The following is a 71,386-nucleotide window of genomic DNA, read 5'->3' as shown; positions in this document are numbered from 1 at the left end:
CGCTCCGTCGAACCCCAGGTGTGTGTGTGTGCGCGTACAAGTGTGAGGGAACATTTTAACACGGGTCTAGGTACGTGCTAACGTTGAGCTCTCTTTTAAATCTGTCCTCCTCCACGATCTCCACTATCTCCTTCCACACTCCTCTCCCTCCACACTCCTCTCCCCCATCTCTCCCTCCACACTCCTCTCCTCTCCCCCATCTCTCCTTCCTCACTCCTCTCCTCTCCCCCATCTCTCCCTCCACACTCCTCTCCTCTCCCCCATCTCTCCCTCCACACTCCTCTCCTCTCCCCCATCTCTCCCTCCACACTCCCCTCCTCTCCCCCATCTCTCCCTCCACACTCCTCTCCTCTCCCCCATCTCTCCCTCCACACTCCTCTCCTCTCCCCCATCTCTCCCTCCACACACCTCTCCTCTCCCCCCCATCTCTCCCTCCACACTCCTCTCCTCCTCCCAGATTGCTCACCTGGTCCCAGTCAGGACTCACAGCTCCATGTCCGGCTCCCAGTCGCTGCAGGACCAGACAGGTTCCGCCCTGGGGGAGGTGACGGCCATGGGCTCTCCCCCGGCCGGAGATGCCCCCCAGGCAGAACTCCGACCCCACCTCCGACACCCCCACCCCCCCGCCTCGGGTAGCCAGTCGGGACGAGAGGGACCGGACGGCGTGGTTGAGAGACGAGGCCATGCCCCCCAAGGTCAGGGTGAGCGAGGGATGGGAGGAGGGATGGAGGGAGTGGGGAGAGAGAGACACACAGACAGGCTGGCAGACAGAATGGCAGACAGACTTACTGATGTGTGTGTGTGTGTTTGTTTCCAGGTTCCCCAGAGGACCACCTCCATCTCCCCAGCCCTGGTCAGGAAGAACTCGCCCAACGGAGGCCTAGGACTCGGCCTTCGCACTGGAGGCCAGCTCATACGTGCCAGGTACACACACCTACACATTTACTCCCATACACACACTCCTACACATTTACTACCACAATCACTCACACACACCTACACATTTACTACCTCACACAAGGCAAGAAGCAACGGTGAGTGTATGATCCGACCAGTTGATGAAACTATGGGTGTGCGCTCATGAGTGCCAGTCCCTGTTTGTATCTCGTGTAGCTGACGTGTGTGTGTGCTCTGTTTTCCAGCAACCCAGACCTGCGTCGCTCAGAGCTGTCACTGGATGCCGCTCTGCAGAGGACATCGTCCAACTCTTCCTCTTCCTCCTCCCCCTCGTCTCAGGGTGGCTCTGCCGAGCGCAAAGGTACACACACGCACACAAATGCCACGCACACACAGAAACATTCCACACACACACACACAGACATACCACACACACAAGCTCCTTGTCGACTGGGGTGTTCTTCCCTGAGGCAGCAGTGCATGCTGGACTGTCAGTGGGAGGGTGTTTCAGTTCCAGTTCTGCTCCGATCCACATGTCTGTGAAGCCCTGTCAACATGACGGGTGAGGGTGTAAAGAGACGGTAGGAGGAGGAGAGGAAAGGAGAGAGAGAGGGTGGCGGGAGGGGAGTAGAGGGGGGGGGGGGGGAGGGGAGGTGAGACAGGAAGTAAGACCGATGTAGTGTCATTGGAAGAATGACAGCATCCATTGATGTAATTTGACATAGACGCATAGACCTCACAAACTCGTACATGTGCACCTTATCTGTCGACTTAACGTCAATTAACCAATCCCTCAACTGGATCCTTTGATTAATCTGAATCGTTTGTTCTGATCAAGGTCAAGCCCAGCAGGAAGTATCACCTACTGGAGCCAATCAGGAGGCTAAGCCTAAACAGGAGGAAGGAAGAGAGTCAGCCAGACCCAGCAGACCAGCTGTAAGTACACACACCCACGCACGCACGCGCGCCCGTGTGCACAAACACACACACACACTCGCGCGGCTGCACGGGAGTGTGCACACACACCCGCACCCAGTTAACATACTTGCCTCCAGGTTCCTCTCACATCTCTCTTCTTCTGGCCTCTTTCTCTTCTGTGACTCATCTGTTTCTCTCTTTCCCTCCCTCCCTTTCTCCTCCTCCCTTTCTCCTCCTCCCTTTCTTCCACTGTTCATCCTTCTTCTCTCAGAGCTATAAGAAAGCCATAGACGAGGTTAGTGACATCCCTGGCCCCTTTCACTTCTGTCTCTCTCTCTCTCTCTCTCTCTCTCTCTCTCTCTCTCTCTCTCTCTCTCTCTCTCTCTCTCTCTCTCTCTCTCTCTCTCTCTCTCTCTCTGTCTCTCTCTCTCTCTCTCTCTCTGTCTCTCTCTCTCTCTCTCTCTCTGTGTCTGTCTCTGTCTCTGTCTCTCTCTCTCTCTCTCTCTCTCTCTCTGTCTGTCTCTCTCTCTCTCTCTCTCTCTCTCTCTCTCTCTCTCTCTCTCTCTCTCTCTCTCTCTCTGTCTCTGTCTCTGTCTTTCTCTCTCTCTCTCTCTCTCTGTCTCTCTCTCTCTCTCTTTTCTCTGTCTATCTATTGATCCTTTCTCTCTGTCTCTGGGCATGGTAGACTTGGATACAGACTTCTGTAGAAGTTGATTCCGTCTATTAAACATTGAAACTGTAGCCTGTCTGACGGTACATCATAGGTGCAGTGTACAGTGCCCTCCAAAAGTATTGGAACAGTGAGGCCAATTCCTTTATTTTTGCTGTAGACTGAAAACATTTGGGCTTGACATCAAACGATGAATGTGAAACCAGAGATCAACGTTTCAGCTTTTATTTCCAGGTATTTACATCAGGATCTGATGCACAAATTAGAAAATATCACCTTTTTGTTCGAACCCACCCATTTGTCACGTGAGCAAAAGTATTGGAACATGTGACTGACAGGTGTGTTTTGTTGCCCAGGTGTGTCCTATTACATACATTATTCAATCAATAAATACCACTGAATGTCTACACTCAGGTTCAGATTGGGTAAGATAGGTTTTGTCTATGCAGACTGTATTCAGAGGTGAAAACAACATGAAAACCAGAGCGCTGTCTTTGGGTGAAAAACAAGCAATTGTGAGTCTTAGAGAAGATGGAAAATCAATCAGAGCCATTGCAGAAACATTGGCCATAGCCAGTACAACCATTTGGAATGTCCTGAAGAAGAAGAAAACTACTGGTGTACTAAGTAACAGACGTCAAACAGGTAGACCAAGGAAAACATCAGCAGTTGATGACAGAAACATTGTGAGAGCTGTAAAGAAAGACCCTAAAACAACTGTTAGTGAGATCAGCAACAACCTCCAGATGGCAGGAGTGAAGGTATCACTATCTACTGTTCGCAGAAGACTTCATGAACAAAAGTACAAGGGCTACACCAGAAGATGCAAACCACTCATTAGCAAGAAGAATAGGAAGGCCAGGCTGGAATTTGCCAAAAAGTACAGAGATGAACCTCAAAAATTCTGGGACAAAGTTTTATGGACTGATGAGACAAAGATTAACTTTTACCAAAGTGATGGAAAGGCTAAAGTTTGGAGAAAGAAAGGAACTGCTCATGATCCCAAACACACAAGCTCATCTGTGAAACACGGTGGAGGTAATGTCATGGCTTGGGCTTGCATGGCTTCTTCTGGGACGGGCTCATTAATCTTCATTGAGGATGTAACACATGATGGCAGCAGCAAAATGAACTCGGAAGTCTACAGAAACATTTTGTCTGCCAATTTAAGGAAAGATGCAACCAAACTGATTGGCAGAGCCTTCATCATGCAGCAAGATAACGACCCAAAACACACTGCCAAAACAACAAAGGAGTTCATCAGGGGCAAGAAATGGAAGGTATTAGACTGGCCAAGTCAATCTCCAGACTTAAACCCTATAGAGCATGCATTTTACCTGCTTAAGAGGAGACTGAAGGGAGGAACCCCACAAAACAAACAACAACTGAAAGAGGCTGCAGTGAAAGCCTGGGAAAGCATCAAAAAGGAAGAATGCAAAAGTTTGGTGACGTCAATGGGTCACAGACTTGCTGCAGTTATTGAAAGCAAAGGATTTGCAACTAAATATTAAGTCTTATTCACTTAAATATGTTTTAAGTATATCTGTTCCAATACTTTTGATCACATGACAAATGGGTGGATTCAAACAAAATGTGATATTTTCTTAGTTGTGCATCAGATCCTGATGTAAATACCTGGAAATAAAAGCTGAAACGTTGATCTCTGGTCTCACGTTCATTATTTGATGTCAAGCCCAAATGTTTTCAGTCTACAGCAAAAATAAAGGAATTCGCCTCACTGTTCCAATACTTTTGGAGGGCACTGTATGTATGTGTGGGCGATAGATTCACTGTGCGTGTGTGGTACGTTTGTGTGTGCGTGCTTGGGTGCGTGGTAAATTTGTGTGTGTATATGTTTGTGTGTGGTATGTTTGTGTGTGTGTGTGTAAAGGTCGAAATCTAATGACTAATGACAAGATCTGAATCGTGTATCTTTTTCCTGTTTCTTTGTCGTCATGATTACTGGGTCAGGAGGAGCTGGTAAGCCCCACTGTGTGTGGCGGTCCACCCCCCCTGTCTGCATGCCTTGGTTTGGTCCATTGGCTGGGATACATGGGTGGGAGGGACCACTGGCCACTTGGCATGGGGGTTTGATAGAGGGATGCAGACTGTTGCTGCCTTCCTTATCCAAACTGAAGCCAGTATTTGACCTCCAGGTGTTTGTGTGACAGACGTATATCAGTGGTTGACCCCCTTGATGATAATAATGGTTTGTCCCACTCCCTGCATCTCTACCCGCCCCCCTCTCTGTGTAAGATGGTTTCTTCCTCCTCTCTGGACTGTGAGGCTCGTACAGAGTCCCACCAGTAAGGACTGACCCAGCTATGCTTCCAGGAAACAAAATATTTATCTGAGTCTCCCATCTTTGTTTCCATCCTCCCCCCCCCTACCCCCCTGCATTCCCCCCTCCTCTTTCTCCTTCTCTCCCTCCTCATCCTCCTCCTCCCCCTCTCTCTGCAGGACCTCAGTGCGCTGGCTAAGGAACTGAGGGAGTTGAGGGTGGAGGAGGGAAACAGACCTCCTGCAAAGGTATGTTAGCTGTGATCCGGAGATGATGAGGATGGTGGTGATGGTGGTGCTGATGATGGTATTGGTAGTGATGATGATGATGATGATGATTAGTGACCGCATTGTTGTTGTTGAAGGTGACGGACTACTCGTCCTCCAGCAACGAATCAGAGAGCAGCGATGAAGATGGGGAAACCGTGGGGCATGATGGGACTGTGGCTGTCAGCGACATCCCACGGATCATGTAAGACACTTTTTTTGAGTGTGAGTGTGGGATTGTGTGTGTGTGTATGTGAGTGAGTGATTGTGTGTGTGTATGTGAGTGAGTGGAGGGATGGCATTGCTAATCTGTGTCTGTTTAGGGATGTGTATTTCTAATCTGCTGTGTGTGTGTGTGTGCATGTGTCTGTGTGTGCGTGTACGTGTGTGTGTGTGTGTGTGTGTGTGTGCGTGTGTGTGTGCTCCAGGCCAGCGGTGCAGGGCAACAGTGAGACCTACAGGGGACTAGCAGAGGACTCTCTGGGAGACACCTACAACAACTCCAAAGACAGCACTCTGATGATGAGAGAGGTGACATTTGAGACCGGCACCCACACAAACGTCCACACGTACACAAAACGTTGCTCGCTCACCTTTCTCTTTCTCTCTCATTCTTCCTCCTTTTCTCTCTCTCTCTCTCTCTCTTTTCTCCCCCCCCCCCTCTCAGGCGGAGGAGAGGAGGAGAGGGGGTCACGGCGAGAGCAATGGGTTTGGTAACCATGGCAACCTACCTGACCTGGTGCAACAGAGCCACTCCCCGTCTGCCACGCCCCCATCCGCCCTTCAGGAACTCAGTGACCTGGCAGAGGTGAGACGCACACACACCATATATATTTAAGTTAGCTGCAACTATACGCAGTTCGGTGCGAGTTCAGTACAACAGGAAAAATCTACAAATCCCAAATGATAAGTTTGTTTTCTTATTACGTCTATACATTGCACAGCCTACACTTCATGTCAATCTGTTCACGAAAGTCCCGTCTACTCAACTCTGACAACGGCTTACTAATTTTCCATTTGGGACTTTTGAGATATTCGAGCTGAAGTCCTGAGCATTGACAAACTACGATTCGCTAGCGAGTCGCCCAGGGAGCATTACTCCCCACACAAAAATCTGGACAGTTGAGAGCAGATTGTGCAGCGTTTTTGCTCATTTTATGTGATCCACTTCATCACCGGTTTCCATTAAGTAGAAACGCCTGCGACTGACTCAGATGTATTCTTCATATACTGAACCGTGTACAGTGACCCTCCTTCACACATATATGTATAGCTGGTCTACCCTGAAACATGTCTGACTGTTGGCTCTCCTGTTTTTTAGTTTGGGTTGGGCGGGTCTAAAGCCTCCTTCACACCATTCGTTGACCCTCGTGTCTATCAAACTTCCCCCAATGATGAGGATGATGAAGACAACTCTGCAGCAGGTGAGTTTAGTCTCCATCCACCTCTGTCATCAACCAATCACGTTTGGAAATCGTTTTCCAGTGACCCATTGCAGCATTCCGGTGTCAGTATTTGAAAACCTAACTGTTCGTCCATCCCTCTGTGCTCGTCTATCACACCTAGCCATGTTTGCAAATGAGCTCCTGAGGCAGGAGCAGGCCAGACTCAACGAGGCCAGAAAGATCTCGGTGGTGAACGTGAACCCCACCAACATCAGACCTCACAGCGACACGCCGGAGATTCGCAAGTACAAGAAGAGGTTCAACTCTGAGATCCTGTGTGCTGCTCTCTGGGGTGAGACACGGCTCCCTCTCCCACAGGGACACATGCAGTCATGTACCTAACATGGAAGCACAGTTTACCTACAGTATATTTAGCTCAAACAAAGGTTCAATTCATGTTTAACTATTCAGTTCTAGTCTAACTCTGTCTGTCTGTCTGTCTATGTGTGTGTGTGTGTGTGTCAGGTGTTAACCTCCTGGTGGGGACAGAGAACGGGCTGATGTTGCTGGACCGTAGTGGTCAGGGGAAGGTGTACAACCTCATCACTCGTCGGCGCTTCCAGCAGATGGAGGTCCTGGAAGGTCTCAACGTCCTGGTGACCATCTCTGGTAGGAGACAACCACTCTGACCTTAACACAACCTTATCACTACCCCTACACAACCTCAACACACCCTTAATACAATACCAACAGAACCCTGACACAACCCCACACAACTCTATTACAACCACAACATAACCACAACTAACCCGAGCAAAACCTCGACACAACCCCAGCCTAACCCAAATACACCCCTATCATAACCCCAACACAGCCCAGACACAAACTCAATATCAATCTGGCCGAATTTTGATCACAACCAGACCGCAACCTACAACACCCCCCCGATCACAACTCTACCACAAATTCAAACGCATGGCTTACCAACCTTTCCACCAACCCTCATGTTCCGACCCCTGTGCCTCCTTTGTCCACCCCCCTCCCCTGACCCCCCAGGTAAGAAGAACAAACTACGTGTGTACTACCTGTCCTGGCTGAGGAACAGGATATTACACAATGACCCGGAAGTAGAGAAGAAGCAGGGTTGGATCACAGTGGGGGAGCTGGAGGGCTGCGTGCACTACAAAGTTGGTACGTGTTCGAAAGAATGGTTCGAAATAGTTTGGGATCCACATGTGGCACACACACACACACACTCATGCATCACACACAAGGGTCTCTAGTGTCAAACAAAGTGTGTGCGTGCGTCTGAGTTTGGGGAAGGGTGCACTATTTACACACACACACACACACCGAGTGTGTACATAACCTTATTTAATGCTTTAATCCAGTGAAATATGAGAGGATCAAGTTTTTGGTGATTGCACTGAAGAACTCGGTGGAAATCTATGCCTGGGCACCCAAACCATACCACAAGTTTATGGCCTTCAAGGTAAGATAAACACACACACACACACAAACACGCACCAATGGACGAACACAACAAATCTTCATGCGTCTCATCCTCCTTTCATCCCCCCTCCCAGTCGTTCACTGATCTGCAGCACCGCCCCCAGCTGGTTGACCTGACTGTGGAGGAGGGGCAGAGGTTAAAGGTCATCTATGGCTCCAGCGTTGGCTTCCATGTCATCGACGTGGACTCTGGGAACCCCTACGACATATACATCCCCTCCCACGTGAGTTCAAAGCCCCACCTACCTCGCCAGATCAATGAGGTCATCACCTTGTGACAGGATGTCGTAGCTATCCTAGCAGCAGACCACACTGAATCCAGAGGTTTCTCATGAGACAAGAGGATGTGAATGGTGAATGCGCTGTCGATTTCGAGCTGGTCTGATATTTTTGACTCTCTAACTCAACCTGCTCCCCTCTCTCCCTACGTTCTCTTGTGGTGACGCCGTACGTCCAGATGAAGGTGACCATAGATGCATAGACAGATAGATTAGATACCCTTCCATTGAACTTATCTGTAACCTTTACCCTGTCGAACCATATGCAATCATATAACCCCACACAAGTCATGTCACATAGATAGAACTATACTTACAAAATTACCCATCTACCCAAAGACCCATAAACACCCATGGATGGATGGATGGAAACATGGGTAGTTTGATAGATATAGGTGTATGTGTGGATGGATGGATGGATGATGGAGAAATGGATGAATGAATGGGTGTGCTGTGTGATTGAGTCATATACAGTGGATAACCTGTGTCCAGTAGAGCTGTAGAACTATAGTTGTGATCCTAAACACTATCTCTATGTTTTTGTAGACTTATCTACGTACGTTGTCAGGTCTTAACCCTTCTGTATCTACAGTAGCCGACTGTGTTGTATCAGGTGCAAACCCTGTCCTGTACAGTGTCATATTCTAGGTCCTAACCCTGTTCTGTCATGTACTAGGTCCTAACCCTGTTCTGTCATGTACTAGGTCCTTACCCTGTACTGTATGTACTAGGTCCCAACCCTGTTCTGTACTATGTCTGGTCTTAACCCTGTCTTATTCTGTGTTGCATCCTAACCCGGTCCTGTACTATGTCAGGTCCTAACCCTGTCCTCTGCTGTCAGATCCAGAGTCAGGTGACCCCCCATGCCATTGTGGTTCTGCCCAAGACGGACGGCATGGAGATGTTGCTATGCTACGAGGATGAGGGTGTGTACGTCAACACATACGGGCGCATCACCAAGGACGTGGTGCTGCAGTGGGGCGAGATGCCCACCTCCGTCGGTACGTGTGTGAGTGTGTGTGTGCTTGTGTGTGAGTGAGTGTGTGTGTGCTTGTGTGTGAGTGTGTGTGTGCTTGTGTGTGAGTGTGTGTCTACACTGAGTCTTAATGGAAGGGAAGCTAGTATGGGTTCATCTTAAGTTGAATTACATTCAAACCCCCAATGCTAGATGAGGGGGAAGAGAGAATGAACTGTGCACCTCGCTGAAGTCCTGGGCCCTGTTTCAGAACGAGGGTTTAGTGAAAACTCTGTTTGTTTTGAGTTTCACAAAGCCTCAGCTTTGGGTTTCAGCTTAACTTTGAGTCAGTTATCATGGCAACATACTCTGTAAAGCTAACCTGCTGACTGGCAGGTTTTCTTGAACCGATCCTGAGTTTATCTTGCTCTTACTGATTCTCACAAAACAGTGCAGCAGTTAAACAGACAACATTTAACAATATCATCTAAAGTTGCTATTGATGTCCATATTAATCATTTAGATTTTTTTTTTTTTACATTTTTAGCATTCAGAGACAATATCCAGATATATTTTCATTGAGCAATCATAAATAACAAAGGTATACATTTGAAATATTTGTATGCACTCTTGTACAGATAAAGGGATCTCATTCTCAAATGTAATAAAAAGCATATTTTAAATTAAAATAATAATGCCATTACAGTAATGTAAACTTGCTTTTTCACATAGATTTTGTTACACTTAAAGGCTTACCAAAAACGGTACAAGAACGCAACATGTTTTTTATTTGGTAAGCCTTTAATTGTAACAAATGGGAACAACTACAAATTTTATTATAAAAAAAAAAAACTCCAGATCCCTCCCCCAGTCAAGCTCTCATTTACAGCTGCTATTGTATTGCTTTTATACTTCACATTAACTCATATTATGCATATTCTCACATTCAAATTCGCAATGATGAAACACAGATTATGTTAACGCAGATCCAATACTGCTTCCCTGTGGCTGTCAGTGAGATTACATCACATCCTCTCTGTGACAAGCGAGGGGAAGTTCCCCCTAGTGACTGTGCTGCAGATTTCAGAACCTCTGTCTCTTTGTTTCTCCAGCCTACATCCACTCCAACCAGATCATGGGCTGGGGGGAGAAGGCTATCGAGATCCGCTCTGTGGAGACAGGTCACCTGGACGGGGTCTTCATGCACAAGAGGGCCCAGAGGTTGAAATTCCTCTGTGAGAGGAACGACAAGGTGAAGACAGAGTTGTGTTTTCGTGAAGGGGAAATGTCCTTACGTGTACTTTGTGACACACAGCATGCACAAAGCAGACACAGCAGACTCATATACATAGACAAACACACAATCCCACTCTGACTCTCTATCTCTCTCTCTCCCTCCCTCTCTCCCTCTCCCCCTGCAGGTGTTCTTTGCATCGGTGCGTTCGGGAGGAAGCAGCCAGGTGTTTTTCATGACCCTCAACAGGAACTCCATGATGAACTGGTGAAGCTCCTCTTACTCCCTCCCCATTGGTCAGCCCAGCGTTCCATCTGAGACTGAGGCACCAATAAAAACAGCCAGTGGCTGGTACGACAACTACTGCAGTGGCTGTTGAAACACTGTAGGAGATGGTCAACACAGATATACTACCAGGCAGATGAACGTTGCTGTGGAGCTGATGTAGACCAGGGGGACCGCAGGGATGGCACCTCCTGAGAACACTGCAACTGTTGAACCTCTTTAGAAATTAACCACACTACTCCCCCGGTCTCCCTTTCCCCTATCCTCTCTCTGTCTCTTACGCACTCTCTGTCTATCTCTCTCTCTCTCTCTTAATCTCTCTCTCAGCCCTCCTCGGTTTCCAGGATTGGGTGGTTGACCCATTTGAATCTTCTGTGACCTGTTTCACCATCCCTCTGTCCCACTAGGCAAAAGTAATGCCTGTGTCCCTTTAAAGTCAGGTCACCTCTACCATCCTGCCCTCCCAGGTCATCTTTCTCTCCTCTCCTCTTCAAGTCTTTAAATTCTGAAGGTGCTGCATCAGATATACTGTAATATTAAATGAACCTAACAAAGTTTTTCTGTTTTTGGAGATGTTTTCTTTCTGAGTACTAGGATGTCGAGTTGGCTTGACATTTGAAGCTTGATGATGACATGTACAGCACATTCACGTAGCTGAATCTGAAGTATTTGTTGGTCTGTCTGTCTGTCTGCCCAATTACCTGCCTGTCTGTATGTCTGTTTGACTCCATGCTGAAATACCAGAGAAAAAAAAATGTGTTCCATACACAAGAGAATCAGATAACCATCAGCTGAAAAAGAAGTGTGTTTGTCTGTAAAGAATTCTAGTGAGAAGTTCTGGCACTCAATTTGAGTCAATGTCTTTCTCTTCGGATTCAAATTATTTTCTGATTGAGTTGTACTTGTTTGTACAGAGCCTAGCATGATGTAAGATAAAATAAAATGGCCGCCAATTTATTATCATTCCCGATTTTGAATTGATATTTTCTTTGGATGATTAATTTGATTTTAACACTTGAATTACAAAGTTAACATTCACTTTAAGATGACCTTGCTGAAAAAAAGTTTGTTTGAACATGCAGATTATTTACAATCACAATCAGAGACCTACTTACAGAATGCAGTGCAAAACTGAATGCTGGGAAATTGTGTATTTTGGTGTAGGATGGACTATGTAGTGGAGTTGAAGGTAGGGGTCTTGAAGGTACAGATCAGAGGTCACTGTGTTTGACTGACACTGAAAATATATATACATATACTGTCTCTCCTCTAAACCACTATCACTGTCTGGATATAGATTTTTGTTTATATTGTCTGACTTAACTAAACAAGTTATTTTTTACAACCATGTCTATACAATCATGTCACAAATTTGTTAACCAGAAGTTTGAAATGATTGTTATTACTTGAATGCTTTTGGCCACTTTCATGATATTTTGAAATTGAATTAGCAGGCTTATTTTGTTTTAGGGGACAGGAGTCTGTCAGGGTTAAAGCAATAAAGAGCTGTGCTGATTAAACGACTGTCTTCCGAGTGAGTAAGTGAGTGAGTGAGTGAGTGAGAGTGAGAGAGAGAGAGAGAGAGAGAGAGAGAGAGAGAGAGAGAGGAGAGAGAGAGAGAGAGAGAGAGAGAGAGAGAGGAGAGAGAGAGAGAGAGAGAGAGAGAGAGAGAGAGAGAGAGAGAGAGAGAGAGGAGAGAGAGAGAGAGAGAGAGAGAGAGAGAGAGAGAGAGGAGAGAGAGAGAGAGAGAGAGAGAGAGAGAGAGAGAGAGAGAGAGAGAATGAATGAATGAACTTAGTATTTGAGTTGGTGGGTATGGGGAAGCCCTCCCCACCTCCATCCCTTCATTTTGTTTTTACTTGTTTTCTTCTGAAGAGAGTTGGTCCTTGCATTGAGGACTTTTCCCTAGGAAATTAACTGTAACACTGTTTTTGAATTGTATTGTTTAGAATGAGAATTACTTATGTTTAGTTTGGGGTTTATTTGTTTTGTAAAAGAGATACTGTAAGAGAGTAATAAAATAAACTAGAACATAATTCTGTCATGGTGTCATCAGATTTGTGTGAATGTGTGTGCACCCACATGCCTAAGTTTGGTTGTTCATGTGATCTGTATTCTGGTTTTCTGTGTGCTGTATTGTTCCATGTCTGTGCATGTGTGAGTGTGTGTGTGCGTGTGTGTGCACAGAAGTGTGTTACTGTGTTTCTGTATCAGCAAAGGTGCAGCGACCCTCAGACTTTGTCCTGATCAATGGTATATCATTAACTCCTTCCCTAATACCAAAAACAGTCCAACACACACACTTTCTACTATCACATGGTTGCTTTCCTAAGAAATGTCACACCTGTCAAATTTGTATCTTCACTGTACACTGTATCATCAGTGAACTTTGATAATATGTCAGGTATAGGGATTTGCTGGGATTTGGAGAATGCTAGAGAGAGGAGCAGACAGACAGAATCCTAGAATTGCTGGAGAGATTAGACCAGAGAAGAGATGCATGAACAGAGAGAGGAGCTGAAAAAGCTCTGAGAGAGCACTGCTGGAGAGATTACATTTAGTCATTTAGCAGACGCTCTTATCCAGAGCGACTTACAGTAAGTACAGGGACATTCCCCCCGGAGGCAAGTAGGGTGACGTGCCTTGCCCAAGGATACAACTTCTTTTGGCATGGCGGGGAATCGATCCGGCAACATTCTGATTACTAGCCCAACTCCCTCACCGCTCAGCCATCTGACTCCCAATTAGCTGGACACAGCGGCGCAAGGAAAAACGAGCAGGGAGAGAGTGCAATGGAGAGAGTGCAATGGAGAGAGTGCAATGGAGAGAGTGCAATGGAGAGCATGAACACAGCGTGATACCTAGGGATTGATCATTACCCGGAGATGTGTGTGTGTTTGCTGTGTGTGTGGGATGTTATCTCACCATGTAGTGGGGTCGCAGCAAGTCCTGTGTCCTGCGAAGGAGTTGACACTCTGGACCCAGAATGGAGTCAGGAAAGGTAAAGATTTCTCCATTCACACACTTTCACACACCTTCCAACACTTCATCACGGGAGATGAAGTATGTAGCTCCTTGATTAAATAAACATAAAACTGTTGTTTACTTCTGTTTGTACCTCATCTGATATGATGGGAAAATAGCCAATGTTGTTTGTCAGGTGTGTGTGTATGTTTCAAAATAGTGATTTTGTGTCTGTCTGTCTGTCTGTCTGTCTGTCTGTATAGCCTCATTAATATGCCCTGCTGTATTGTACAATGACACTTTGAGCTGCAATTCTTGTATGAAATGTGCTATGTAAATAAAGTATTATTAATTTGAAAAAGATAGATATCTCAAAAACAGATGTCTGTTTTTGTTCGCGGTTAAGGGTTGGGGATAACGCTGTTTTGAATGGAAGTAAATTGTCGGTCCTCGCTAGAATAGTAAAACAAACTTGTGTGTGTATGTGTAGCAGTTGACAGGTACCCTGGCTCTGGCTGTATTCACAGCAGTCCTAGGCTCTCTGCAGTATGGATACAGCCTAGGAGTCATCAATTCTCCACAGAAGGTGCACACACATACAACTCCATCTCCACTCACCTCCATCTCCACTCACCTCCATCTACACACATACAACTCCATCTCCACTCACCTCCATCTCCACTCACCTCCATCTACACATACCTCCATCTACACACACACACTTCAATCTACACCCGCCTCCATCTAAACAACAACACAATCTAATAAAACGACAAACAAAAGCTAGCAGAAATAAATTACTTATCCATGCATTAATTCATTACATATTTGATTTTGTGATTCATCAAATAATTAACTCATTCATTCATTCATTCACCCAGTCAAAAATCCACGTCTAAATTTCACATTGAAGATAGTCCACAAAGGCTTACCTTTACATTCCTGGGAAACCATAACAACAGCCCCAATCTCTCTAGTGGCTGACCATTGCCTAGTGACTGTGTCGGTGACAGCTGTTACTTTCTCTGGGTTAAAGATCATAGAGAGGCATTACGGACGGGCGCTGGGGTTGGTGCCAGAGGAGCCTCTCCTCCAATCAGACAACAGCACGCTGGTGGAGGAAAATGAAGTACACTCGTCTGTGGTGATATACTGGTCCCTGTCGGTGGCCATCTTCTCTGTGGGAGGCATGGTCTCCTCGTTCCTGGTGGGCTTTGTGGGAGACCTGAGAGGAAGGTGAGGAAGAGGAGGAGAGGGGGGAGGAGAAGTTGTCTCCAGAGGAGAGGTCGAGGAGACGTGGGGAAGGAGAGGAAGAGGAGGATGGAAGGAGGGGAAGGAAGAGGGCAACAGTGGCATAGATACGAATGACATAAATAAAAGAATGATCCTCGTTTGATATTTGCGTGTGTGTGCGTGTGTGTCCCAGAGTGAAGGGTATGCTCATGGTGAACGTATTGGCAGTAGCTGGTGGCCTGCTGATGGGCTTGGCCAATACATGGAGGCCTCATATCATGGTTATCACTGGACGAGCTGTCATGGGCTTCTACTGTGGTGAGGGGGTCTGGGGATCTGGGAGGGGGTTGTAACTGTGTTTGAGAAAACAGACTCTAGTTCAGTCTATGTCATTATTATCTGCTGCTAGGGTCAGCCTGGAATGCGATGAATCATTGAGTACAATAGATGGCCAATCACTCACCTCTTATTCCATGTCTGTGTGTGTGTATGCGTGTGTATTTTGTGAGTGCACCTGTGTGTGTGTGTGTGTTGCAGGCTTATCGTCAGGGCTGGTGCCCATGTATATAGGGGAGATAGCTCCTATGGCATACAGAGGAGCTTTGGGGACATTACACCAGCTGGCCATCGTCACTGGCATCCTTATCAGCCAGGTGAGACACACACACACAGCCCTACATGTATAAATACATGTAGGGCTGTGTGGACAGAGACCTGAATGTTCCAGCTCCTTTTGTCACTGGTCACTCAGACACTCGTCTGGGACAGTCGTTGATTGGCACAAAAGGGACTGTCATGTTCAAATGACAATCACTCAATTTAATGACACACCTCTGGAGAGGTGATCTCAACAGTTGAAGAGGAAGGTGAACCGAGGAAGACTCTGAAATTATCATTAGAAGTTGTGTTCATGTAAATATAGTACTAAACAGCTTTTAATGTCATGTTTGATAAAATTTTGTTTCTTATTTTATGTATGGTATTCTAGTAATATTGTTGTAACGTGTATATTTACAGGGTTTGCAGAGTTTGTGCATGCAGTAGTCCAACATGTTTTGACACATTACTTTGTCTTGCAAAGGCATCACACTTGGTCTACTGCAGCCTTGACTAATGATGAGTGATGGTCCATGTAGAATGTTTTACCTAGGTCCAAGTTTCATGTAATTAACTGTTTAACGCCCGAGGTTACAGCTAATGTACTATGACATTTCTAAATTGGTGTCAATCTCCCTGACATCTAACCGAATTGTTTCAAAGCCGGGGACCAACACAAGCGTCCCTGGCCTTAGATACACAAACAGTAATAACACACCCGTCCACACAACCACACTCACACAGGGCCCTCTCGTCATTGGAAATACGTGTTAGTGTGTGCTAGTCTGGTTTAATGCATAAATAATACACCATTGTGTTCTCCCAAACACATACCATGACTAGTAGAGTCCCAGCCGAGACAATAACTGGTCCGTCAATCATCTCTTTCTCTCTGTGTCTCTACAGGTGATCGGTCTGGAGTTCCTCCTGGGGAATGACTCCATGTGGCCTCTACTGCTAGGTCTTTCCGGAGCCCCGGCCCTCCTCCAGTCCCTGCTCCTACCTCTCTGTCCAGAGAGCCCTCGGTACCTCTACATACGCAGGGGACTGGAGGCAGAGGCCCGCAAGAGTAAAGCAGACTGTCTCTCAGACACACACGCATGTGCACATTTGGACAGTTGAACACACACACACAAACACAGATATATTGTACACTCACTCACAAACACGCACACACACACTTGCACAGATGAACACACATGTACACAGATACAGATACAGTACTGTACACTAGGGGTGGGAATCTTTTGGTACATCACGATTCGATTCAAATTGATTCTTGGGGGGTCATGATTCGATTAAAAATCGATTCACAATTTTTCAATTCACGATTTATTTATTTTAATCAAATTTCGATTAAATATATGCTTACATTTGATTCCAGTTTGCTGTTTAGTGTTACTTGTTTCTATTTGACTGTGATAGGCAGTTAAGTGTTGAAGAAAAAATCCCAATGCATCAAAACCTTGAAATGTATAGTTTTTCTTGCAGTTTAGTAAACTCATTGTTATTGTTAATATTTAAAATGAACAATATTCAAATGCAAATCGATTTTTTCCCTCACCCCTACTTTACACACACACAGCACAAATAGATACACACAAATACAAACAAATGCACTCACACAGACCTGCACACATACAAACTAAATTTGACAAAAATACACTGTCAGACTTCCTCCCTCTCCCACCCCTATGCGTTCTCCTGTAGGCTTACATCGTCTGAAAGGGGAGTACGACCCCACAGCAGACCTGGAGGAGATGAGGAAGGAGAAGGAGGAGGCGGAGAAGGAAGAACAGGTGTCCATCGTCGGTCTGGTACGTGCTGCACTGTTGGCTACTACACTGTCAACATGGATACAGAGGACCAGGAACACCACACAAACACAAGTTGCCTGCCCGCCCGCCCGCCCTTCCACCCGTCCATCCATCCGTCTGTCTGTCTGTCTGTCAGTTACCTGTGTTGTGTCTCCTTTCTGCCTGTCTGCTATGACCTTTGTCGTGTCTGTCTGACTGTCAGCAGTGACCTGTGTTGCATCTGTCTTTTTGTCTGTCTGTCTGTCTGTCTGTCTCTCTGCTGTGACCTGTGTTGTGTCTCGTGTCTCCAGGTGCGTTCGTCTCTGTACAGACAGCAGCTGTTCGTGGCCCTCATGATGCACCTCTCCCAACAGCTCTCTGGCATCAACGCTGTGAGTAGCAGAGAGGAGGGAGGAACAACAGGAGCTGGGACATGGAGAAAGAGAAAAGGGGGAGGATAGATAGGGAGTGAGTGTGTGTGTCTCTGTCTGTGTGGATGTCACCAATGAGTCACCAGACTGACTTTCATAGATTAGATTACAGAATGTTATTGTCCTTGATTGTGACATAAACTTTTTTTTTATGTGACACTCATATACATTGCAGATTTACGTAATCGAAAGACAATGTTTGTTTTGTTGCTCTCAGATCTTTTATTATTCGACGGCCATCTTCGAACGTGCTGGCGTTGCCCAGCCTGTCTACGCCACCATTGGAGTAGGAGTCATCAACACCGTCTTTACTATGGTGTCTGTAAGTGCACACACACACACACACATGCATGCATACACACACACACATACTTTTCCAGGTGTCCAGGTGACAAAGGAATCATGTGACAAAGTAAATTCTGAAATTCCAGTTGCACACTTGCAAATAATGAATTCACAAGCATAGGCAAAGGTGATCATTAATTTTCCTCCTTGCAAAGGTTCCAGAAGATACAGTCAACACACACATCCATTCATTGTGTCCACTTAATCTCTTAACTCATAAAAGTTTCTAGTTTGACATGGTTCCAACACACTTCCCACCAAGATATGTGGGACTAACTCACAAAGCACTAGAATGTAGCAAGCAAACACATGTTTAATGTTTTTGTTTGGTGAACATAAAAAATATCAGGAAACATCAAATTTATCGATTACTTAGTCAATTGGCTACATTAAGAAGCAAATTTTTTTTGTGGAGGTTCTAAATCAATTCAACTGGCGGGACCACGCTGGGGCCAGTTGTTAAAGCAATATAGTACGAGTGCGAGTGGGGTTGGTAAGGCCGGAGGCCGAGTGGCTACGAGTTGCGTCGAGTGGCGTTATTGCACTCGTACTATATTGCTTTTAGAAAACAATGTTATAGTCAACCAATTAACATTTAAATACAGCTATTGATTAAAAGCCCAGCCCACTCCTTCATTCACTCCCAGAGACACTGAGCGTCCAGGGCAGGACATAATCGCAGCATTTATCCAATGACCGTATAGTTTCGAAGCACTGAAAAAAACTGTTCAAAGCAGCCTCATTGAAGTCCATGGAAGCTGAGCTTCAACAGGGAAATGCACTGTTGCGCTACGGGACTGTATGATAAGGAAATCAGGCAGTCGACCTGCCAATCAGCTAATGTAGCTGATTCTGAACGAACTCGTCTTCGATATGAACGTGTTCTAATGCATTAAAAATGTTAACACAATCGTAAATATTTGATCATGATTTTTTTTAATGTTAGGGGAAGCTGTTCCCCTATTGTTACGTCCGTTTCTGCTGGAGGTTGGAAGAAGTTGTGACTATCTTCCCGTTGGGTTTAGACTCTAACTCTGTCAAGCCGCTTGTCCTAATTAGACCTGGAGATTGTCATTATGAATTATTATTATGAATGTGGTTATTAAAGTAACGGAGAATGAGGGGGGAGAGAGAGAATGAGTGAGTGAGTGTGAGAAAGTGAGCAGTGAGGAGAGAGAGTGAAGGCTGTGTGGGGTGTGATTTGTTTACATCATTAATGCGCAGGAGGCTTTGGTATAAAACAACACTGGGGTACAGTATTAGTAAGGATCTGTACAACGAGAGCACTGTGAGCTGGACTTTTTGTGGTTTGACAATATCACTGACGTCTTGTTTTGTGTTCAGTTGTATAGAGAGGTGCTGTTTGTCAAGCAAAATGTGTGTCGATAAAGCATTTTGAAGGTGTTGTCATGGAGTGCTTTGAGGGGTTAGTAGGGGACCCTCAGGTGCCAGGTATCGTGCCCTTGAGCCAAGAGTCAGCTGGGTGTCATCATGACAACCATCCCGCTCATTCCGAGTCTCATGCTGACCTGTGCAGCTGTGTGCCTCAAACACACACACACACAGAGCTTTGTAACTATCAGTCTAGAACACATTCCGTGTCATGTGATTCCATGGAAAGTTTATCTATTAGGTCAGTTTCATCCCTTGTACACAGGCTTACGCCACTATCATGAGGAAGGAAAAAGCAAGACCCCAAGTTTTGGGAGGCATCTTTTATTGAGCTATTCAGCATGCAAGAATGTTGATATGCATGATGCCATGTATCAAGGGTTAGGGAGATTAAGGATATGTGTGTTTGTGTTTGGATAAGGTCAGATGGGTGGATGGTGGTAAGGATGATGTATGTGTGTGTGTGTGTGTGCACAGTAAGGGTCATGGTGGTTTGGGGTGGAGGAAGGTGGAGATGATGGTGGATTGTAATAGAGGAGGGTAGAGATGATGGTGGTTTGTGGTGGAAGGTAGAGATGATGGTGGTTGTGGTGGAGGAGGGTAGAGATGATGGTGGTCGTGGTGGAGGAAGGTTGTATGGAGGGGGGAGGCGAGGGTGGTGGATGAAGGTGTTAACATCCCCCTATGCATGCTGGGATTTTCTCCAGAACATCATGCGGCCAAAGCAGCCACCCTTCTTTTTCTTTTTGCCGAAACTTTTCTGAAAAACACAAAGTGTCAACACATCGACCCCAGTACACAAGGGAACATGCAGGGTTTACACTCCAATATGCATTACAGGACATATTAGAAGGCTTGTTTCTATGCACAAAAATAATTAGTGTAGGCCCTGGACATGACTGGACTACCTCGGTTTGGGTCTCCTTTGACTGGCACCTTGTTTCAGCCAGCTTCTGCAGAGCCTCCTCCAGGTCTGCTGCTGATTGCTCAGCCTTTTTCTGCAGAGCATCCAGGTCTACTGCTGATTGCTCAGCTTGTTTTTGCAGAGTCTTCAGGTCTGCTGCTGAGTGGTCAGCCACTTTCTGCAGCGCCTTCAGGTCTGCTGCTGATTGCTCAGCCTTTTTCTGCAGAGCATCCAGGTCTACTGCTGATTGCTCAGCTTGTTTTTGCAGAGCCTTCAGGTCTGCTGCTGATTGGTCAGCCACTTTCTGTAGCACCTTCAGGTCTGCTGCTGATTGGTCAGCCACTTTCTGCAGAGACAGCAGCTCCGCAGCTGTGTCTGCAGCCTGTTTCTCTCGAGCCTCCATCTCTGCACATTTATCAATCAGCTCTTTTCTGATGTGACGGGATTCATCCTGAACTTCGTCCAGGGCCTTCTCCAGATCATGGCAACGCGTGTCCTTCTCCCTCAAGTTGACTTGCAGTCTCGTCATGACACCGGCCATCTTCATGAGATTGGCTTTAAAAGCCTCCAGGTCCTGTTCCGCCTTCTGCGACACTTGGAGGGCCTCCTTCTTCTCACTGAAGAGGACGAGGATCTTCCCATCCTTCTCTGCAATTTCTGCCCGAAGGTTCCTCTCCAGTGTGATGAGATTTGCCCTGGTCATGTTGCATGTAGTATCAGCCGTCTTTCTGGCAGATTGGGCCGCCCAGATTTCTGCTCTGAGGCTAGAGAGCTCCGTCTGGAACTCTCCCCCAAACTGAGCTGGTTTGGGGGCCATGTTTCCCACCTCCAGCAGCTTGGCTGTGGCCACAGTGAGGCCCTGCTCGGACAACTTCAGGGCTTCGACCGCCTGGTTCCTCTGAGATGTCAGCTCCTCCTTCTCCTTCTCCCAGTCTCTGAGGTGAGAGGTCAAACCATCCTCCAGATCCTGTCGGGCCCTTTGGAGGTCCACCAAGTTTGTTGTTGCGAGGCTGGCGGTTCTTTCTGCCACCATCTTGGCGGCGACGTGGCCCCGCAGGGTGGTCCGAGCCCTGGCCAGAGCTTCTTCTCCTTGAACACGAGCTTTCACTTCCGCCAGGAGCTTATGGTGAAGCTTCTGTATTGTGTTCTCAAAGTTGATCCTCTCCACCTTCATTTTCTCCACCTCCCTGGCCAGATCCCTCTCTCTGGCAGTGGGCTTCTCAGCCTCAGCTGACCTGAGGACGTCTTGATGCTTCTCCTTGGTCACCAGACAGGTCCGTCTGGCCATCTTCTCCCAGCCCCCTGCCGCCTCTTTTAGGACAGAGGCGTAGGTCTGCCTCTGAGGTTTGCCCACCGTCTTGGAAGGTTGACTTGAAGTCTCCTTGAAGTCTCCTTTGGCAGCAAACTCAGGTGAAAGGCTTTCCCCAGAGGCCTTTGAGAAAATTTAGACAATTAAGTGACTTGCATTGTCACCCTCAACACTCAATATAATACGTCTTAATATGTTATTGTTTGGGGAATAAAGAATAATCGCAATAATAGGTTTTTATGATGACAGTTGGACTCACAGTGGCTTTTTTATCTGCCTCAAGGCCTCTTTCAGAAGGCTTCTTCTTCTGTGAAACAATCAAACTATATTGAGTTCGCTCCACAAAATATCAGGACAGCCATATCAGTTTACTGTTTTAATAATCAGTGTTGAAAGGTTGACCTACCTTGATTTTTTTCTTGTCGTGATTCATTGTTCCTTTTCTACATTCACAATAAATTGAAAATTATATATTTCATGAAAGATGCGTAAAAATAAGTGCTAATGTTTTGAGAAAATATCGGACGTCACTGCGTTCATCTAAACATTCTAGTCATTTATGACGTAGAACAATGGTCTGGATTGGAGGCCAAACTGGAAAGAGACAGTTTGTAAATCTGCTATGTTTAGACTAAAAGGCTAACATTGTGAAAATGTTTTGAATATCCTAATTATTGTTTGGCTATCCCCCATTAGACGCAAACATGATTTTGGCCATCTTTAGACGACGTTTGCGAGGTTCTTGGCCACCCTCAAAAATATTAAACGTTGATTTTATTTGTATGTTTTAAGTAGCTTACATAGGCTTATTTAATTTTGGATTTAAAGCAAACCTTCATATGATGTGTTTATGAGCGCAAATATGATTGTTTGTCAATTATATTCGAAGTACATTTTAAACAAATGTTTTAAATTAGCTTACATGTTTAATTTAGGATCGAGGTCTTACCTTCTCATATGATGTGTTCATCGATCTGAGTATAAGTCGAATGCTTGTCATTTATAAAAAGGAAATGCATTTATGACATCTTCATGTGTCATCATGTTACCATGGTGATTGAACGTTAACACAGTGCGATAGTTGCCTAAAGTCAATTACTACAACTTCATGAGCTAGTGGCGGCTGTCTTTCAAATAGAGGAAGCTCATTTTCGGCCTACATCATATACATTTTCAGTTCACTGGCAAGTTCACTCCTACGACACTAGCCGTACTGTATGTATGAATGAATGAATGAACGATCTAACGAAAAAATATTAAACGAAGGAAATGTGGGAATTAGGTTAACTGAACTGAATGTGATGTATAATTGTATGAAATGTATGATGAAAATTGGCTAGCAATTTCGCCAAGCAAATACCGAGAAATAGGTTTCAGCAGTTTGTCTTTCAACGACAGTTGCAAAATCCGTGATGGGACTGAGCTTGAATAGCTTCGGTGACTTTTATAGTACAAAATCACTGTCAATCAAAAGGAGATGCAGTCTTTCGAGTAAAGTATAGTTTCGAAACACTGAAAATAACTGTTCAAAGCAGCCCCATTGAAGTCCATGGAGGCTGAGCTTGAACAGGGAAATGCACTGTGGCGCTACGGGAATGTATGACAAGGAAATCAGTCAGTCGACCTACTAATCAGCTAATGTAGCTGATTTTGAACGAACTCGTCTTCGATATGAACGTGTTCTAATGCATTAAAAATGTTAACACAATCGTAAATATTTGACCATGATTTTTTTTTTATGTTAGGGGAAGCTGAGCTTCCCTTATAGTCTTAAATAATCGCCTCTGGGACCAGGGGGTGGTGGGGTCGGGTTGAGTGATCGCACGTGTCCAGGTGTGGAATGTTTCCCTCTCTGTCTCCATTTGGTCTCGGCCGAAAAATCTTATTGTTATTAGGTGTTCTGCAACCCAGCTGACGTTACACAATGGTATGTGCAGAACCGAGAACTAGTATTCTGTATCGTAGTAAGGAAACTAGTTTGTTGCCTGCAGAACACCGAATATTGTTACGTCCGTTTCTGCTGGAGGTTGGAAGAAGTTGTGACTATCTTCCCGTTGGGTTTACACTCTAACTCTGTCAAGCCGCTTGTCCTAATTGGACCTGGAGATTGTCATTATGAATTATTATTATGAATGTGGTTATTAAAGTAACGGAGAATGAGGGGGGAGATAGAGAATGAGTGAGTGTGAGAAAGTGAGCAGTGAGGAGAGAGAGTGAAGGCTGTGTGGGGTGTGATTTGTTTACATCATTAAGGCGCAGGAGGCTTTGGTATAAAACAACACTGGGGTACAGTATTAGTAAGGATCTGTACAACGAGAGCACTGTGAGCTGGACTTTTTGTGGTTTGACAATATCACTGACGTCTTGTTTTGTGTTCAGTTGTATAGAGAGGTGCTGTTTGTCAAGCAAAATGTGTGTCGATAAAGCATTTTGAAGGTGTTGTCATGGAGTGCTTTGAGGGGTTAGTAGGGGACCCTCAGGTGCCAGGTATCGTGCCCTTGAGCCAAGAGTCAGCTGGGTGTCATCATGACAACTATCCCGCTCATTCCGAGTCTCATGCTGACCTGTGCAGCTGTGTGCCTCAAACACACACACACACAGAGCTTCGTAACTATCAGTCTTGAACACATTCCGTGTCATGTGATTCCATGGAAAGTTTATCTATTAGGTCAGTTTCATCCCTTGTACACAGGCTTACGCCACTATCATGAGGAAGGAAAAAGCAAGACCCCAAGTTTTGGGAGGCATCTTTTATTGAGCTATTCAGCATGCAAGAATGTTGATATGCATGATGCCATGTATCAAGGGTTAGGGAGATTAAGGATATGTGTGTTTGTGTTTGGATAAGGTCAGATGGGTGGATGGTGGTAAGGATGATGTATGTGTGTGTGTGTGTGTGCACAGTAAGGGTCATGGTGGTTTGGGGTGGAGGAAGGTGGAGATGATGGTGGATTGTAATAGAGGAGGGTAGAGATGATGGTGGTTTGTGGTGGAAGGTAGAGATGATGGTGGTTGTGGTGGAGGAGGGTAGAGATGATGGTGGTCGTGGTGGAGGAAGGTTGTATGGAGGGGGGAGGCGAGGGTGGTGGATGAAGGTGTTAACATCCCCCTATGCATGCTGGGATTTTCTCCAGAACATCATGCGGCCAAAGCAGCCACCCTTCTTTTTCTTTTTGCCGAAACTTTTCTGAAAAACACAAAGTGTCAACACATCGACCCCAGTACACAAGGGAACATGCAGGGTTTACACTCCAATATGCATTACAGGACATATTAGAAGGCTTGTTTCTATGCACAAAAATAATTAGTGTAGGCCCTGGACATGACTGGACTACCTCGGTTTGGGTCTCCTTTGACTGGCACCTTGTTTCAGCCAGCTTCTGCAGAGCCTCCTCCAGGTCTGCTGCTGATTGCTCAGCCTTTTTCTGCAGAGCATCCAGGTCTACTGCTGATTGCTCAGCTTGTTTTTGCAGAGTCTTCAGGTCTGCTGCTGAGTGGTCAGCCACTTTCTGCAGCGCCTTCAGGTCTGCTGCTGATTGCTCAGCCTTTTTCTGCAGAGCATCCAGGTCTACTGCTGATTGCTCAGCTTGTTTTTGCAGAGCCTTCAGGTCTGCTGCTGATTGGTCAGCCACTTTCTGTAGCACCTTCAGGTCTGCTGCTGATTGGTCAGCCACTTTCTGCAGAGACAGCAGCTCCGCAGCTGTGTCTGCAGCCTGTTTCTCTCGAGCCTCCATCTCTGCACATTTATCAATCAGCTCTTTTCTGATGTGACGGGATTCATCCTGAACTTCGTCCAGGGCCTTCTCCAGATCATGGCAACGCGTGTCCTTCTCCCTCAAGTTGACTTGCAGTCTCGTCATGACACCGGCCATCTTCATGAGATTGGCTTTAAAAGCCTCCAGGTCCTGTTCCGCCTTCTGCGACACTTGGAGGGCCTCCTTCTTCTCACTGAAGAGGACGAGGATCTTCCCATCCTTCTCTGCAATTTCTGCCCGAAGGTTCCTCTCCAGTGTGATGAGATTTGCCCTGGTCATGTTGCATGTAGTATCAGCCGTCTTTCTGGCAGATTGGGCCGCCCAGATTTCTGCTCTGAGGCTAGAGAGCTCCGTCTGGAACTCTCCCCCAAACTGAGCTGGTTTGGGGGCCATGTTTCCCACCTCCAGCAGCTTGGCTGTGGCCACAGTGAGGCCCTGCTCGGACAACTTCAGGGCTTCGACCGCCTGGTTCCTCTGAGATGTCAGCTCCTCCTTCTCCTTCTCCCAGTCTCTGAGGTGAGAGGTCAAACCATCCTCCAGATCCTGTCGGGCCCTTTGGAGGTCCACCAAGTTTGTTGTTGCGAGGCTGGCGGTTCTTTCTGCCACCATCTTGGCGGCGACGTGGCCCCGCAGGGTGGTCCGAGCCCTGGCCAGAGCTTCTTCTCCTTGAACACGAGCTTTCACTTCCGCCAGGAGCTTATGGTGAAGCTTCTGTATTGTGTTCTCAAAGTTGATCCTCTCCACCTTCATTTTCTCCACCTCCCTGGCCAGATCCCTCTCTCTGGCAGTGGGCTTCTCAGCCTCAGCTGACCTGAGGACGTCTTGATGCTTCTCCTTGGTCACCAGACAGGTCCGTCTGGCCATCTTCTCCCAGCCCCCTGCCGCCTCTTTTAGGACAGAGGCGTAGGTCTGCCTCTGAGGTTTGCCCACCGTCTTGGAAGGTTGACTTGAAGTCTCCTTGAAGTCTCCTTTGGCAGCAAACTCAGGTGAAAGGCTTTCCCCAGAGGCCTTTGAGAAAATTTAGACAATTAAGTGACTTGCATTGTCACCCTCAACACTCAATATAATACGTCTTAATATGTTATTGTTTGGGGAATAAAGAATAATCGCAATAATAGGTTTTTATGATGACAGTTGGACTCACAGTGGCTTTTTTATCTGCCTCAAGGCCTCTTTCAGAAGGCTTCTTCTTCTGTGAAACAATCAAACTATATTGAGTTCGCTCCACAAAATATCAGGACAGCCATATCAGTTTACTGTTTTAATAATCAGTGTTGAAAGGTTGACCTACCTTGATTTTTTTCTTGTCGTGATTCATTGTTCCTTTTCTACATTCACAATAAATTGAAAATTATATATTTCATGAAAGATGCGTAAAAATAAGTGCTAATGTTTTGAGAAAATATCGGACGTCACTGCGTTCATCTAAACATTCTAGTCATTTATGACGTAGAACAATGGTCTGGATTGGAGGCCAAACTGGAAAGAGACAGTTTGTAAATCTGCTATGTTTAGACTAAAAGGCCAACATTGTGAAAATGTTTTGAATATCCTAATTATTGTTTGGCTATCCCCCATTAGACGCAAACATGATTTTGGCCATCTTTAGACGACGTTTGCGAGGTTCTTGGCCACCCTCAAAAATATTAAACGTTGATTTTATTTGTATGTTTTAAGTAGCTTACATAGGCTTATTTAATTTTGGATTTAAAGCAAACCTTCATATGATGTGTTTATGAGCGCAAATATGATTGTTTGTCAATTATATTCGAAGTACATTTTAAACAAATGTTTTAAATTAGCTTACATGTTTAATTTAGGATCGAGGTCTTACCTTCTCATATGATGTGTTCATCGATCTGAGTATAAGTCGAATGCTTGTCATTTATAAAAAGGAAATGCATTTATGACATCTTCATGTGTCATCATGTTACCATGGTGATTGAACGTTAACACAGTGCGATAGTTGCCTAAAGTCAATTACTACAACTTCATGAGCTAGTGGCGGCTGCTGGTCTTTCAAATAGAGGAAGCTCATTTTCGGCCTACATCATATACATTTTCAGTTCACTGGCAAGTTCACTCCTACGACACTAGCCGTACTGTATGTATGAATGAATGAATGAACGATCTAACGAAAAAATATTAAACGAAGGAAATGTGGGAATTAGGTTAACTGAACTGAATGTGATGTATAATTGTATGAAATGTATGATGAAAATTGGCTAGCAATTTCGCCAAGCAAATACCGAGAAATAGGTTTCAGCAGTTTGTCTTTCAACGACAGTTGCAAAATCCGTGATGGGACTGAGCTTGAATAGCTTCGGTGACTTTTATAGTACAAAATCACTGTCAATCAAAAGGAGATGCAGTCTTTCGAGTAAAGTATAGTTTCGAAACACTGAAAATAACTGTTCAAAGCAGCCCCATTGAAGTCCATGGAGGCTGAGCTTGAACAGGGAAATGCACTGTGGCGCTACGGGAATGTATGACAAGGAAATCAGTCAGTCGACCTACTAATCAGCTAATGTAGCTGATTTTGAACGAACTCGTCTTCGATATGAACGTGTTCTAATGCATTAAAAATGTTAACACAATCGTAAATATTTGACCATGATTTTTTTTTTATGTTAGGGGAAGCTGAGCTTCCCTTATAGTCTTAAATAATCGCCTCTGGGACCAGGGGGTGGTGGGGTCGGGTTGAGTGATCGCACGTGTCCAGGTGTGGAATGTTTCCCTCTCTGTCTCCATTTGGTCTCGGCCGAAAAATCTTATTGTTATTAGGTGTTCTGCAACCCAGCTGACGTTACACAATGGTATGTGCAGAACCGAGAACTAGTATTCTGTATCGTAGTAAGGAAACTAGTTTGTTGCCTGCAGAACACCGAATATTGTTACGTCCGTTTCTGCTGGAGGTTGGAAGAAGTTGTGACTATCTTCCCGTTGGGTTTACACTCTAACTCTGTCAAGCCGCTTGTCCTAATTGGACCTGGAGATTGTCATTATGAATTATTATTATGAATGTGGTTATTAAAGTAACGGAGAATGAGGGGGGAGATAGAGAATGAGTGAGTGTGAGAAAGTGAGCAGTGAGGAGAGAGAGTGAAGGCTGTGTGGGGTGTGATTTGTTTACATCATTAAGGCGCAGGAGGCTTTGGTATAAAACAACACTGGGGTACAGTATTAGTAAGGATCTGTACAACGAGAGCACTGTGAGCTGGACTTTTTGTGGTTTGACAATATCACTGACGTCTTGTTTTGTGTTCAGTTGTATAGAGAGGTGCTGTTTGTCAAGCAAAATGTGTGTCGATAAAGCATTTTGAAGGTGTTGTCATGGAGTGCTTTGAGGGGTTAGTAGGGGACCCTCAGGTGCCAGGTATCGTGCCCTTGAGCCAAGAGTCAGCTGGGTGTCATCATGACAACTATCCCGCTCATTCCGAGTCTCATGCTGACCTGTGCAGCTGTGTGCCTCAAACACACACACACACAGAGCTTCGTAACTATCAGTCTTGAACACATTCCGTGTCATGTGATTCCATGGAAAGTTTATCTATTAGGTCAGTTTCATCCCTTGTACACAGGCTTACGCCACTATCATGAGGAAGGAAAAAGCAAGACCCCAAGTTTTGGGAGGCATCTTTTATTGAGCTATTCAGCATGCAAGAATGTTGATATGCATGATGCCATGTATCAAGGGTTAGGGAGATTAAGGATATGTGTGTTTGTGTTTGGATAAGGTCAGATGGGTGGATGGTGGTAAGGATGATGTATGTGTGTGTGTGTGTGTGCACAGTAAGGGTCATGGTGGTTTGGGGTGGAGGAAGGTGGAGATGATGGTGGATTGTAATAGAGGAGGGTAGAGATGATGGTGGTTTGTGGTGGAAGGTAGAGATGATGGTGGTTGTGGTGGAGGAGGGTAGAGATGATGGTGGTCGTGGTGGAGGAAGGTTGTATGGAGGGGGGAGGCGAGGGTGGTGGATGAAGGTGTTAACATCCCCCTATGCATGCTGGGATTTTCTCCAGAACATCATGCGGCCAAAGCAGCCACCCTTCTTTTTCTTTTTGCCGAAACTTTTCTGAAAAACACAAAGTGTCAACACATCGACCCCAGTACACAAGGGAACATGCAGGGTTTACACTCCAATATGCATTACAGGACATATTAGAAGGCTTGTTTCTATGCACAAAAATAATTAGTGTAGGCCCTGGACATGACTGGACTACCTCGGTTTGGGTCTCCTTTGACTGGCACCTTGTTTCAGCCAGCTTCTGCAGAGCCTCCTCCAGGTCTGCTGCTGATTGCTCAGCCTTTTTCTGCAGAGCATCCAGGTCTACTGCTGATTGCTCAGCTTGTTTTTGCAGAGTCTTCAGGTCTGCTGCTGAGTGGTCAGCCACTTTCTGCAGCGCCTTCAGGTCTGCTGCTGATTGCTCAGCCTTTTTCTGCAGAGCATCCAGGTCTACTGCTGATTGCTCAGCTTGTTTTTGCAGAGCCTTCAGGTCTGCTGCTGATTGGTCAGCCACTTTCTGTAGCACCTTCAGGTCTGCTGCTGATTGGTCAGCCACTTTCTGCAGAGACAGCAGCTCCGCAGCTGTGTCTGCAGCCTGTTTCTCTCGAGCCTCCATCTCTGCACATTTATCAATCAGCTCTTTTCTGATGTGACGGGATTCATCCTGAACTTCGTCCAGGGCCTTCTCCAGATCATGGCAACGCGTGTCCTTCTCCCTCAAGTTGACTTGCAGTCTCGTCATGACACCGGCCATCTTCATGAGATTGGCTTTAAAAGCCTCCAGGTCCTGTTCCGCCTTCTGCGACACTTGGAGGGCCTCCTTCTTCTCACTGAAGAGGACGAGGATCTTCCCATCCTTCTCTGCAATTTCTGCCCGAAGGTTCCTCTCCAGTGTGATGAGATTTGCCCTGGTCATGTTGCATGTAGTATCAGCCGTCTTTCTGGCAGATTGGGCCGCCCAGATTTCTGCTCTGAGGCTAGAGAGCTCCGTCTGGAACTCTCCCCCAAACTGAGCTGGTTTGGGGGCCATGTTTCCCACCTCCAGCAGCTTGGCTGTGGCCACAGTGAGGCCCTGCTCGGACAACTTCAGGGCTTCGACCGCCTGGTTCCTCTGAGATGTCAGCTCCTCCTTCTCCTTCTCCCAGTCTCTGAGGTGAGAGGTCAAACCATCCTCCAGATCCTGTCGGGCCCTTTGGAGGTCCACCAAGTTTGTTGTTGCGAGGCTGGCGGTTCTTTCTGCCACCATCTTGGCGGCGACGTGGCCCCGCAGGGTGGTCCGAGCCCTGGCCAGAGCTTCTTCTCCTTGAACACGAGCTTTCACTTCCGCCAGGAGCTTATGGTGAAGCTTCTGTATTGTGTTCTCAAAGTTGATCCTCTCCACCTTCATTTTCTCCACCTCCCTGGCCAGATCCCTCTCTCTGGCAGTGGGCTTCTCAGCCTCAGCTGACCTGAGGACGTCTTGATGCTTCTCCTTGGTCACCAGACAGGTCCGTCTGGCCATCTTCTCCCAGCCCCCTGCCGCCTCTTTTAGGACAGAGGCGTAGGTCTGCCTCTGAGGTTTGCCCACCGTCTTGGAAGGTTGACTTGAAGTCTCCTTGAAGTCTCCTTTGGCAGCAAACTCAGGTGAAAGGCTTTCCCCAGAGGCCTTTGAGAAAATTTAGACAATTAAGTGACTTGCATTGTCACCCTCAACACTCAATATAATACGTCTTAATATGTTATTGTTTGGGGAATAAAGAATAATCGCAATAATAGGTTTTTATGATGACAGTTGGACTCACAGTGGCTTTTTTATCTGCCTCAAGGCCTCTTTCAGAAGGCTTCTTCTTCTGTGAAACAATCAAACTATATTGAGTTCGCTCCACAAAATATCAGGACAGCCATATCAGTTTACTGTTTTAATAATCAGTGTTGAAAGGTTGACCTACCTTGATTTTTTTCTTGTCGTGATTCATTGTTCCTTTTCTACATTCACAATAAATTGAAAATTATATATTTCATGAAAGATGCGTAAAAATAAGTGCTAATGTTTTGAGAAAATATCGGACGTCACTGCGTTCATCTAAACATTCTAGTCATTTATGACGTAGAACAATGGTCTGGATTGGAGGCCAAACTGGAAAGAGACAGTTTGTAAATCTGCTATGTTTAGACTAAAAGGCCAACATTGTGAAAATGTTTTGAATATCCTAATTATTGTTTGGCTATCCCCCATTAGACGCAAACATGATTTTGGCCATCTTTAGACGACGTTTGCGAGGTTCTTGGCCACCCTCAAAAATATTAAACGTTGATTTTATTTGTATGTTTTAAGTAGCTTACATAGGCTTATTTAATTTTGGATTTAAAGCAAACCTTCATATGATGTGTTTATGAGCGCAAATATGATTGTTTGTCAATTATATTCGAAGTACATTTTAAACAAATGTTTTAAATTAGCTTACATGTTTAATTTAGGATCGAGGTCTTACCTTCTCATATGATGTGTTCATCGATCTGAGTATAAGTCGAATGCTTGTCATTTATAAAAAGGAAATGCATTTATGACATCTTCATGTGTCATCATGTTACCATGGTGATTGAACGTTAACACAGTGCGATAGTTGCCTAAAGTCAATTACTACAACTTCATGAGCTAGTGGCGGCTGCTGGTCTTTCAAATAGAGGAAGCTCATTTTCGGCCTACATCATATACATTTTCAGTTCACTGGCAAGTTCACTCCTACGACACTAGCCGTACTGTATGTATGAATGAATGAATGAACGATCTAACGAAAAAATATTAAACGAAGGAAATGTGGGAATTAGGTTAACTGAACTGAATGTGATGTATAATTGTATGAAATGTATGATGAAAATTGGCTAGCAATTTCGCCAAGCAAATACCGAGAAATAGGTTTCAGCAGTTTGTCTTTCAACGACAGTTGCAAAATCCGTGATGGGACTGAGCTTGAATAGCTTCGGTGACTTTTATAGTACAAAATCACTGTCAATCAAAAGGAGATGCAGTCTTTCGAGTAAAGTATAGTTTCGAAACACTGAAAATAACTGTTCAAAGCAGCCCCATTGAAGTCCATGGAGGCTGAGCTTGAACAGGGAAATGCACTGTGGCGCTACGGGAATGTATGACAAGGAAATCAGTCAGTCGACCTACTAATCAGCTAATGTAGCTGATTTTGAACGAACTCGTCTTCGATATGAACGTGTTCTAATGCATTAAAAATGTTAACACAATCGTAAATATTTGACCATGATTTTTTTTTTATGTTAGGGGAAGCTGAGCTTCCCTTATAGTCTTAAATAATCGCCTCTGGGACCAGGGGGTGGTGGGGTCGGGTTGAGTGATCGCACGTGTCCAGGTGTGGAATGTTTCCCTCTCTGTCTCCATTTGGTCTCGGCCGAAAAATCTTATTGTTATTAGGTGTTCTGCAACCCAGCTGACGTTACACAATGGTATGTGCAGAACCGAGAACTAGTATTCTGTATCGTAGTAAGGAAACTAGTTTGTTGCCTGCAGAACACCGAATATTGTTACGTCCGTTTCTGCTGGAGGTTGGAAGAAGTTGTGACTATCTTCCCGTTGGGTTTACACTCTAACTCTGTCAAGCCGCTTGTCCTAATTGGACCTGGAGATTGTCATTATGAATTATTATTATGAATGTGGTTATTAAAGTAACGGAGAATGAGGGGGGAGATAGAGAATGAGTGAGTGTGAGAAAGTGAGCAGTGAGGAGAGAGAGTGAAGGCTGTGTGGGGTGTGATTTGTTTACATCATTAAGGCGCAGGAGGCTTTGGTATAAAACAACACTGGGGTACAGTATTAGTAAGGATCTGTACAACGAGAGCACTGTGAGCTGGACTTTTTGTGGTTTGACAATATCACTGACGTCTTGTTTTGTGTTCAGTTGTATAGAGAGGTGCTGTTTGTCAAGCAAAATGTGTGTCGATAAAGCATTTTGAAGGTGTTGTCATGGAGTGCTTTGAGGGGTTAGTAGGGGACCCTCAGGTGCCAGGTATCGTGCCCTTGAGCCAAGAGTCAGCTGGGTGTCATCATGACAACTATCCCGCTCATTCCGAGTCTCATGCTGACCTGTGCAGCTGTGTGCCTCAAACACACACACACACAGAGCTTCGTAACTATCAGTCTTGAACACATTCCGTGTCATGTGATTCCATGGAAAGTTTATCTATTAGGTCAGTTTCATCCCTTGTACACAGGCTTACGCCACTATCATGAGGAAGGAAAAAGCAAGACCCCAAGTTTTGGGAGGCATCTTTTATTGAGCTATTCAGCATGCAAGAATGTTGATATGCATGATGCCATGTATCAAGGGTTAGGGAGATTAAGGATATGTGTGTTTGTGTTTGGATAAGGTCAGATGGGTGGATGGTGGTAAGGATGATGTATGTGTGTGTGTGTGTGTGCACAGTAAGGGTCATGGTGGTTTGGGGTGGAGGAAGGTGGAGATGATGGTGGATTGTAATAGAGGAGGGTAGAGATGATGGTGGTTTGTGGTGGAAGGTAGAGATGATGGTGGTTGTGGTGGAGGAGGGTAGAGATGATGGTGGTCGTGGTGGAGGAAGGTTGTATGGAGGGGGGAGGCGAGGGTGGTGGATGAAGGTGTTAACATCCCCCTATGCATGCTGGGATTTTCTCCAGAACATCATGCGGCCAAAGCAGCCACCCTTCTTTTTCTTTTTGCCGAAACTTTTCTGAAAAACACAAAGTGTCAACACATCGACCCCAGTACACAAGGGAACATGCAGGGTTTACACTCCAATATGCATTACAGGACATATTAGAAGGCTTGTTTCTATGCACAAAAATAATTAGTGTAGGCCCTGGACATGACTGGACTACCTCGGTTTGGGTCTCCTTTGACTGGCACCTTGTTTCAGCCAGCTTCTGCAGAGCCTCCTCCAGGTCTGCTGCTGATTGCTCAGCCTTTTTCTGCAGAGCATCCAGGTCTACTGCTGATTGCTCAGCTTGTTTTTGCAGAGTCTTCAGGTCTGCTGCTGAGTGGTCAGCCACTTTCTGCAGCGCCTTCAGGTCTGCTGCTGATTGCTCAGCCTTTTTCTGCAGAGCATCCAGGTCTACTGCTGATTGCTCAGCTTGTTTTTGCAGAGCCTTCAGGTCTGCTGCTGATTGGTCAGCCACTTTCTGTAGCACCTTCAGGTCTGCTGCTGATTGGTCAGCCACTTTCTGCAGAGACAGCAGCTCCGCAGCTGTGTCTGCAGCCTGTTTCTCTCGAGCCTCCATCTCTGCACATTTATCAATCAGCTCTTTTCTGATGTGACGGGATTCATCCTGAACTTCGTCCAGGGCCTTCTCCAGATCATGGCAACGCGTGTCCTTCTCCCTCAAGTTGACTTGCAGTCTCGTCATGACACCGGCCATCTTCATGAGATTGGCTTTAAAAGCCTCCAGGTCCTGTTCCGCCTTCTGCGACACTTGGAGGGCCTCCTTCTTCTCACTGAAGAGGACGAGGATCTTCCCATCCTTCTCTGCAATTTCTGCCCGAAGGTTCCTCTCCAGTGTGATGAGATTTGCCCTGGTCATGTTGCATGTAGTATCAGCCGTCTTTCTGGCAGATTGGGCCGCCCAGATTTCTGCTCTGAGGCTAGAGAGCTCCGTCTGGAACTCTCCCCCAAACTGAGCTGGTTTGGGGGCCATGTTTCCCACCTCCAGCAGCTTGGCTGTGGCCACAGTGAGGCCCTGCTCGGACAACTTCAGGGCTTCGACCGCCTGGTTCCTCTGAGATGTCAGCTCCTCCTTCTCCTTCTCCCAGGCTCTGAGGTGAGAGGTCAAACCATCCTCCAGATCCTGTCGGGCCCTTTGGAGGTCCACCAAGTTTGTTGTTGCGAGGCTGGCGGTTCTTTCTGCCACCATCTTGGCGGCGACGTGGCCCCGCAGGTTGGTCCGAGCCCTGGCCAGAGCTTCTTCTCCTTGAACACGAGCTTTCACTTCCGCCAGGAGCTTATGGTGAAGCTTCTGTATTGTGTTCTCAAAGTTGATCCTCTCCACTTTCATTTTCTCCACCTCCCTGGCCAGATCCCTCTCTCTGGCAGTGGGCTTCTCAGCCTCAGCTGACCTGAGGACGTCTTGATGCTTCTCCTTGGTCATCAGACAGGTCCGTCTGGCCATCTTCTCCCAGCCCCCTGCCGCCTCTTTTAGGACAGAGGCGTAGGTCTGCCTCTGAGGTTTGCCCACCGTCTTGGAAGGTTGACTTGAAGTCTCCTTGAAGTCTCCTTTGGCAGCAAACTCAGGTGAAAGGCTTTCCCCAGAGGCCTTTGAGAAAATTTAGACAATTAAGTGACTTGCATTGTCACCCTCAACCCTCAATATAATACGTCTTAATATGTTATTGTGTGGGGAATAAAGAATAATCGCAATAATAGGTTTTTATGATGACAGTTGGACTCACAGTGGCTTTTTTATCTGCCTCAAGGCCTCTTTCAGAAGGCTTCTTCTTCTGTGAAACAATCAAACTATATTGAGTTCACTCCACAAAATATCAGGACAGCCATATCAGTTTACTGTTTTAATAATCAGTGTTGAAAGGTTGACCTACCTTGATTTTTTTCTTGTCGTGATTCATTGTTCCTTTTCTACATTCACAATAAATTGAAAATAAGATATTTCATGAAAGATGCGTAAAAATAAGTGCGCGCTGTGCTAATGTTTTGAGAAAATATCGGACGTCACTGCGTTCATCTAAACATTCTATTCATTATGACGTAGAACAATGGTCTGGATTGGAGGCCAAACTGGAAAGAGACAGTTTGTAAATCTGCTATGTTTAGACTAAAAGGCCAACATTGTGAAAATGTTTTGAATATCCAAATTATTGTTTGGCTATCCCCCAATAGACGCAAACATGATTTTGGCCATATTTAGACGACGTTTGCGAGGTTCTTGCATAGCTGCGGCCAACCTCAAAAATATCAAACGTTGATTTTATTTGTATGTTTTAAGTAGCTTACATAGGCTTATTTAATTTTGGATTTAAAGCAAACCTTCATATGATGTGTTTATGAGCGCAAATATGATTGTTTGTCAATTATATTCGAAGTACATTTTAAACAAATGTTTTAGCTTACATGTTTAATTTAGGATCGAGGTCTTACCTTCTCAGATGATGTGTTCATGGATCTGAGTATAAGTCGAATGCTTGTCATTTATAAAAAGGAAATGCATTTATGACATCTTCATGTGTCATCATGTTACCATGGTGATTGAACGTTAACACAGTGCGATAGTTGCCTTAAGTCAATTACTACAACTCCATGAGCCAGTGGCGGCTGCTGGTCTTTCAAATAGAGGAAGCTCATTTTCGGCCTACATCATATACATTTTCAGTTCACTGGCTAGTTCACTCCTACGACACTAGCCGTACTGTATGTATGAATGAATGAATGAATGAACGATCTAACGAAAAAATATTAAACGAAGGAAATGTGGGAATTAGGTTAACTGAACTGAATGTGATGTATAATTGTGTGAAATGTATGATGAAAATTGGCTAGCAAATTCGCCAAGCAAATACCGAGAAATAGGTTTCAGCAGTTTGTCTTTCAACGACAGTTGCAAAATCCGTGATGGGACTGAGCTTGAATAGCTTCGGTGACTTTTATAGTACAAAATCACTGTCAATCAAAAAGAGATGCAGTCTTTCGAGTACAGTATAGTTTCGAAACACTGAAAATAACTGTTCAAAGCAGCCCCATTGAAGTCCATGGAGGCTGAGCTTGAAAAGGGAAATGCACTGTGGCGCTACGGGAACATGATAAGGAAATCAGTCAGTCGACCTACTAATCAGCTAATGTAGCTGATTTTGAACGAACTCGTCTTCGATATGAACGTGTTCTAATGCATAAAAAATGTTAACACAATAGTAAATATATGACCATGATTTTTTTTTTATGTTAAGTGAAGTTTAGCTGCCTTTGCAGTCTTAAAGAAATCGCCACTGGTCAACACACATCTTTGTAATCTTAACTGAGAACAGTAGTTGATGAGATCTCTTTTATAAGCCCAAATCACGAGCCTATTCACCATCTACTGACATAACATGGCAACTGCAACCCACAATTAATACAATGATTATTATCTCTTTCTTTCTACTCCCAACCACCCTTTTCACTCATTCTCTCTCTCCACCTGACCCCATTCACCCCTCTCTCTCTCGCTCTCTCTCTCTCTTTCTCTATCCCTCTTTCTCTCTCTCAGGTGGTGCTCGTGGATCGGGCCGGCAGAAGAACGCTAAGTCTGATTGGCTTAGGAGGGATGTGCATCTGTGCGGTTGCCATGTCAGTTGGCCTCATCTATCTGGTGAGCAAATTGCATTTCAAGCCCTCAACAACTTAAGTCATGCACTCCTTTCTTCCTCCTTTTACCAGAGTATCCTGTTCATCCCTCCCTCTTGCTTGGGCTGTTAGATATCCTGACTTTCACTTTCTATGTGATATTTGCAAAGCTACTATAAAGTCAACAGTACCATAGCAAGCATCTTACAGTGCTGGTCCCCAAAGTGGGTTATCTGTCCCCAACCAAGATTTCCTGTCTCAAACAACAAGTTCCTGTCCCCAAACTTGGCTTAATGTCCCAAACCCTGGTCTGTACTCATAGCTGATAGCAACGCCGCAGCCTTAGTAGGGTTGCAATCCCATGGAAAGCTCACAAACCAATAGACTGTTTGACATCCCCTGACTGCTTCCTGTTTCCTGTCTCCCAGGACACGTTCTCCTGGATGAGCTACGTCAGCATGTCGGCCATCTTCCTGTTTGTGTGCTTCTTTGAGATGGGACCTGGTCCCATCCCTTGGTTCATTGTGGCAGAGCTGTTCAGCCAGGGACCACGCCCGGCGGCCATTGCTCTGGCTGGCTGCTGCAACTGGACTTGCAATTTCATTGTGGGGATGACTTTCCCCTACATAGAGGTATGCACAATGCACACTCACTCTTTCTCACGTTTTTTTTCCCCTCACCGACAGCCAATCTCTCTTTCACGGACATTCAAACCCATTTAGGCGTTCTTTCCCTTTCTCTCTCTCTCTCTCTCTCTCTCTCTCTCTCTCTCTCTCTCTCTCTCTCTCACTCTCACTCTCACTCTCACTCTCACTCTCACTCTCACTCTCACTCTCTCTCTGTCTCTCTCTCTCTCAAACTCTCACAATCTCCCTTATGCTGTGCTGTGGCTGTCTCCTGTAGGTTCTGTTGGGTAGCTACGTGTTCATCCTGTTTGCGGTGTTCCTGTTTGGCTTCACTGTGTTCACCTACTGCCGCATGCCAGAGACCAAGGGGAAGACCTTTGAGGAGATTTCTGCTGTCTTCCAGAAGGGCAGGAAAACAGTTCCTCCAGGCCCCAAGATCTCCACAGAACTGGAGCACCTTAAATCAGCCTCGGATGCTTGAAAGACCACTATGTATGTTTGAATCATGATGCTGCATTTGTATCTTAGCTCTGTTCTATCTGTGTATAATAGCACATTAATATAACATTCTCTCGTCACAAACATTGGTCCTCCCCAGTGACTGGAAATGAGGCTCTGAAACGGCAGCCATCTTGTACAGTCAATCTACCTGGAGAATGCAGATACCCTTAAAATATTTTTAAAGATTTGTACATTTGTGTACCACTTTGGGGGGCTGTGGATTATCCTTGACATACAGTGTAAGTCTTAAAGCAATCAAACCTAATAGCAATAAATGTACCAAAGTGTTGATTGGTTAAATTTGTATGCAAATAAATCTGTATAATGTACTGAATAAAAAGTTTTCCATCGGGTCGGGTAAGTTGTTGTACATGTAACGGCAATAGGTGGTGGATTCAAAAGCATGACTCAGAATATTCAAAAAAAGGTTTTACAGGAGTCAGAAGACTAGGCAGGGAATGACATGAGGCAAGGCCGTAATCATAATACATATTGGGGGGGACACATCCCCCCCAATATTCAAATCTGGTCAAAACGTCCCCCCCAATATATTGATATAAAAATATAAATGTGCTACGCTACAACAGGCAACCACGCACGCTGTCCGAAATGATCATTAAAAAAAAAAAAACGTCCCCCCCAATGTTGACTCCATGGCTACAGCCTTGACATGAGGTACAAAGACAAACTAGCAACAAGAGATTGAAACACAAATACACTGGGGCTAGATTGAACACAGGTGCTGTGCTGTCAATTAGGGCTGGGTGGGTCAATCACAGGCAGGGTAGGAGACACTGAAATGAGAGGAGACACTGAAATGAGAGGAGAGGTGAGTGCAAACACACAGAAAGAACCAAGACATGACCTAGGGAGTGGGGCGGGATGTGACATTACAAGCCAAAACCATGGTTGCAAAGTGTGGACAGGTGGCTGTCAATGTTTAACCCAGAGGAAATTGAATAAACCAACGATCTCTCCCTTTCTCTCTCTCTCTCCCCCCCCCACCTCCTCCCACGTCCCTTTCAGTTTTTTCCACCAGAGCAAAATTAACTAATGGATGCTTGTGTCAACTGACACTCCTGTCTTTATCTGTTATCTCTTTATGTCAACTGTGCAGCCAACACAGCATGCACCCTCACAAATCTACTGAAGCCTACATTTTCACCTGAAATTGACATTCACTTCTCTGTCTACACTAAGCTCTTGTTTGAACATGTTTGGCTTTTATTTTTTAATTTTTTATATATAGAGACAATGAGGTATGGTAAAGGCAGGGAGACAGCAGTGAGAGGGGAGACCAAGCAGGAAATAGCCCTTGGCTGGAATCAATCCTGAGTCCCTGTGGTAAGGCCTAGACCGATGTGCTACGCGCTTTACTCACTTGGATAATTCACTTGGATGTCCCCTGTAAACACATACACTGTGTCTGATCTGAAGAGTTAGGGCCAACCAGTCAGGTAGCAAACCTCAGTTTGCATAATAGAATTATAGGCTTGTGGCCAAATTCTTACCAACCCCTTACAATTTCCCCATACATTAAAAAACCTGAATCTTCGCTGCACCTTAGCTCTCATTCTGTTTAGACCTGGGGGAATAGCAGACCCTAGTGGTTCCTACCATAACTGCACGTCCCACTCCTGTCCTGCAGGCAGCACACCGTTATAAATAGTCTGGTACGTTGATGAGACAGTGGTGATTTGAAAATAAATAAATAATTCAAATTCATACGTTATTATCTTCTGATGCCCTATTATTTTGTAGGTGGAGATCCAGGTAAACTATAAGGCCGTTCAACAGCCTTGCCTACCCAAATTAGTCGTTTGATATCAGACACAATCCAGACCATTCATATGCTTTTGTCCACAGGACTCTAAACAAGTGAGTGAATCAATCAATGGATGAGTGAATGACCGGAATGGCTCGAGGTCCCTGAAGTTATGAAAGCATCCCCCTCCATCGCCTCCCACCTCCCTCCTCCATCTCTCTCATCCGTGAGACGTGAAACCAGCTAATGGTACTACTGCAGTGCCGAAACTCCGCGCAAGCGCTCTACCGTCATATCTTTGTTGCAAGGTAAGACTGAACTTTTTCAATGCAGTTGATGATGAACATAATTGATTAGTGCGTGTTGTCAAATCCATACACGAACGTTGGAAAATCGTAAGATAGCATTTGAAGGTATATATTTGCACATAGCTAAGTTAATGTATAGCTTGCTTGCTAGCTGGCCTGTCGGCTTTCTATGGGTGTGGAGGGAGGGTGGTGCTGAAGTGCCCGGGAGAGTGAGACTAGAGGAGAACCGGACGAGGCCCATGCTGTTCGCACTTTACGTACTTATTAAAAGTTGTCATCTAGCTATAGCATCTACTGCTGGCTATCTCGAGCTGTCAACCCAACTAGCTTGTTAGTTAGCTAGATGCAAAGAATCTTCTCAACGTATTTAATCTTTTCGCTAATAGTAGGCTAGCTGTACTATACAGTATAACGGTCTGTCAGGCAATGTTTTTCTAGCACGACAAAGGATCTCAGCTGAGCTAGCTCTAGCTAGTCGGGAAATGGTAAATACACTATTTATTTGTTACTGCACACAATCGCTTTGTTTACAAATGTCAACACGAAAAAGTTGGCCAGTTAGACTTGCTGCAAGAAATACTGAAAGCTACGCCATAACTTTTTATCTGTTTAGGCTAAATATATAGGCTTGTCACGATGAAAGTGCTGAATGTTTGTTTTGGTCTTGCAGCAGCAGTAGGCAGCAGCAGCAGTTTGTGTTGTCCATCATCCACCTATTAGCGTAGCAAGCTAACGGACCACTGCCATTGAAAACTACACTGTCCATTTAGGTAGAGGTCCTGGTCGCTAAAACATTTAAGTATTATGATTATGACAATTTGGTGTTGTCCCTGCTTATAGCTAGCAAGTAACCATGGCAGACACAGACTTCACCAGTGGAGATGCGGGGGCTTCTGCTACTTATCCGCTGCAATGCTCGGCACTGAGGAAGAACGGCCATGTCATGCTGAAGGGACGACCCTGCAAGATAGTTGACATGTCCACTTCCAAGACAGGCAAACACGGGCACGCCAAGGTAACTGTGTGGTAGTGTAGGATAACTGTTATGACTCCAGTCACATGGAGCGCTCCATGAATAGCGCGCAGGTTATCATCCTGTCATCATCAGCCCCAATTAGCGGAAGAGGAGATGCGCACCTCCTGTTTGTAAAATATAATGCCAACCTGTCCATCTTCTCTAATTGTTAGTCTGCCTAATTTCCCCATTCCCATGTCCTTCAAACAGATACAAATGTGGCAGAAGTTCCTTTAAATGGTGAAATAAAAAATTATTGCATATACAGTAACAAAGTAACACCAAAGTTACAGTTCAGCTCTACAGCAAACAAGACCTGCCATTTAGTAGGGGTGTAACAATATATAGTGTAACAATATATCGCGATATAAAATGTTTACAAGATGTATCGTAGAGTTATGGCAGTATTTTTACAATATGACGTCCGTTTGATCCTTTGGTTGAGTAACCTACTCTGCACCTGCATCATGCGTGCATTCATTGCATTTACAGAAATCGCTTGAACGGAGTAAACTAAATTGTATGTACAACAAAGACAATTATTTAAAATGTTTAGTGTTTTGGAAATAAATCTGTTAAGTGAATTTCAGTTCAATTTAAAATGTTGTTCATATATCGTGATACATATTGAATTGTACACCCAGTTTTGTGATACGTATCGAATCGGGAGCTGAGTGTATCATTACACCCCTATCATCCAGTCATGCTATGTCTGTTCTCCAGGTTCACCTTGTAGGACTTGACATCTTCACCAACAAGAAGTATGAGGACATCTGCCCCTCCACCCACAACATGGAGGTCCCTCACATTAAGAGGCTGGACTACCAAGTAAGGGTTAAAAAGGGATAGTATACTCCCGTAAAGTTTCCAGAAATATTCAGGAATCGCAAAATGTTTGTCTCAAAACTATTATTTTATCTTATTTCATTCATCTGACATTAACTCCAAAAGCAAAGTATTAAATAGAGATGTGACAAAATGTAGATTATAACAGTATACTGAATTGGAATATTATGGTTTTTCTTTTTTCTTTTTTGGCTTGCAGCACAGTGAAAAGAGCCCCATCTAGACATGGGCCAGTAGCAGCTTTTGACGGTATGATAACCTTGAGAAAAAATACCACGGTTTAACTGTATCACGGTATTGCGATTACAGCTTTAAAATATTTTTTTGAACACAATATGTTTTATTTTTAAGCAACATATAAAATAGTTTGAACACCAGTTAACATGTCAAATTGAATAGTTCAATTCTAAGAAGTTTTTCTTTTTTACTAAAAAGAACAATACATAAATATTGTTTTAATTGAACTTCTACACACACAGACAGTGGAAGACCTACAGTATACTTAGTATACAAGTATATACGTGAAACCAGCTAAATGTAGGCCCTAATTCTTGAACTAAATTGCAGACATTTAGTGGCAGGGCTCTCAGGTTTTATCAAAAGTTTGGCGTGAGATTACCATACCATGTTTCTTATTGTCTGGTTTTTAACTCTGTATAACTCGAGATAACTATCAACTTTGCATAACTCTGCGCTTCTCAGAGTGAGAAATTGTTGAAATGGGTGAGTCTTAAAGCAAATGCATGAGATTTGAGAGAACTGTAGTAGGCCAATCTGCTCTTCCCCAGAAAAATATTTTTCTATGGCTCTGGTGTAACGTAGGCTAACGTTAAACTAGCTAATGCTAACTAGTTAATTAGCATGCCAATAGTACCGTTCAAAGTGAATTTCACCAGTGCTAAACACGCTAACTATGTGTACTGTGAATGGATACATTCCAGTAGACTGGAGGAGGATCTACAGTTACATTGCTATTTCACAGATATAGTTAATAAATTGACCACAACTAAAGTCTGGATAAGAGCGTCTGCTAAATGACTAAATGTAAAGTCAAACCATCCATGTAAAAGATTCTTCTTGTTAGATATCCAAACCCTGGAGATGAAGGCACAGTATGTGTCTTTCTCAAGTACTGGAGTCTGTTTGGGGTAGGTAGGGACTTTGTTGGTCCCAAAAAAGAAAATGCGGTTTTGGACGATTAGTGTATTATTTATTTTTAGTGTTGTTGTTATCGGTCTGATAAGAACATTTGGCTAATAAATTAAAGACGATAAATTATGGATTATTTTCACCAGTTGAACTATTTTTTCTTTATATAAAATAAATTCTGCCATAGGTATGTATGGAATCTCTGTTCATTTTGGTAAAAGAAAGATCTAGATGTTGTATGCAGTTAAGGTTTTAATGAAAGCAGTTGTCTACTGTATTTACATTTATGCATTTATCAGACACTTTTATCCAAAGCGACTTCCAAGACAGAGTTTTACAAAAGTGCATAGGTCACTGATTATAACAATGAGATAGCCCCAAACATTGTGGGTAGCCAAACATGAAGCATACATTGTGAGACCAAATAAGTCCCAAAGAGCATGTAGTTAGACAAGTTACAATTAAACAGCAAGAACCCTTAAAAGTGCAAGAGTGTACCTGTGGAAAAAGCAAGCAACAATAATATATTTCACAGCGAGTACAATAATTGTATAGGTGTACATGAATGTGTGGGTGCATGCACGCAAGCACATCCACTGAAAACTAACAAAGCTACAGCCCTAAACAGCTAACATGGATGTGTTTCTTACATGATTGGGACACTACCAATAGAATATTGATGTGGGTTTCACTCCTGAGAAAAACTGATTTTTTGATTTCCATACACAGTGAAGCTGAATTGGTATAAGGACCTAATGATACAAACATCATTATTGTTTATCTGTTTCATTAAAGGAGACATGTAATGCTGTTTTTGGATGCTTTTATATAGGCCTTAGTGGTCCCCTAATACTGTATCTGAAGTCTCTTTCCCGAAATTCAGCCATGGTGCAGAATTATAGCCACTACGAGTAGTCCCACAATGAGCTTTCCTCAGAACGCGCTGTTTTGGTGTCTGTAGCTTTAAATGCTAATGAGGAGGAGAGGGGCGGCAACATGCGCTAATGTTTACAACGGATGTATCGCAATGGCTCGTAGCCCCCGTTGCTGTAAGATGCCTCAAATTGAGTCATTCTCATCTGATCACCCTGGTTTGCAGAGGTGCACACTCCTAGTCATTTCAATGAAGAGAAAGGCGGATATCGCGCGCCATAACAGCAGAACGGTTATCCAAATAACAAAGAAGTGCACAACACTGGCGTTGCAGCGTTTGTATTCACACACATAGCCTACTTGATGCCATCTATCTTTACATAAGCAACAGTAACTCAGCTGTTAGCTGCAGAGCTAATGTTACAGCCACATTCTAAGGGTAGCAAGCTAGGTAACCATATACAGTAAAGCAACAAAATGATATAGCGTTAGTTAGCTTACTTGTCCAAGGTTTGTAGCTTGACCAAGGAGAGTTAGTAATGATCCAGAATTTTATTTCAGCAAGGCCAGTTTTGTATTGGCTCAAGTTGAGGAAACAGTAGAGGCTGAAATGTTTGGCGCAGACATACAAAACTTTGTGAAGTTGTGTCGGCGCAATTCAGCGAAAATCAAATTAAGATACTGGTTGTGCAGAAGCTTGGATGAAGGAACTTCATCCAAGCAATGAGCAACTGTTATGCTTCGTTTGTTTGCTCTCCAGGAAAAAACGATATCGCACTCGCCCTTGCACGGTGGCAGCTCAGTTTCTCATGGGCGGGCCAGATGATCTGAGCGGGCAAAGCAGAGAGGGGAGGTAACCTTTCTCGTATCTACGTCACTTGGAGGAGATTTTCAAACAGAGCGTTTGAGCCTTCATTTTGTCAAAGGCGGAGAAGAACACGCAGGGCTTGGTTTACACTTATCGAAAATTCTAGCCGTTGGGGGACCAAAGGCAGGCTAGGGGAACTCATATTAATGTTAAATAACCTCATAAAATGAAGTTTTCATGACATGTCTCCTTTAAATATTAAATGCCAATCTCTTTTAGAGGCACTGTGCGAATGTAAAAATTAAAATTAATTTTATAAAGGTTTTTTCCTTCGTTGCGCATTGTTGCTTGTAGGTAACAAACCTACACGAAAAGGATAATTGACAGCCACTGTCTTGTTTTTTCAGTACAAATGTTTCCATTTATTTAGTACTTTATTAAGTACTTTCATAAAATGTGATAAACACATTGAAAAAAATATGAATCTTCAATAAAATTTATTTTTTTCCATTTTGTACCGTTATTGCATGTTGTTGCCCCAAAGTAACATACTCACCTGTACCTCACCCCCACAAAATAGAGAGCCCAACAAGAGCAACAAGTCTCTAAATAAGAGTCATTGTGATCCTTGAGGAAACTAACATCAGGTCCAGCCAATCATTCCTAAGTGCCGTTGTACTCCCGGAACAAGTGCGTCTTGATAAAGTAAATTCCTTGTCTGTGCAAACTTTCATGGCGAATAAATCCTTTCTGATTCTGAATCTGATTCTGATCACGTGATTCTCCTGCGCAGATTTCACCTGATTTGTACTAGTGAATATACCGCTGTTTCGTCTCTGTCTCGCTCACTCACCCTTGCACCAACCCATCTCTTCTTCTTGGCTGTTTATGATCACCAGGTCTCCTCCTTTAGATATACAGTCAGCTCTGCTATCTTGCCAAGTCTTTGTTACATTGGAGACGATGTAACAGCTGGAGCCAAACCCCTTCCATTCACTGTTGCTCTCTGTTTGACAACAAACACAACAGGACATGACTCAAAGTAAAAGCAACAATTTGCTCCACTTTATATTTGAAGGTTACAGTCAGTGTGATAAAGCTCACTGTTGTTTTTCATTACTGCTGTAGCACCCTTTCCTTAATATTACCAAGTAACTGAATGAAATTGCATGAACATTTTTGACAAATTAACTACAGACCACAATGCTGCCTCTTAAGGTAATCTCTTTCCGTTTTCAGCTGGTCTCTCCGTCTACAGCTGGTCTCTCTCTGCCCTCAGTTGGTTTTTCTCAGTCATTAGCTGGTCTCTCTCAGCCCTCAGCTGGTTTCCCTCGGTCATCAGCTGGTCCATCTTTATTACAAACCTAGGAATTTGCGCTTGAGTTCGAAAGGACTCATGGATTTACTGGATGCTCATGATTTACTGTGTAACCGTTAACCGACAATATGTATGTTCACCGGTTTCCAATTTATCCGGCTACCAGATTTACCTGGTGGGGTTTTTGTACTTTTAAATTCTGTCTCGTAACAAAACGTAACTGTGCTAGCTAGCTAGCCCTGTTGGCGGTACAGTACACGACTGGTTTCCCTGAATCCCCAGGGGCATACTGTGACATTGAATCTTTCACCCTGAATAAAATACAAAAAAATATATCATGCTTAATAAAGCTAGCATATTGGATTTCTTGCATCATGTGTGTTAAAGTTGTTTCATCTATATTGTGAGACTGCGTTGCACACTATTAGTGGCGTTCGCATCTGATCACATACTACTGCAACATTTAATCGTTCACTCTGATTAAAATACAGCCAAAACTAGTGTGTAAAGTAGATAACATCATGCTTCATCTAGCCAGCGTATCATATTTGTGTAATTAATCATACCTCACTGAATACCAAACTGATTTTCATCCCTTTTTTTTGCTGCAAAGGTCATACATGTAGCTGTGATACAGGACATTATTTATCTTTTTCTATTCACAAAATACAACCAATAGTACGGTAATGTTAAATCTTACTTGTGAAAAGTAATCCGCCGAGCCCTGTTTGTGATGGTCCGCCGATTTGAGCTGGAATATGCTGCACATGTTGAACATCACAGATGGCTACCTAAATCTGATGATGTCATATACTGTTGGCCTAGCTGTTGAACATCACAGACGACTACTTGAGGCTGAGGATGTCATCTCCTGTTGTCCTAGCTGTTGAACATCTCAGATGGCTACCTGAGTCTGATGATGTCTTATCCTGTTGTCCTAGCTGTTGAACATCACAGACGACTACTTGAGGCTGAGGATGTCATCTCCTGTTGTCCTAGCTGTTGAACATCTCAGATGGGTACCTGAGTCTGATGATGTCATATCCTGTTGGCCTAGTTGTCTAACATCTCAGATGGGTACCTGAGTCTGATAATGTCTTATCCTGTTGTCCTAGCTGTTGAACATCACAGATGGCTACCTGAGTCTGATGATGTCATATCCTGTTGTCCTAGCTGTTGAACATCACAGATGGCTACCTGAGTCTGATGAGCACCAACGGGGATGTCAGAGAGGACCTCAAGCTGCCCGAGAGCGACCTGGGCAAGGAGATCGAGAAGAAATTCGATGCCTCCGAGGACATATTGGTGAGTGTGTGTTTGTATGGGTGTGTGTGTTGTGTGAAAGTTTGTGTATGTGTGTTTTTCTGTGTGTGACTTTGTGTATGTGTGTTTGCGTGGGGTGGCGTTCGACTAGGCGCTTGTGTACCGTGATTGTGTGTGTGGGCGGTGGCATGTGGACCCACGCCGTCGTCTCTCCTGTCTCTCAGATCACTGTGCTCAGCGCCATCGATGAGGAGTGTGCTGTTGGGATCAAGGCCGCAAACAAGTAACCCGGGGCAACCACCGTTCACCCTCCCCCCAGACCTATCCTCCCTGTTGGGTCTGGAACCTCACCAAAGCCAATGGCCTTCATCCCCCACGTCCACTTATATCAGCGCTGGTCGCCCCGCACATGGAACCGGACCGGTCTGACTGGAGCTCCTCACTCGTTGCTGACTGGCATTTTCCTGGATCACTGAAGTTCTCCTCTCTAGACTCTGACCCCTGGGGGATCTTTCCTCTGGAGGATCTCTGTCCTGGAGAATCTCTCTCCTGAAGGATCTCCCTCCTGGAGGATCTCTCTCCTGAAGGATCTCTTTCCTGGGTGATCTCTCTGCTGGGTGATCTCTCTCCTGGAGGATCTCTCTCCTGGGTGATCTCTCTCCTGGAGGATCTCTCTCCTGGAGGATCTCTCCTGGAGGATCTCTCCTGGGTGATCTCTCTCCTGGAGGATCTCTCTCCTGGAGGATCTCTCTCCTGGGTGATCTCTCTACTGTAAGATCTCTCTCCTGGAGGATCTCTCCTCTGGAGGCTCTCTCTCCTGAAGGATCTCTCTCCTGGGTGGTCTCTCTCCTGGAGGATCTCTTCTGGGTGATCTCTCCTCTGGAGGATCTTTCTCCTGAAGGATCTCCCTCCTGGAGGATCTCTCATCTGGAGAATCTCTCTTCTGGATGATCTCTCTCCTGGGTAATCTCTCTCATGGGATATATCTCCTCTGGGGGGTTTGTCCACTGAAGGTATCTCCCCAGGGAGGTCTCTCCCCTGGATGGTCTCTCCCCTGGGGGTCTGTCCCCTAAAGGTATCTTTCTCCGGGTCTAATTAGTTGATCAACAATAGCACTTCACATTCCTACTCAATTTGAATATATTCAGGGTCATGTTCTGTTCTTTGTTTACCATTCTTTGACTGTTAATCTATTGTTTTTATGTTTTGTGTTTTTATTTGACACTCTTATGTTGTGTGCATGGTGGTTATGTTTCATGGTGGACTTGTTGTTCAAAGCCTCCTTCGAGGTAGGGCTTTTTCTCCTAGTGGAGCCTCCATCCCTCATTCCCTCTAGTCATTCCAAAGCATCAGCCATTCCATCCCCAGATGACCTACTAACCCCTCCACATAGAATGGCTAACTTCAGTGATTGTACACAATGCCTTTCTGCCTTAAACACAATGAGACACATACACACGCGCATCATTGCAACAGACTTAGGGACCGTGTGTGATTACCTCTGCAGCTGACCCCCCGGTGGGCCTCCCCCAAATGTGGCCCTGCCTCTTCACTCTCTGCTGGGGGTGGAGCTAAAGTTGGGGGGAGGGGCCATCCTGTGTACGCTGCGAAACCTCTTACTTTCACTTGAGGCCTTGGTGACCTGATGTAAAATAAAAAGGGGGCATGGGGAGGGGTTAAAAAAACTAAATGGAGCACATATTTATATGCTAGTGTTTGCTCTGATGTACTAGCAGTATTTAGCATTTGGGTAAATGCACCCACCACACATAGAAACACCCCATCTCGCTTTACTATTGGTAGAGAGATGGCACGCGACGAGCGACACATAGGCATGGTATAGCCACTGCATGTCACCTACGATCCCTTTATACAGACCCAGTTCTACACGGCTAGTTGTGCATGTTTCCGAGGGGCGGAGATTGAGGGGTCATGGGGGAGGCAGGGGTACCGTTTAGGGATTTGGGGTGGAAATAAGAGTCTGGGGCGTCTGTTGAACGAGCCCGGCTCAATGTAGCTGATCTGGGCGGTCACCGGGTCAGTAACCTAGACAGAGATGACGCACCTTACAAGATCTTATTCTGAGGGTTTCTACTTTCCTAATACATTTACATTTAGTCATTTAGCTGACGCTCTTATCCAGAGCGACTTACAGTAAGTACAGGGACATTTCCCCCGAGGCAAGTAGGGTGAAATGCCTTGCCCAAGGACACAACGTCATTTGGCACGGCGGGGAATCAATCTGGCAACCTTCTGATTACTAGCCCAACTCCCTCACCGCTCAGCCATCTGACCCCCGGGTGGCTACAAGGTGGCTAAGGCCGAATCCCAATACTCCCCCTTACCCCTTCCCCTTAGTTTACCCCTAGCCCTTGGCCCTCAACTGAGGGGTAAGGGCTACATATCCCTAAGAAATGGGACGCCACTTGGTTACAGGTACGTCATCTAGCACGTATCAATATCTCCAAAGCAAGTTGTGTAATGCACTGATATTAAACGAAATTCGCTGCTAATGGAGTTTACTTAGAACTCTAAACATGTTAGTCAGAGAAATGCGGGAGTGTTGTGCAATTCAGCACTGTAACATTAGCGTACCAAACTAGCGATTTTTAGAAACGTTTCAATTAGAAAAATGGTTGCAAATATGTGTTCAGGACTGAGTATAACACAAAACAAGACTGTCATAATTGTTTTATCAATTAATTAAGCCGAAAATATTACATTTATCAGACTCTCTGGATGATCTGGCCGCCATTGTTGCCGGTCGCGCAGTATTCACATAGCCCTAGGTTTCAAGTAAGCTCCCGATCTTACTTGGTTTTAAGGGGTGTATACCCCTTAGTCTTAGCCCTACCCCTTGCTCAAAAAGAGTATTGGGACACCACTAGCTCTCACGGAAACGCGCAAAACTAAGGTGAAGGGGTAAGGGGGAGTATTGGGATTCGGTCTAAGGATGCATTCTCCTAACTATGGATGCTATTGGTCAGGTCCATGTGGTTCACACACATAGACAAGCGGTGTGAGTGAACAGGGTGGTGAACAGGCATGTAGTGAGAGGTAGTGGGGACCTAGCTCCACTATATCTACCTGGGGATGGAGGAGGAGGGCGGGGGTGGGGGGGGATAGTCTTCCCTAAGCCATATATATGGGTATACTCCGTATACGTTAGCCAAGGCCAGACAGACGCAGAGACGACCACCTTCTCATCCCCCCACACCACATCCCCACGCCCCCACCTCCCTCCCTCTCACTGGACCGTCACCTCTCCCTTCCTCGCCCTTCCCCTGCCAGGTCCAGCCATTTATGGATGGCTGGACCTGGATCAGTGTTCAACCCACCCACCCTCCCTCTCCAGTGTGTCAGGAGAGATGGGAGCTGGGGGCAGGAGGTCTGACATGTTGTCTACTGACAGCTGTCAATCCAGTCCAATTCCCTTTACTGATCCCAAAAGGAAATTCAAATGTTCAGGTAACTCTGTGTATCAAGACTCCTGAAGTTGTGGGATATCTTTTTTTCAAATCTGACTGGATCGAAGTGATTGTTATTGGTAGCCGATGATTATTGATTTATTTCCTTGCTGCCATGCAAACATAAAGTCCTTGTTAGCCGATAACTGTAGTTATCTCTCTGTTAACCTTGCAAATCCAGAGCTTTTCGATCGAGGCTGGACCTGTTTGGCTAACTTTTTAGACCCTGCGCTTTGAACCTACACTCAGTTTTCCATTTTATTTCATTGAGGTCATGAGCATCCGGATTTCCTTCAGGAGTCTTCTTACAGCCTGTAAATACTGTGTTGGGGAATAATGTTGTTGAAAAGCCTGTTGTTTTTCAGGCCCCTTGTGGTCCTTCTCCGGTTCTATCTGAATGTCTTTGTTTCTGTTTGGCTGTTCTGTCTTTCTGTGTACTTTAAAAATAAAAATAAAATGGCTTTTGCCTTTGAAAATAAACTGCAAAATATTTTTTGCCCACAGAAGAATTTACCTATTTGTAGGTGAAGGTGAGGGGTGGAAGAAAGTGTATTAAATCCACTGCTGAACATGGAGATGGTTGTTGCTTGGATGTGTGACTTGTCACCGCGTAAAAGGCGTTCTGACCTGAGGATGTGACTACTCCGCGTGGATGTCGCCCAACCCACCTTGGCGATGCATCGATCATCTGCCATTCCTCTCAAGGTTTAATTTAGTTTATTTCGTTTATTTTTACAGGGACAGTGCACGTTCATCAACTTTTCAGGAAAAGTTCCGGTTTTAGCCGGCCGGCTAATTTTCAACCGCACTCCCTGGGCAGGTTATTAAAAACAGTTACAATACAAAAAATCATTAAACAATGATCACATGCAGGGCAACGTAGGACAAGCAAGACATAGCATACAAATAGAGAAACAAATTGTTTCCACACCTCACAAGCTACAGACAATATGGAAAACGGCAATACACAGCTAGGGGTTGTGTTCACAAATCTGGTTGACCTTTAGCCATGTCTTCATGTTTTTGGTGAAAGTGTGACAGGTGGTGCAGTTATGTGTGTCTGATGGCAGTGTATTCCAGACATGGGAAGCTCTCACAGAGAAAGCGGATTTACTAAAAGTGATTTTCCTTCAGGGAACTACACAGTTAGCCTGGTCCTAACCAGACCCTCGTACATTTCATTTGTACAGAGGGTCTGGGATCGCTCCATTGACAAACGTTAACTTCCTTGAAGGCGGGTCCTCTGTTGAAGTTTAAAATGATTGGATCTGCCCAGAGCCACTCTGATTTGCCATAACCAATCGCAAGCGTTCTCCTTAGCCAACTCCTTCACCACTACTGTAACGGAGCTAGCTGCCGTAGCTGGAAAATCAAACTTTTCCCGAACCCCGTGGGGAGGAGGGCCACAACATCATGGCCACCAACAAAACTCAGCAAGGAATGTTCTTGCTCCGGCTTTAACCTATGGATATTCGGCAGCGTTGCCACAACCGCAGAATAGCTTCGCTTGCATCTTTCTCCGCCGCCATTACTGAACTACTCAAACTAGTGCACGACATTAACGTCATCGTTCTCAGCCACTCCCTCTGTTCGCTGATTGGACCTACAAAAAATGTGTTTCTGAAAACCGACTTCAAAGTCAAACTCCCAGAGCTAGTACAGAAGCAAAATCCAGATTGAGCGGAAGTACGTAGGAGGGCAGAGCCAGGCTACTACACAGTAGCCTTAATGGCAGTCCTGTGGTCTAGGTTATAAGGTGCTTTTGTATAGACGCACATTGGGAGACTTTTCATCAACATTTATTATTTAATTGTTATCATTTCACAATGGTGTTTTAATTGCTTTGACTTTCTTTTTTTGAGTACATTTCTACTGTTACTGGCTAACACACTTCCTCAGTTGTCAGTTTTTGATATGACGAGTTAGTAATATATATATACATATATATATTTTGAATTTAATGAGTTAGTATGTGATTCATAGGACGTATACACAATTCATTCTTGAGCTAAAATGTTTAGGTCGTGTGTGATTATATTGTGATATTATATATACACTATAATACGATAAAACATGGTGTTTCATGGGTCATATGTTTGTCCACTAGGGGTCAGGGCAACATCACATCTGAAAATACAGTGAAGGCAGCCATGTATTTCCTTGATCATAAGCCAATTGGGCCAGCTTCACTCCTATTCAGGTTCATGGATCCTGATTCAAGTATACAAGTGTCTATTTTGTATATTCAATAATAGACAAATACACATCCCAATAGTCAGCTGTTATTACACAATGATGTTGCCTGTCAAGAGGGTGTAATTGCTCCTGAAATTGTGTTTGTCTTGACCTTCACCCTAGCTGGCTGGGCCGTCTGTAATCTCAGGAGGGGCTGCAGGGTTGACCTCTGACCCCTAGAAACTTTGATCAGGCATCCCAACATAATTTCTATCTCTGTTTATCTCTCTCTTTCCATCTCTTTCAGTCTCTGTCTACCCCTCTCTCTCTCTCTCTCTCTCTCTCTCTCTCTCTCTCTCTCTCTCTCTCTCTCTCTCTCTCTCTCTCTCTCTCTCTCTTTCCATCTCTCTCAGTCTCTGTATTCTTCTCTGTCTCTCTCTATTTTCATCTCTTTCAGTCTCTGTCTACCCTCTCTCTCTTTCTCTCTCTCTCTCTCTCTCTCTCTCTCTCTCTCTCTCTCTCTCTCTCTCTCTCTCTCTCTCTCTCTCTCTCTCCTCTCTCTCCCCTTCATTCTCTGTCACTCACATTCTCAGGCTGTATCTCAGATACTCTCACACACAAAGGGAAAATATAGCATTTACATTTTTACCTTCTGAAGGCTCAGCTCTACAAACGATATGGAGGGCGAGATTTCCCCCCCTCCCTCCTCCCCTCACCCTCCCAATGGTAATACCTGAAAATTCTCTCTTTAATCAAATCTAACTTACTGCTGGATTAAATTCCTATCCACTGCATTCCTCTGATTTAACACACACACATAAACACACATACACACGCACACAGAGACACACACACGTTTCTCTCCCAGGCCTGGCCTCTCCCTGGCTGTTAGGGAGACTGGAAGGTTCTGATGTTCTCCCTCCCAAAACGTTTTAAAGGATCAGACAGAACCCTTTCAAGATCCGGCACTGAGATTGGGAAGGGGAGGGGGGCTGGGGGGTGGGGTGGGGTGGATTGAGCCAGACTGTTCTGAGCAAGCTCCTCTCTGAGCTTGTTTACCTAGATGCTGAATCCTGTGGGATCCTGTGGGATGTTTGGCTACGAGTTCACTGCTAGGAGAAAGACTCGTTTCAGGACATAGTCTAGGTCCAGAACATAGCCCAGCCATGTGTATGTGTGCTGGGCTGATGTAGGGCAGGACCCAGGATAGAAGGTCATGATGTCATCTAAATACTGAGGTCTCAAACAGCACACTACAGGGGAAACAAGATATCAAGGTGTGTGTTTACGGGAGGTGGGGGGGGGGGGGGGGGGAGAGTTAGGGAGATGGTGATGGCGTTAGTGTGTGTCTGTGTGAGAAACAAGAAGAGTGTGTTTGTAGGTGAAAGAGAGAGAGAGCAAGAGGTGAGAGAGAGAGCAAGAGGTGAGAAGAGAACGAGGGGAGATCACAGAGCTACGTTCATGTTCGCCTGAAAGTTCCCCTGCTGTTCAAACGTGTTGCAGATTAACTTCTCATGTTGCTCTGGTTCATCGGCGTCTCTGAGACCAGGAGGTCACACTCCGTACTCCGACACTGAATATTCTAGGGCCTGGATCACTCGCTGGCCTGGGGGAAGATGCCTTAAATGGTTGTCGAATTCACTTTCCAATCCTTTACCTGTGCTCTGTGTCAATAGGTCTCTTGGTTTTCCTGTGGGCGACAGATTTGTGTTCAAACTGAGGTGAGTGGTGATTGGCCGAGATGTCTCAGCTCTCATTTCTCCGTCATGGCTGCCGTGACTCAGGGACAGCTGTGGTGACGACTGCCATGTGACCTGGGTCTCATGCCTCTGCTGGGAAAGGAGAGCGTGGATGGGTGTGACTGTGTGTAACTGTGTGTGTGTCTGTACAGGGCTTGCGTGTGTTTGCTTGTGTGCGTGTGGGACAGTGTGTCTGTGCCTGAATGTGTGCGCATGACTGTGTGTGTGGAACTGTGTACAGTGCGTGTGACTGCGGGGGAGGTCGACGCCGGAGCGAGTGTTGTTCTGATCGGCCTCCTGTGTTATCATCTGGCTCTAACCTTGAGCTCGCAGGGAGGACCTCACTCCTGCGCTTCACACGGGAGTGCCCAGTCACCCCTTCTGTGTGTGTGTGTGTGCCTTTGAAGTAACCTTCCAGGAAGGGGTGGGGGGGGGGGCTGTGCCCTGAGAAGAGAAGGGAGGACAGGAGAAGAGAGACAGGGAAGGAATGAGACAGAGGGGGGAGGGGGGGAGAAGTAGTGGAGGGTGGTTGTTGTGTTTGAGGAAGGTTGAGTTATTAGATCCAGATTCCATGTTGGAAAGGGCGAGGGGGGGGGGGGGGAGAGGGAGAGAGTGTTGATCTCTGGCTTTAACAGTAGTGGAGAGAGGGAGCGAGGGGTGTGTTTTGTTCTCCTTTCAAGTCCGGGTCCCCGCTGAGGAAACGGTAGGGAAGAGGTGAAAGACTGTGTGTGTGTGTGCGTTATGTCAACAGTCTGTTCATATGAGAACTACCTTCACAGCAGTCATGTTCTATTTTAGTTGACAGGATCCCGTACACACACTTACATCACTACTGCGAAACAGCTCTATGTGAATGTGCGTGTGTGCATGTGTGTGTGTGTGTGTTCTGGTGTTGTGTTCACCTCAGTCCACTTGTCAGAGAGCAGGGAAAACCACACCAGACTGGGTGCTTCTGTCTAAGAGCTCCCCCCTCGCACACATCTCCCAGGCCCTCCCAGTGGCCCTGGCTTGGGCCCCCAAGCCGTCTCCCCGTGTGGGGACCCCCAGGCCTGTCAGCAGGGCAGGGGTTGGCTGTCCACCTGCTACCCTCCTGCCCTGGGTGTGGCTCCCGTGTGTGTGTGCGTGTTTCAGAGCGGCGAGTATCTGTTTTGAGAGGCTACAGCCAACATCTGGAGCCTGCCTAAAGATCAGAGGGAGGAGTAGAGAAAGGAGGAGTAGAACGGGGGGGGGGGGGGAGGAGGGGGGGGGGGGTCGCACCCTACAGCGTGGGGGTAGGTGTGGCTGGGGGGTTATCGAAACCAGATGCGGGGAGGGGGGGGGGGGGGGGGAGGGGTTGTAGTGGGAGGAGTCCCAGGGGTGTTCATCCTCCGTGGAGACCGTACTTCACCCACGCCCTGGTCCTGAGGTAAACACAGAGACCCAACCCAGAGAACCAGACTGCAGACTGGGCCGGGCTGACAGCAGTGTGTATGGTGTGGGTGGGTGTGTTCTAGGTGTGTGTAGTGTCAATGTGTGTTGTACGCGTGTGAGTGCCGTCTTTACGAACCACAAAAATACCTCGGATGAGCCGGGCTGACAGCAGATCTGAAGGGAGACCGTTCGGGAGCCTCAGATGGATGTTGTTGAGTGTTGTGTTGGAGGCGGAGTGGGGGAGTTTGAGAGAGGTGGACAAGAGGTTGGGGAGGTTAGGATACAGGTGGGTGAGGGTGGGAGGAGGCTGGGGAGGGGCAGAGGAGGCTGGGTGGAGGCTGAGGGTGGGGGAGGCTAGTTGGGATGTTGAAATGCACAGCAGATTAGCAGATGGGACAGTGTGTCTTTGTTGTGTAGACTCAGGACATACTGTATTTAGAGGAGAGAGTCCCTAACCACTGTACTGCACTCTCCAGACTCTCCTCCTGCAACACAAATATTTCCATAGAAAACAACACCCTCTCTGTGTGTGGTGTGGTGTGTGTGTGTGTGTGTTGTTTTACGTAAATCCGGTAACTGGTGGGATGTGGTGGCCATTACTCCTGACCACTGAGAAGAGAGTTTGGTGTGTGTGAGTGAGTGAGAGAGAGAGAGAGAGAGAGAGAGAGAGAGAGAGAGAGAGAGAGAGAGAGAGAGAGAGAGAGAGAGAGAGAGAGAGAGTGTGCGTGCGTGCGTGCGTGCGTGTGAATGAGCGGGAGAGTGTGTGTGAGAGAGAGTGTGTGTGTGTGTGAGAAAGAGAGTGTGTGTGTGCGTGTGTGTGTGTGTGTGTGTGTGAAAGAGAGAGAGGGAGTGTGTGTGCATGTGTGTGTGAGTCATGACAACACCAACCAAATAGTGACCTGAAAAACAATCTCAAGGCTGCCTTGAGCTTATGACTTGTTCTGTGTATGCATGTGTGGCGTGTGTGTGTGTGTCTGGGTGAGCGGCAGCAATGTTTTTTTTCCCTGGCTCTAAGTCTACGCCGGTCAGATATGATGAGGTCTGGCTAAAAGTGCTGACAGGCGGGATTCCTGCAGTCCATAGGTCTGCAGAGGTAACTGCATTAGCCCCTCCCCCACCCGCCTGACCCCTCAGCAGCCAGGTACCTCTCACTGATCCTGCCTGCTTTCATTAAACCCTGGAGGCCTCCAGCAGAACGCTGAGAACTTCACATGTTCCCTCACATGCGAGAACTGTGTACGAGATTGCGTGGCCACTGCACGTACACCCAAACACCCACATAAGCATGAGGACACAGGTGCGTACATGAACATATCATCGCAGTGAAGACTTGCGTAACTTACTGTGTGTGGTTCGGAGGGATATTTATCTTCCGGGACTGGTTGGAACTGTTTTTGAATGGACTTTGTTAGGATTGTTTTTGTGTGTGTGTGTAATAGAGTGCATATGTTCTGTGGTCTTGTGTGTTTGTAGAGCCAGACAGGGAGCGGTTATGAAAACACCACTACCCAGAGTACAGTTCTCTTGGGTCAGAGGGCACACCCCTCGGGATTCTGGGAAAAGCCAGGTCTCTGTGGGGAGCGGATGAACCTGACAGTGACTCCAGAAGATCAGTCTGTGGTGTGTGTGTTGGTGTAGGTGTGTGAGGGCCGTCTTTACGAACCTCAAAAATACCTCAAAAGACCGGGATGCCAGTTGCCGGGGCTGATGTCATAGCAACCAAAACTCAGCTAGAGACAGGGTTTGACGTGATTGGAGGGCTGACAGTGTTATATCACTTCCGTGTTCTAGACGTTCTAGACTGTTCCTGAGCTAAGGATGGTGAATATCTCTGTGTTTATATCTTACATCCGCTTTCTCAGGTGTATGTAAGTCTGTAAATTTGTCTAAGATAATGTGTGTGTCTGTGAATGTGTGTGTATGCATATTTGTGTGTGGGTCTGTGCGTTCATGTATATGTTTGCACGTGTGTGTGTGTCAATTTGTGTGTGCAAATGTGTCTATCTATGTCAATGTGTGTTATTTTGTGCGCGTGTGCTTATGTATGTGTGTGTCCATGTGAGAGTGTGTGTACTGTATTTTATATGCAGACCCATACACTAGATGACGCTGTGCTCTTTCACTGGGTAAACTCCCTGGATACTCACCTGTGTGTGTCTTCACAAGCAGGCTTGATACACTGCTACAGGAAGTCAAGCCCAACTGCTACAGGGCTACCTGCCCAATGAGATGCCCGCCCACACACACACACACACACAATCCGTTGGTATGATAACTGTACTTCACATCTGGGGTGCACCTGTTAGGGTGTGTGTGTGTGTGTGTGTGTGTTCAGTGATTCACACAGCACATCAGTAGAGCCTCAGTACTAAGGAAGGTTACTATACTAAAGGTCAAACATAGTAGAAGTGCTCATTTGATTTTCCAGGCTCACCATCTTGCTGCATATTTTTGTATTGAATCAGTCTCCATGACGGCCAACAGCGAGTTTCCCGGTCCCATCCAACGTCTATAAAGCCGAACAATGGATTTTGGTGTTTCAAAACCCATTGACACTGTATGACTATGTTTAGCTTGTGTTCTGCTCCTCTCTCTTACCAACCGTCTCTGGAGGAGGGGATCCCTCTCTGAATTGCTCCTCCCAAGGTTTCTTCCATTTTTTCTCCCGGTGGGAGTTTTTCTGGGAGTTTTTCCTTGTCTTCCTTGAGGGTTTAGGTTGGTTGAGGGGCAGTTCTATGGGCGCATGTGAAGCCCTCTGTGACATGCTTGCGTGTAAAAAGGGCTATACAAATAAATTTGATTTGATTTGATTTTGGATGATAAAGAATTAAATCAGTTTTTCACTTCATAGTGTCTGTTTTACTTGGCAAAGCGAAACAAAGGCGTTTGCGAGCATGTGTGTGTTCCAGTGTGTTGCAGGGTTGTCCCTAAAATCCATCTAAACCATCATTGTTTTTCAAGCCAGTTGCCGTGGTAGCAGGAGGGCGAGGGCGTTTGACCAAGGGAAGATCACATAAATCTGCACCTCAAAGGACACTCTGCTCTATGTGTGTGTGTCTGTGTCTGTGTGTGTGTCTATGTGTGTGTGTCTCACAGCTCGTGTCCTTCTGTGTTGTTGCTAGGAGAGGGATATTACAAGGGTTGATCGTTAAATAGACGGCAGATAGATGTGAAAGTGACGTGTCAACTCACTTCATCCATAGGTTTGTTTCCAAAACAATCTGGATTTTCTTCTCATCTCACCTTAAATAGATTCTGATTTTGATTCTTATCTCATCTTCTCTCTTCCCTCCTTCCCCCTCACCTCTCTTGCCCCTCTCCTCTCCTCCCTTCTTCAACCTCTCCTCTCTACCTTCCCCCTTCTGTTCTCCTTCCTCCTTTCCCCCTCTCCTCTCCTTTCCCCTGCTTTCCCCCCTCCTCTCTTCTCTCCTCCTCTCACTGAAGCAGTTTTATTTAAGACCACGACCTGTCACGTTGTGTGTGTGTGATGGATTTATTAAAATCCCTCTATGACCTACCATTGTTGAGTTGTCCATCAATCGAGGGTTAGGGTTAGGTCTGGTACAGTGAGCGCATCTGTTTGTGTGTATATGGGTGAGAGAGAGAGAAACAGAGTGACTGGATTGTTATGACACCCTCTCTAAAGTTTATTATTGAACACAGACAAAGAGGAAGTGCACACACCAAATGCACACACCACACACACCCACACACACACACCCAAACACACACATGAACCACCAAACACTACAGCTGCTTGATAAGGTTGATGAAGTATGCTACTTCTTTCCCATCACATTGTGCAACTGTTGACGGAAAAGTACAGACATGGGAACTTTACTGGAACTTCTGACACACACATACACACACACGGGAACATTTAGTAAAAAAACAACCATCTCAGGGACAAGATAGGGGACTGAGAGGCCACGAATGAATGAGACACATGGGTTTAGTTGAATGGGTTTTTTTCTGTGTGAGCGCGTGTTTGTGTTCCCTTCCGGATGTGGCCATTGTTAAAACAGCCACAAATTTATGGAAAGACATCATACAGATTGATAAAAGGCGTATTGGGAACACGGCACATGCCCTGTGTCTCTGGCGTCTGTTAGAGTGGGGGGTTGTGTGGAGTGGACCTCGATCTTGGTTGGTGAGGCAGGAGACGCACAGTGTGGCATGCCTGAGCTACCGAATACATAGGAGGAGGAGGGAGGGAGGGGCTGAGAGAGCGTGAAGGAGAAAGGGGAGCGTGAGAGAGCGAGAGGAGGAACACGGACGTCTCACAAGAACGAAACGAAGGGAGCGCACGAGAGAGCAGATGAAGGGGGAGATTGAGAGAGACAGAACTGAGAAAGAGAGAGGGGAAACGAAAAAAAGAGAGCTGTGAGAGAGAGGTCTCATTCATGTAGCATGTCACATCAGCTCATTTGTTAATTAGTGAGTTAGCCAGAGTCAGACAGGTCGATGTTGAGGGTGCTGGGGTCAGCGGTCAGGGTCAGGGTGGTTGGTGAGACAAGTCACAAGCCTAGTCAGACTCGAAAGAGTCGAGCACATCTCACACTCCCAGAGAGAGAGAGACAGAGAGAGAGAGACAGAGAGAGAGAAGGGGAGAGAGAGAGAGAAAAATAAAAGATCAGTGTCTCTGGTCATGCCTCTCTACAAGTGTGACTGTAATGGAAGCCTGCTCTGAGAGATCGACACAGATGGCATTCTGTGAAGCTTCGTGGAACTGGGGATGTACAAGTGGAACGGTGTGTTTGGGGTTGTGTGTGTGTGTGTGTGTGTGTGTGTGTGTGTGTACTTATATCATCTCTCCCATCAGGAGAATAATGCTCCATTCCAAAACATGTTTTCCCTTATACTAAACACACACACAAATCACAGAGGGCCTGCCAGTGGTTCTGCTTACTCTGGCTTCATCCCTGACTTTTCTGTTATCCCTCTCTCCATCCCTCCATTTTTTATTTTCCCTCTCTCTATCCCTCTCCTCCTCTTACCCAGCCCCCCCCCCCCTTCCCATGTGATGATCAAAGCCTTGCCCCCCTCCAGCATACAGAGAACTCATTCTCATCCTAATGCCTCCCCCCCCCCACACACACACGCACACACACACTGCCCCTACAGCTTGTGTGTGTGTTTCCCACAGTGTATTTTTAGAGAGAGTATTAGGGAGGGTATCGTTGCTGAGCGTCTGTCTGGGAATCTCTCTCTGGTCCAGGTGGAATGCTGTGATCTCTGAGCTCTGATCTCTCATTCCAGACCAGGGCTGACCCCCTCCCCAAATGCACACACACACCCACACACACACACGTACATACATACGTACACAGACACACACACAGACACACACACACAGACACAAACACACACCCACACACATATACACACATACATACACACACACACACATACATACACACACACACACATACATACATACATACACACACAGCATCAGAACTGATGGGCCCCATGAAAAGACATCTCATTGGGCCTCCAAAAATATACCAATCATGCAATAATTACATTATATATTATGTTACTAAATAAATCAATGGCCATGTAAGCCATATCCATCTGAACTGTTCCGGGGCTCAAAATAAATAATTCTCTCTTTTCCCAGCTTTCCCCTGCCCTTAGGCTCTGTACACTTATGCGGTACAACCCCTGTCCCCCCCACACTAACACCGTGGTACGGCCCACATTTACCTTACCCTAACATATTGGTACAACCCAACCCCCCCCCCCCTCTCTGAAAACTGTGGCAAGACCCAAACCCCCTCACCCAGAAACACAGTGGTACGGAACCATACCCTACCCCTGTGGTACGACCTGTCTGGGCTAGCTTAGCCTGGCATTAGCCTTCCTGTATGTGTTTCCAGTGTGATAACAATGGTCACCCCGCTTCCAGGGCTTTTCCGTACACACTGTTCTGTAGGACTGTGGGAGCAAATATACACTGGACTTATTGGGTCATGTGACTTATGTGATACTAGCTCTGTGCTGTCCCAAGCACCTGTGTGTCTCTGTCACTCGGTGTGTGTGTGTGTGTGTTCATGTGTGTTCATGCGTGTGTCTATTTATCAGAGTGTGCCTATCGGAGTGTGTCAAAATGTGGCTATGTGTGTGTGTGTGTGTGTGTGTGTGTGTGTGCGTGTCCCTGCAGGTTGGTGTGTGTCTGCCCTACAGTGAAGTGTCCCCCCCGGACCCTGGTTAAGCCTGACTGAAGGTATTTGGGTGAAGTGAGTGTTATCTTAACACCACGCTGGTCTGTGGGATGAAGTCTTCCTTCCTCAGCCTAAATAAACTGCACCAGTCTAATCTGACATCAGATAAGGAACGAGCAGGTATTTGCACTCTCAGCATTCTGCACACACGCACACATGCACACACACACATACACATCGCACACACCACAAAAATATGAAACACACACGTACACACACACACACACGTCACACACATCCACATCAGACACATCACAAACATATTAAACACACACATACACACGTCACACACACACACACACACACATCACTCCATGCTGTCCTAACTGTGCCTATACCCATATCGTTTTGTAACTAGCAAGTTATTTCACCCACACAGCTGCACTGTGGGGGGCGGCTGTGGCTCAGGGGGTAGAGAGGGTCGTCCGTTAATCGCAAGGTTGGCGGTTCGATCCCCGACTCCTCCAAGGCCATGTGCCAAAGTATCCTTGAGCAAGACTCTGAACCCCACGTTGCTCCCAATGGGCAGAGCGGTGCCTTGCACGGCAGCTCGACGCCGTCGGCGTGTGTGTGAGTATGAATGGGTGAATGAGAGGCAACAATTGCAAAGCGCTTTGGGTGCCGCCTGTAAAAACGCGCTATAGAAATGCAGTCCATTTACCATTGACAAATTCACAGGCACACTGTCGCACACGCACGCTGACACTCACACACACCTACATATACACATATGCACACTGACACACACACAAAATCTTCTCTCCTGTTTGGATTACGAGAAGGAACACTATAGATTGAGATAAGACACTAGTATCCGGAGGTGAACATGCTCCTGTTACAATGACAGACCACAAAGACAACATCACACACACACACACAAGCTAACACACACACGCTCACACACAAATATGCTCACCCACACACACCTAAAGTGGAAGAACCAAATGAAGAGATTTGTAGCCAAAGCGTCAAGGTAATTACAGAGGGTTTAGTTCAGGTAGTTGAGTGGGAGGTTGTGACTAGAACATTCTGATCCGGAGGTGGAAGAAAGGTTTGTGGCACCTTAAACTCTGTCATCAGATAACGTTCTCATTATGATTTCAAGCACCAAATCTCAAGCATAGTTTTTGGGCAGCAATTCAAAAAGTCAAGCGTTCAGTAATGAGATGAAAATGCCCTATTAAGCAAGTCAGGTTTGTTTTCAGCTTCAATTCGGCACGAGAGAAGGGTTCCTGAGATTGAACTAAAGAGTGTTTTTACAGTTGAGCTCACAACCATTGATAGTATCTGACATTGGCTCTCATCATGTTGTGGTATCCTCGTCCCAGAATGTGTGTGTGTGTGTGCGTGTGTTGGCAGCGTGTGTGTTGTGTTGGTCTTGCCCCAGAAGTTTTACGCTGAATTGCTCACGTCTGCTTTGTCCTTCGTCCAACAACAAGTGGGGAGAGTGAGCATTAAACCTGTTATCATGGCAGAATGGGAATAAACACACACACTCTCACTCATGCGCACAATCACGCACATGCCCCCAATGCACACATACACACACACACACATTGTGCAAACATAATACCACATATGCACCCACACCACACATATCTTGCTGTAAAGTAGAACCTCCTCATTTGCAATCTACAGCCACCCCGTCCATTTAGGAGGCGTTGCTGAACAGCTCACATAGCAGAAGTCTGGTTTGGGCAGGAAACAAAGAATTCAAGAGGAACGGTATCTGCAACCGATATAAGTTCTGTAGGAAATGTCTCAATGGCTTGCCCCAGGACACATACACACACACTCACACACACACTATTTTCCAAAAACAAGGAGAGCATGGAAGCCATGTCTCCATCAATGTAACCAGAGCCCAGTCATCTGGTTGTGCTTTAGCTGGACCTCTGTCTGATCTGAGCTCAACTGGCCCCCTGCTGCTCCGGACCAGAATGACTCCCAGATACCTCCTCTACTGCAAACCATACACACACATCCTCAGACACACACACGCACACACACATACACGCCCACACACATACTCAGACACACACACACATACTCAGACACACACACACATACACGCACGCACACACACTCAGACGCACACACATACACGCACACACACACATACTCAGACACACACACACATACACGCACACACACACACATACTCTGACACACACACACACAAACATGTCCAGCTCATCGTCATGATGAAAATACAGACATTCCTCAAGTGCTTCTGTCATTGGACCCTTTAGCCTAACATGGCAATCATTTCCTGCTTTCTAATCCAATCAAACGCCGGTTTTATTAGATTAATGGACAGGGATCCATGTTGAGACAGCGGTGGAGTTGAAATGTGTGTGTGTGTGTGTTTGTGTGTATGTGTGTGTGTGTGTGTTACTCAGTGACACGAGGCCCCATTTGCCTAAAACCAGAACGATTGTAGAACTAAGACGTATGGTTTTTCTTTAGAATCCTAACTGATTTGACCCCCGACCCTTGACCTCACATGCTACTCTTTGACCTCAGGTTATGACCCTGAGTGTCTACTTCCTCTGTGGCTAGACTCAACAGGAAGTAGATCAGTAGAGCACCCTCAGGTGTCTTTGGACTCCAGGCTCTGAACCTGTCTCTGTTCCACACACACACACACACACACACACACACACACACACACACACACACACACACACACAGGCGCACACACACATAAACACACACACACAGACATAAACACACAAACTCGCACACACACACACACAGACATATGCAGACACACACACACACAGACACACCCACGCATACGTGGTCATGGCACACCCATACGCACACACTTCTCTCTGCCCTTCCCCTAGATGAATAATGGTATTGGTTTGCTTGGCTCCCCTCTGCTTCAGATAAAGTAGATTCAACATCATTTATTCAGGACCCGATGAAATGGGGTGCTGTGATTGGTTAGTTACCTCGTCCAGGTCTAGTGTGGTTTATGAGAGCTCTGTCAGTCAGGGCTCCAGGCAGCCATCATGTCACAATGGGTCTAACGTGTGTGAGAGAGAAATTCCCTCCTCTCCTCTCGTCTCGCGTCTCCCTTCATCTCCTCTCTCTCCCTCCTCCGACTCCTTTTCACTCTCTCTTTCTCTCTCTCTGTGTAGAGGCTGTGATGAGTCTGTGTAGAGGCTGTGATGAGTCTGTGTGGAGGCTGTGATGAGTCAGTAATGAGATCCTAACTGCTCTCTGTTTGTGGCTCTGCACCTGGCTGGGGGTGGACTGATAGCTGACAGACACAGGGAATATCTCCCTGTCTTTTGTTCTCTCTCTCTGTTTCTTTTTCACTCTCTCCTTATCTCTCTCTCTCTCTCTCTCTCTCTCTCTCTCTCTCTCTCTCTCGTTGTCTCTATTTACATTATTTCTTTCCAACTCTTACCGGTATACTGGGTCCTGGCATAATAGGCCACTGCTCTGTGTGTTTGTGTGTGTGTTTGAGTGTGTATATATATACTGTCATCCAGACCCTCTCATTGGCTTACATAATATTGTTCCTGTGAACAACAAAGAACACACAGGCAAAGAGGAAAATTCACACACACACACACACACACACACACACACACACACACACACACACACACACACACACACACACACACACACACACACAGACTGAGGCAGCAGGAGACAAACATTGTGGCCCATCAACACCCAGTCCTATGAGCCCATTTCCATCAGATTCTGTGACGTGACAGATGTCTGTTCTGTGTGTCCAGTCCACACGTGTGTGTATGCATGTCTGTATCAGGAGAGGAAACCAGTGGGCCAGCCCATGTGTCTGTTGCTGACCTGGAACACAGAGATAGTTTGACACAGGTAATATCTTTTCTCCCACTTACACACAGGAAGAAAGAGAGACAGAGAGTGTGTGTGAGAAAGAGAGAGAGTGTGTGTGTGTGACAGAGAGAGAGCCAGAGAGAGAGAGAGAGAGAGAGAGAGAGAGAGAGAGAGAGAGAGAGAGAAAGAGAGAACAAGAGGACAAGACAACAGTAGAAATGGAGATGGAAAGTGAAAGAGAAGGGAGAGAGAGAGAACGAGAGGGGCTAAAAGAAAGCGAGAACATTCTTGACTTGATGAGTGTGACTAAGCTTCCAACTCTAACACGCTCTGTGTTCTGTTTCGGCAGTGTTCAATCCCTTACTGTGGAAATGAAAAGCCTCTAAATGTTATCACTCTCCTAAACCTACAGTCCTGTACTGTTGCCTCCAGAGGGAATGGAATGTTCAAATGCGTGTGCTTGTGTTTTTATGTGCATGTGTGCGTGCGTGCGTGTGTGTGTGTGTGTAAAAGAACAATACATCCCATTGTGATCCGTGTTCCTCCCGGCAAAGTCGTTGTTTGTTACAGCTGTGTGTCTACTTCAACACATTTAGATGAACCCTCTTCAGATAAACAATAGAAGTTCTTATGAATGGTACCAGGATGCAGACTACTACATTGTCTCTATCTCCCCCCCCTCGCTCTCTCTATTTCTCTCGCTCTGCAACTTTTCTCACTTTCTAGTTCCTAATCTCAGTATTGTCGAGCTAATCTCAGTATTGTCTAGCCATTACTTTTCATCTGCTTTGTGGGAACAGTGCTCAATCCTGCTCTCTTCTCTCCTCTGCTCTGCTCCACTTTATTCTCCTTTACAATTACATTACATTTTATTCTTCCATCAGACACTAATTTTTATCAAAGTGCTGCCCAAATAATGCGTGCATTCTCTCCTCCCCTCTACTCCCCTTTCCTCTCCTCTCTTCTATTCTCTGCATTCTCTTTTTTTTTTTACAGTAATCAAATATTCAGTCAGGTTACATATAGTGAAAAAATAAAATAATTCTCGATGGGGTTTAGGGTTAGGTTGGTTTAGGCTTCAGCAGACCAACTGATCCTGTAATGTTGTGTGTGATTATGTTCCCTTGAGAAAAAGACAGACACACATACAGGTTACATATAGTGAAAAAATAAAATAATTCTCGATGGGGTTTAGGGTTAGGGTTAGGTTGGTTTAGGCTTCAGCAGACCAACTGATCCTGTAATGTTGTGTGTGATTATGTTCCCTTGAGAAAAAGACAGACACACATACACATAATTGGATAGAGGCGTTAATGCATTTCATCAATAAACCACCCTTACAACATCATTATGGCTTGCAGACAGGATTGCTCTATCCTCTGTAAACACACACACACACACACACACAAACTCACGTGCACGTCACACACACAAATACCCGCACACACAAACATAAATCAACGTACACGCCTGCACAAACATACATGCACGTACACCCACACAAACACCTGCACACACACACACATACACACACACGCACACACAGGAAATTAGATCATGTGTTTGCACACTGTGACACTGAGTTGAGAGGATAGGTCCAGAAGGTTCCATACTAACAACCAGACAGACACAGCCTGTTGTAGCCTGAACAGGAAATGAAAGGAGCTCAGGTTAACTAGATAGACTGTCCTCCCTGACGTGGACATGAAGGCAGAACTAACACTCTTGCCTGTGTTACCAATAAGAATCCTACAAAAACTCTCCCTCTGTGTATTGCTAAATAACTAAATGTATGTGTCAGTGTGTGCGTGTGTGAATGTGCGTCTGTGTGAGGGTGCACATGTGTACGTTCATGTGTGTATGTGTTCGTGTGTATGTGTATGTGTGAGTGTGTGCACATGTGTTGGTTCATGTGTGTATGTGTGTGTGTGTGTGCACACGTGTACGTTCATGTGTTTATATGTGTGTATGTGGGTGTGTCAATGTGTTTGTGTGTGTGCGATTGTGCCAGTGTGTGTATGTGTGCATGTGAGTGTGTATGTGTGCGTGTGAATGTACTTGTGTGTGTAGTTGTAGAAAAAAATATCACACTGTTGTAATTATGAAGATGGAGAATGATTATGAATTGCATGATTGAAGATGAACCTCATAATCACCTTTTTTATTGTTATATGATCAGACGGCGGAGTGGTTAGGGTGTCGGGCTATTACGTAATCAGAACCTGTAATCTGCAGCCCCGAGGGTGAGAGACCAATAGTGTGGGAAATGCATCATGCATCTGTGACAAACAAAATTGTACCAATAGCAAAATTACAGAACTGATAAGGTTTTGATATAGAAGAGAAATGCCCGGAGAAGAATTCCAGTCTGCTCCCAGGAGCACAATCACATGTTGCATACTCTGTCCAATAAATCTTTGCATCAAACTCTGAGTTCCAGTGCGTCTGTCTGGACTTAGGATCCAGCCCTTCACGAGACTTGGAATCATTTTTCACTCGTCAGGACTAGTATTTTTCCTTCACTTCAAGACATAGAATATTTAACAATACGAGGGAACTTAGAAAATGATGTGTGTGTGTGAGAGTGAGAGGGTTTATGCGTGTGAGTGAGTGTATGTGTGTGAGAGAGTGTGTATGTGTGTGAGTGTGTGTGAATGTGCGTGTGTGTGTGTACCTGTATGAGTGTGTGAATGTGCGTCTGAGTGTGTGTGTGTGTGTGCCGTCATTGTGTTTCTTTTCCCATGATGGTTCTCTGATGGGCTTCACACTCTTCTTATAGAGGAGTTATAAATACAACCTGTTCACGAACAGTGTCAGTTCAGTACTGACACAACCACCGCTACGTGAGATCATGTGGATGCCTTCAGACTGAGAGATGGACATACAGTAATGATGTAGCCTACAGAGACAGATGTTGTGGTACCTGTCTTAAGAGTTTAGGAAAATTGTTAAAAGTATTGGGGAAAAAAAACTCATAGCGATCATTAAACTGGATATCTTTACTGGAGCTGCTAATCATGATCTTGATTGGTAACTGTGTGTGCGTGTCTGTGTGTGTGTGTACAGTACATGTGTATGTCTTGTTTTTTCATGGGTGCGAGTGTGTGTGTGATGGACATGAAGGACATTGTGCCGTCACCCAAAGCAGGCCGTCTTGTGTGCGTGTGTGTGTGTGTGTGTGCGGCGTGTGTGGAAGCTGGGGTGAGTCACCATTTGCCTCCAGTGTGTGTTGTCACTAACAGAGCTGTTTCTATGTTTATCTCAACAACCTGAGAGATGGAAAGATGGAGAGAGTAAGCAAGGCAGAGAAAAAGAGAGACAGCGCTATTAAGAATAATGATGTAGAGCTGATTATGTCAAGGGCAGAGAGGGGAGGAGAGAGGAGAGGGAAGGAGGGGAGATGAGAGGAGGGGAGAACAGATGAGAGGAGGGTGTTCTGTCTGTCTTTCCACAGGAAGATGCTCATGTGTCCATCTCCATGGTGATCTATCCACAGTGAGAGAGCAAAAGAGGGAAAGAGCATGAAAGAGAGAGGGAGAGTAAATGTGTGATTTTCTTCAAGGTAAGTGGTAAATTGCTATTTTCTCATTCTGTCTGTGACTGCCAGTTTTTGGTAATACAGTAATACCACTGACTGGGCCTAAAGCCTCTCACTGGAGAACCGGGCCTCTAACTGAAGACCAGCCTCCCAGCCTCTCACTGGAGACCAGCCTCCCAGCCTCTCACTGGAGACCAGCCTCTCAATGGAGACCAGCCTCCCAGCCTCTCACTGGAGACCAGCCTCCCAGCCTCTCACTGGAGACCAGCCTCCCAGCCTCTCACTGGAGACCAGCCTCTCAATGGAGACCAGCCTCCCAGCCTTTCACTGGAGACCAGCCTCCCAGCCTGTCACGGAAGACCAGCCTCCCAGCCTCTCACTGGAGACCAGCCTCCCAGCCTCTCACTGGAGACCAGCCTCCCAGCCTCTCACTGGAGACCAGCCTCCCAGCCTCTCACTGAAGACCAGCCTCCCAGCCTCTCACTGGAGACCAGCCTCCCAGCCTCTCACTGAAGACCAGCCTCCCAGCCTCTCACTGAAGACCAGCCTCCCAGCCTCTCACTGAAGACCAGCCTCCCAGCCTCTCAGGACTCACCCTGGAGCTTTACATGGTAGAGCGCTGTTGCAGGCTCTGTCTCTTTAACAGTAATCAATGAAGGCCTCTGATTCCCGTCTGTCTGCTGTGAATCAGCCTGCCTCTAGAGGAACCAGTTAGACCCCCTGAGGTCCACCTGAACACACCACCCAGAGCCGCTCTATACTGTACATTCACTTATTGATAAGAGGAGACTGTTTGCTTACACACACACGGGCGC

At 45.7% G+C, this 71,386-nt stretch overlaps 3 protein-coding genes across 4 annotated transcripts in view; all 3 read left to right on the top strand.

The window, feature by feature from the left end:
* Positions 1–12,201, top strand: part of tnika (TRAF2 and NCK interacting kinase a) — a 40,260-nt gene extending 28,059 nt beyond the window's left edge. Inside the window, 19 exon segments of the mRNA XM_047018353.1 lie at positions 1–18; positions 458–564; positions 566–695; positions 818–924; positions 1,143–1,258; positions 1,736–1,833; positions 4,946–5,014; positions 5,131–5,237; positions 5,461–5,563; positions 5,700–5,840; positions 6,354–6,456; positions 6,599–6,769; positions 6,943–7,086; positions 7,474–7,608; positions 7,809–7,909; positions 8,004–8,153; positions 9,049–9,208; positions 10,275–10,414; positions 10,584–12,201. The exon segment at positions 1–18 is cut by the window's left edge and continues 12 nt beyond it. Coding sequence (XP_046874309.1) covers positions 1–18; positions 458–564; positions 566–695; positions 818–924; positions 1,143–1,258; positions 1,736–1,833; positions 4,946–5,014; positions 5,131–5,237; positions 5,461–5,563; positions 5,700–5,840; positions 6,354–6,456; positions 6,599–6,769; positions 6,943–7,086; positions 7,474–7,608; positions 7,809–7,909; positions 8,004–8,153; positions 9,049–9,208; positions 10,275–10,414; positions 10,584–10,667 — 2,184 coding nt within the window. The 3' untranslated portion in view covers positions 10,668–12,201.
* Positions 12,202–13,344: 1,143 nt separating this feature from the next.
* slc2a2 (solute carrier family 2 member 2) lies at positions 13,345–39,199 on the top strand. The gene is made up of 12 exons (XM_047018354.1): positions 13,345–13,682; positions 14,136–14,231; positions 14,682–14,881; positions 15,072–15,196; positions 15,416–15,531; positions 16,382–16,544; positions 17,186–17,292; positions 17,583–17,663; positions 17,920–18,024; positions 37,645–37,746; positions 38,150–38,353; positions 38,625–39,199. Exons 1-12 carry the CDS (start codon positions 13,668–13,670, stop codon positions 38,826–38,828), a joined length of 1,518 nt encoding a protein of 505 aa, XP_046874310.1. The 5' UTR covers positions 13,345–13,667; the 3' UTR covers positions 38,829–39,199.
* Positions 39,200–40,938: 1,739 nt separating this feature from the next.
* Positions 40,939–48,831, top strand: LOC124463928 (eukaryotic translation initiation factor 5A-1-like). Of its 2 annotated transcripts, XM_047015759.1 has the most exons (5): positions 40,945–41,406; positions 41,762–41,936; positions 42,660–42,764; positions 48,104–48,235; positions 48,418–48,831. In XM_047015759.1, the coding sequence occupies exons 2-5, from the start codon at positions 41,775–41,777 to the stop codon at positions 48,478–48,480; spliced, it is 462 nt and encodes a 153-aa protein (XP_046871715.1). In that variant the 5' UTR covers positions 40,945–41,406; positions 41,762–41,774; the 3' UTR covers positions 48,481–48,831. The 2 variants fall into 2 exon arrangements, with proteins under 2 accessions (XP_046871724.1, XP_046871715.1); XM_047015768.1 differs by lacking the exons at positions 48,104–48,235; positions 48,418–48,831 and adding an exon at positions 47,756–48,024 and having other exon boundaries at positions 40,939–41,406.
* Positions 48,832–71,386: the final 22,555 nt, after the last annotated feature.

The sequence above is a fragment of the Hypomesus transpacificus genome, chromosome 3 (genome assembly GCF_021917145.1).
Source record: "Hypomesus transpacificus isolate Combined female chromosome 3, fHypTra1, whole genome shotgun sequence".
In the NCBI taxonomy this organism is placed as follows: Eukaryota; Metazoa; Chordata; class Actinopteri; order Osmeriformes; family Osmeridae; genus Hypomesus; species Hypomesus transpacificus.
The sequence above is the reverse complement of the archived record's forward strand: the minus strand, read 5'-3'. Positions and strand labels throughout refer to the sequence as shown.

Coding starts and splice junctions, on each gene's coding strand:
- LOC124463928 (XM_047015759.1), top strand. CDS start 41,775: ATGGCAGACACAGACTTCACCAGTGGAGATGCGGGGGCTTCTGCTACT. Junction 41,937..42,659: donor GCAAACACGGGCACGCCAAG/GTAACTGTGTGG, acceptor TCTGTTCTCCAG/GTTCACCTTGTAGGACTTGA. Junction 42,765..48,103: donor TTAAGAGGCTGGACTACCAA/GTAAGGGTTAAA, acceptor CTGTTGTCCTAG/CTGTTGAACATCACAGATGG.
- slc2a2 (XM_047018354.1), top strand. Junction 17,293..17,582: donor AGGTGTCCATCGTCGGTCTG/GTACGTGCTGCA, acceptor TCGTGTCTCCAG/GTGCGTTCGTCTCTGTACAG. Junction 17,664..17,919: donor AGCTCTCTGGCATCAACGCT/GTGAGTAGCAGA, acceptor TGTTGCTCTCAG/ATCTTTTATTATTCGACGGC.